Source organism: Canis lupus, chromosome 16 (assembly GCF_011100685.1).
Source record: "Canis lupus familiaris isolate Mischka breed German Shepherd chromosome 16, alternate assembly UU_Cfam_GSD_1.0, whole genome shotgun sequence".
NCBI classification, from domain to species: Eukaryota; Metazoa; Chordata; class Mammalia; order Carnivora; family Canidae; genus Canis; species Canis lupus.
In genome coordinates, this window is record NC_049237.1 from 57,330,760 (window position 1) to 57,402,848 (window position 72,089).

At 38.6% G+C, this 72,089-nt stretch overlaps 3 long non-coding RNA genes across 7 annotated transcripts; 2 read left to right on the forward strand and 1 right to left on the reverse strand.

Moving 5' to 3' along the window:
- The first annotated feature begins 10,198 nt into the window (after positions 1–10,198).
- Positions 10,199–20,390, forward strand: LOC111090364. The gene is made up of 3 exons (XR_005371725.1): positions 10,199–10,465; positions 17,154–17,269; positions 19,253–20,390. It is a non-coding gene; the product is annotated as an uncharacterized LOC111090364 (long non-coding RNA).
- On the reverse strand, positions 10,535–22,584 carry LOC102154465. Of its 5 annotated transcripts, none has more exons than XR_005371721.1 (4): positions 22,177–22,582; positions 19,237–19,333; positions 14,393–14,626; positions 10,535–10,759 (listed from the first exon to the last, which is right to left on the reverse strand). It is a non-coding gene; the product is annotated as an uncharacterized LOC102154465 (long non-coding RNA). The 5 variants fall into 5 exon arrangements; XR_005371723.1 differs by lacking the exon at positions 10,535–10,759 and adding an exon at positions 12,426–12,546 and having other exon boundaries at positions 22,177–22,584; XR_005371724.1 differs by lacking the exon at positions 10,535–10,759 and adding an exon at positions 13,731–14,183 and having other exon boundaries at positions 22,177–22,584.
- Positions 22,585–24,098: 1,514 nt separating this feature from the next.
- Positions 24,099–25,284, forward strand: LOC111090196. Its single transcript, XR_005371148.1, has 2 exons — positions 24,099–24,421; positions 25,137–25,284. It is a non-coding gene; the product is annotated as an uncharacterized LOC111090196 (long non-coding RNA).
- Positions 25,285–72,089: the final 46,805 nt, after the last annotated feature.

Genomic DNA, 72,089 nt, shown 5'->3' on the forward strand with positions numbered 1-72,089 from the left:
CTGATCCTCTAAGACTTTTGTTGTGTGTGGCGCTTCTCATCCATGACTCACGTGTAGCACAGAATAGTTTTACCTTTGGATAGAAGGACACAGTATTTATTGCTCCCCATGAAATAGGATTTTGGAAGCCTGGGGATGATTAGTTGACAAATTCACACAGCAGATAAAATAATATGTCCGGAAAAATGGATGCTCCCTTTTCAGAGAATGCTAGAATTGCCGGGAAAAAAACAGGGACTATGTTTCGTAGGCCCCTGGTGTCTGGGGATTATGTACCTCTGAAAGCCACTTCTAACCGGAGTCTCTAAAACACTCATGGCGCACCAGCACTCTCATCAGAAATACATTTCAAACTTATTTCCAAGCTGTAGGATGTAACATCCTTCCAGTTATAAGATAAATAAGTCATGGAGCTATTCTGTAGAACATGATGATTATAGTTCATTACTGCTGTGTGGTATATTTGAAAATTGACAATAGATCCTAAGAGTTCTCCTCACAAGGGAAAAAGAAAACACGTTTGCTTTTTAAAATCCATCTGAGGTAATAGATGTTAACTAAATGTATTTCAGAACATATGAAAGTCCATGCATTGAACTTACACAGCACTTTATGCCAATTACATCTTAATAAAACTGGACAAAAATGAAAAAAAGAAATGTTTCCAGTATCTTTCAAATCTGATCTTTCTTCTTTCTTTCTTTCTTTCCTTTTTTCTTTCTTTCTTTCTTTCTTTCTTTCTTTCTTTCTTTCTTTCTTTCTTTCTTTCTTCTTGCTTTCTTTCTTTCTTTCTTTCTTTCTTTCTTTCTTTCTTTCTTTTTTCTTTTCTTTCTTCTTTCTGTCTTCTTAAAAGAAATGTTTCCAGTATCTTTCAAATCCGATCTTTCTTTCTTTCTTTCTTTCTTTCTTTCTTTCTTTCTTTCTTTCTTTCTTTCTTTCTTTCCTTTCTTCTTTCTTTCTTCTTAAAAGAAATGTTTCCAGTATCTTTCAAATCTGATCTTTCTTTCTTTCTTTCTTTCTTTCTTTCTTTCTTTCTTTCTTTCTTTTCTTCTTTCTTCTTTCTTCTTTCTTTCTTTTTAATATACGTATTAGCTAGTGTTTCTCCAGCTAGCATAGGTGAGTTCTATTAGGACAAAAGATCAGAAGCCAATTAATATACCTAATGTGGAGGCGCCTCATTGTTTATAAGTTTTGGGTACTTGGTGACTTTAGATTTGAAAAGGATTATTCATTGTACAGGATTATTTTAATCCCGTTGCAATGGCATCTGAATCTCTGTACCATTACTTTAGCGCACTTCACTTTGTTAGTCAGTGGTCCATCCCAGCCTTCCATGTGGCTTACGTTTGCAAGTGAGAGGAAATATGACGTGTTGTAAAGAGCCCAGTGAGAGGATCAAGAAGACCCATCTTCAGTACTGTCTTTGAAACTCCCCAACCGTGAAGTCTTACTATATTATTCAAATTGAACCTCACATGTGTGTCCTTATCATTTGACAGGAATGAGATATATAGAAATTAAAAAAAAAAGAAATTAGTACGCGTACTCCAATTCACACAGTTTTAAAATATTATTAGTAGTAAAACATTGTGATTTATAGTCATGTGACCATTCTGTAAAGACTTGAAATATATACACACACTTGCAGATGTTATTACAACTACAGAAGCTGTGAACTCAGATGATAACAACTTTGTAAAACATCTCACATAATTATATTGTACTAATATTTTAGTTCCACATTAGTTCCTTGCTATTATTAAGGCTTATAAAGAATCTATGAGATAGAAGATTCTTTATAAGATTCATTACTCCAGGAACGCCTGGGTGGCCTCAGTGGTTGAGCGTCTGCCTTTAGCCCAGGTTGTGATCCCGGGGTCCTGGGATCGAGTCCCACATCGGGCTCCCTGCATGGAGCCTGCTTCTCCCTCTGCCTGTGTCTCTGCCCCTCTCTCTGTGTCTCTCGTGAATAAATAAATAAAATCTTCAAAAAATCATTATTCCTCCTGAATTACTTTTGAAGTGAGAGGATTTTTTTTTTAATTTCTTTGGAGTCATCATTAAGTCATCATATGCAAGTGATAATAAATAATTGTGTAGAGTTTTTTTTTTTTAATATAGCCAGTTCATCTATAAATCAAATTAAGATTAAGATCTCCCCGTAAGCATTAGTATGCATGTCCCAAACACCTGATCACTCTCCATGCTCAAACAGCCAACTGCAGATTCTAGTATCATGGGTCAGCCACTGACAAAAATAATATCCTTACCTGGATGGCTTCCAAATGGTTTTGCAATATGTTTGGTCAGTGAGAAACAGTGATGCCAGTGGCATGACCATGTGCTATAATAGGTCAGGATCAGGCAAAGATAGTTAATAATACAAAAGTACTCATTTCTGGAGGCCAATGCTTGAAAGATCTAAGGATCAAAATTTGCCTGCAGAAAGTTTACCCTCAGAAACTGTGAATCTGTTGGCATTTGAGTCCTGAAGAATGTCGCGTCATCTCCTGCTGCCCAAACCAGAACCGTAATGACTTAGCAATCTATATATTTTACATGTACTGTGTGTATATAAACATCTATATTTGCATGTGATATGGACGTACACGTGCATGTGCATGTTGGGTACATAATTAGGGCCTTGTATTGACCGCAACCTGTCTGGCCTATGCATTTTCTTTCACCCACGATGGAAAATCCAGTGACTGTGAAACCTAGTGAAAAGTCTTTGGCTCTTTGCAAATCTACCTTCCTAAAGGTAATCAGGTGCAAATTCTGGATTCTTCTAGAAGATCTTGAAGGGTGGGGGAAATCTGTGTTGAGAGGATAAAGCCAATACTGGGATTATAGATTCAGTTTCCGTTTCTGCTTAGTTTTATTTTTTTTTTTCACCGAAAGAAGACAAATATTCAGAATCATCCTGAAATCAAAATTGTGAAGTAGGCTGAAATATAGAATTGGGAGTCATTTCCCCCAAATTTCCCCTAGCTCTAAAATTCTATCTTATTATAAGGATTTATCAAATTCACTCGGTTACGTAATTACTTAAAATAACCTGGATGCATCCATGTATCTATTCCCGCAGCATCGAAAATCTTGACCATTTTTTTTAGAACTCAAATTTAATCTTGTAGATTGAACAGTTCAAAGATAAATCATGGCATGAGGTTTCCAAGACAAGATCTGATTGGTCTTGTTCTGTCATCTGTAAATTTAAGACTACAATTACTCTGCATAGAATGTAGATTAAATTAGATTATACAAGTAACGGTACTCCCGAAACCAACATTACACTGCATGTTAACTAACTAGAATTTATTTTTTTTTAATTTTTTAAATTTAAATTCAGTAAGCCAATATATAGTACCTCATTAGTTTCAGATGCAGATTTCAATAATTCATCAGTTGCATGTCACACCCAGTGCCATCACATCACAAACTAACTAGAATTTAAATAAAAATTTGAAAAAGAAAAAGCATTTTAAGAGAAACAAGCTAAAAAGTTTGTTTATATTATCGCCTATATATGTGTGTATCTGTAATTATGCGTGTTTAATAAAGTCACATATATATTTATATGAAAGTAACTGTGGTTTTAGTAGCTAAGCTAAAACGCTTTTATAGTAGCAGGAAAAAAAAAAGAAAGAACAATTTTGTCCCCCCAAAGTAACAGCGATTCCGCAGGTAGCGTTGCAAACTTCCAATACACATTCAGAAGTTTTTAAACCACATGCTAAATCTTGCATTTCGAAATGACAGATCTTCCCGTGTGGCAAAGCCCTCTCTGTGGAAATGACTTTCTCGAAGACTCATCTCAGCCAATGCTATAATTTTCTCCCAGTTGGCCATTTCCGATCCCCTTCGTGTGCACTTTTCTTTGATGGAAAAGTTCCCCTCTGTGGCACAGCCTTCGAGATTTAGAAGTCCAACTCCTGAAACAATTGTTTCTCAAAAATATTCAAAATACATTTGAAGATGATGGAACGTGTGTCTCCTTCTCCCATCTCCTGGTAGGAGACCATGAGACAGCCGAGAGGTCACCGGGGGCCCGGCCATGGTCATCACCCCAGGGTGGCACAGTGGGGACCCTGCTCTGTCCTGCGGGGAGCAGATGATTTGGGTAGTGAGCACGCGCTGCCTGTCAAGTGCCTGCCTTTGGACAGAGTACACCTGTTTGCACACTAATTGCTCTCCTTGGTGGCCTGGGTTTCTTGGGAGTCCTTTCTTCTAAGAGGATGTCAGGCCTGCACAGCCCTGCATCCAAGCTCCCTGGACAGAGCCACCCCGGCCCAAGGGCCCAGAAGACCTGTGCCCTCACCCCAATCCAGCCATGGGCAAGAGGCATGAGGTCGCACAAATCACTTTGCCTCTGAACTTCCTGTTTGCAAAATGAAGATTTGGGGGGTAGGTAGTTCTGAGAGCCTCGTTAGCTTTCCAAGCAAAGTGACTTTTCCTTGTACTGAGGAGCCTTGAGAGAGAATCGGTGCGTTCTCAGCCCCAACCCCCAAACTTCCCCTGTGTGTAGACATGTGTAAATTCTATACTACGAAGCTCCTGCAGGATCAGCCACACAGGAACCCAAATCTATAACTGGCAGTTTCAGTGAGTTAAGAACATCCTTAGCATCATGCTACTATAGTTCAGACTTCTTTTCTTTTTCTTTTGTTAGACTTCAGCAGTTGTGACAACGCAGGCATCTCTTAAACAGGGGTGACAAGAAAATATATATGACAACACAAACGTATGGAAGGAAAGACTGGGGCCGATTCATCTGAGTGGGTGCAGAGGTTAGGACCGAGTGCGAGGACCCGTAGACTTGCTGTCCGAAGCGACGTGAGCCCCAAGGTCAACACTGAATTGCTGTGACGCAAAAGTGTTGATGAGCCCAACAGAAAAAGGCCAAGGACAAACAGTATTCTACGAGAATTTTGTAAGTCATGAGAACATATTTACAAACGAGGAGGGGAGGAGTTGCTCCTTAATGATGCTAAGAATAATAATTGATTATTTGGGAAAACATGCAATTAGAAACTTTCCTCAGACTGTCCACCATACTGAAAGGTAAATGGGTCTAGAAATGTGAAAAATGAAGCCCTAAGAGCTGGAAGCAATTGAAGGGATGTTTATCCACATGAGAAATGACTTCTAAGGGCCGGGAGATCGATAGATTCGTTCGTGTTCAATCTACTGTGTCAAAAATCAGCATGGAAACAGTAAGCCACAAAAAAAATAAATAAATAAAAATAAAAAAAATAAAAATAAAAATAATAGGAAAAAGTAAGCCACAAGCAATCGGTACCCACTCGTGGGGCGGGAATCAGCAGCGGTGCCTTCTGTGGCTGACTACTTCCACCCTGGGGAGCGCTCGGTGCTTAAGGATAAACCCACTGTATGCATTTTAGAACAAGGTGTGTGTTTCCATATTTCCTTTCTCTTGTGGAAATACCCAGAGTTGATTTTCTGGGTTGTACGTGAGGTGTATGTTTAATTTCTAAGGGTCTATTGGGCCTTTTTCAGAGGGAATACCAACCATCCTCCACTCCCACCAGCAATGTTGGAGTTTCCAGTAGCTCAAAGTCCTGGCTGACATTTCGTGCTATTTATTTGTTCTTTCTTTTTACATAGTCTGATGGTGTGAGCTTCACTGAGGTTTTAGTAGGCATTTCTCAGGTTACTAATGATGCAGAGCACTTATGTGTTTATGGGCATGTATATATTTTCCTTATGGAAAATGGCAGCTTAAATATTGTACATATTTATTCTATTTGTTCCTGAGGTTTTTTTTTTTTTTTTTTTAATGCTGTGTTGTAAAGGAGATTTTTGTGTATCTAAGGTTCCAGCCCTCTGTCAAATACATGTTCCTTAATGATTTAATTATTTTCTCCAAGTCTGGCACTTGCTTATTCATTTTCTTAGCAGTACCTTTGATAATAGAAGTTTTGAGTTAAAAAAATTTGTATGTGTAAGGTCTAATTTACCACCTTTTATCATATTGGTCACTGCAATTTGTCTAGCAAAACTTGGCTTGCTGGTAAATCATGACTGTTTTCTTCTATATTTTTTCTCTAATGCTTCATGATTTTATATTTTACATTAGGCCTTTTTTATCCACTCTGACTTAATTTGTGTGTGAGGTAAGAGTTAGGGGTAAAATTTCTTTTCTTTTCTTTTCTTTTCTTTTCTTTTCTTTTCTTTTCTTTTCTTTTCTTTTTTTTCTATTCTTTTCTTTTCTTTTTCTTTTCTTTTTTTTTCTTTTCTTTTCTCTTCTTTTCTTTTCCTTTCTTTTCTTTTCCTTTCTTTTCTTTTCTTTTCTTTCCTTTCCTTTCCTTTCCTTTCCTTTCCTTTCCTTTCCTTTCCTTTCCTTCTTTTCTTTTCTTTCTTTTTTTCTTTTCTTTCTTTCCGTTTTCTTTTCTTTTCGTGAATATCCAGGTATTCCAGTATCATTTGTTTAAAAGACTTTCCTTTCTCTGTAAAGTTACATTGGTACTTTTGTCAAAAGTTGCGTTGTGTGGGTCTATTTCTGGGCACTTGTTCCGGTTCCATGAATCTATTTGTTACTTCCTCTGCCAGCTTCCCTGTGTTTTGGTTACTGTGTTAGAGTCAACCTTGAAGTTGAAGTATAAGACTTCTAGCTATGTTTTTTTGTTTTTTTTCAAGCTTGCTTTGGGTTTTGGTTTTGGTTTTGGTTCCAAGTCCATGTATATATGTCTGTGTGTGTGTCAATATATATATATATATTACATATATAAATTAAAATACATAATCAATACATATATTAGAGGATCATCTTTCAGTGTCTATAATAAAATCCTCCTGGGATTGGTAATGTATACTTATACTGTATTGTCTGTATCTCCTTCTTGTTTGCTCCTTGTAGTCACCTCAAGAAGAAATTGTATGCGGGGCACCTGGGTGGTTCAGTGTTTGAGCATCTGCCTTTGGCTCAGGTCATGATCCCGGGGTCCTAGGATCGAGTCCCACATGGGGCTCCCCACAGGGAGCCTGCTTCTCCCTCTGCCTGTGTCTCTGCCTCTGTCTCTGTGTCTCTCGTGAATAAATAAATAAAATCTTTAAAAAAAGAAGAAGAAATTTTATGCATCCAATTCCTTGTCTCAGGCTCTGATGTGGGCAAATGAAGGTGCTCTTCATGTCCACTTACCTTTACTGGTCGTATGTCCTGCTTCGTGTGTGCTTTCTCTAGCTTAATATTTGTAATATATCATAAACATACCTTTTAAAAGACTTATTTAAGGGGTGCCTGGGTGGCTCCATCAGATAAAGATCTTCCTTCAGCTCAGGTCATGATCCCAGGGTCATGTGCTCAAGCCACCCATCAGGCTCCCTGCCTAGCAGGGAGGCTGCTTCTCCTTCTCCCTCTGCCTGCCACTCCCCCTGCGTGTGCTCCCTCCGACAAATACTCTCTGTCAAATAAGTAAATACAATTTTTTTTTTAAAAGTAAAAGACTTGGGATCCCTGGGTGGCGCAGCGGTTTGGCGCCTGCCTTTGGCCCAGGACGCGATCCTGGAGACCCGGGATCGAATCCCATGTCGGGCTCCCGGTGCATGGAGCCTGCTTCTCTCTCTGCCTGTGTCTCTGCCTCTCTCTCTCTCTGTAACTATCATAAATAAATAAAAATTAAAAAAAAAAAAGGAGGGACTCCTTTTTTAAAAAAAAAAAAGTAAAAGACTTATTTAAGTCTTTGCCAAGTTTATAAGTTGGATGAGAAATCAGAAGTCATTGAAATGCACCATTGCTACCTACTGTCTATATTTCCATGAAAAACTTATTATGCTATGTTTCTACATTTTAAAAAACACATTTATATATCTTCTACCTACCCACAAATGTTTTATACAAACTGTGTTTTAAAGTAAGATTGTATGTGTAACACAACTTTAAAATTGTAATTTGTCGGTACAAATGTAGAGGACTATTGATGTAAGTAGTCATTGGTAATAACTCATTTTCTATATATTACTTATAAATAACACGCTAATATTTTTAGTGTGCAATTAGAATTATTACCCCCACGTTTTTTTTTTCTTGAAAAATGAATATCCTGGAACATTGACAGGGTCCCTTCCAACATCAGAAATATTCCCTGTCTCCTACCTAAGGTCTTCATGTGATCTGAGGCACTACTGCTTATAGACTCATTATAAGACATGTCCATAAAAGCAGGAGATACATATATTTTCACAATTTTTCTTAACTGCAATTTAAAACACTTTTGTGAAAATTATGCACGGGTGTGAAGTGTTGAGTGATTTACAGTGATTCATTTTGGATTCAGGGTTGGTGATTTCTTTCCCTATATGACCCCGCATTCCTATCTAACAGATCAACCTCTTATACATGTAGGCTGTTGGGCTCATGGATTTTCTTTTTTATCCAGCTTAAGTTTCTGCCTCAGTTCCTTTGCCTGAGAGCCACCCTGCTGTGCATACCTGGACAGCAAACATCTCAGCATGATCCTTCTTCTAAAAGAGTCCAGAAGATAAGACATGAATGCTACTCGTCCTTTCCCTTCTTCCCATTAATTCATACTTCTCTGCTTGATTTTCCTGAATGGTAGACTTCCCAAGCCAAAGGAATGGCCAAAGGGAAGTCTCCCTGTACTAGTCTAAGAGGACAGAACACAGTAATGTCTCTCACCCTGTCTTTTATATCTGTAACTCATTTCTTCTTAAGCTGGCATTTGTGCAAAATGGTGGATTGACATACTCTCTGCTGGTCCCAGAGGACTTGCTGTCATCCTCATGTTTGTCCCATAGTTCACTGAAGAGGTCAAACATATGCAGTTGATTTACTATAATATATTTTCACAGATGTTATTTGGAGTTTGGTCTGACCAGGTGAAGCAGGATAATTCATTATTAAGTAACCTGAGTTTTTTATGCCAGGGAGCATTTGCATAAAAAAACAAGGTTAATAATTACTCATATTGAGGGAATGGGAAGGGAAGAGGATCTTTTTATATAATAATCTTCTATCCTTTGCTGCCAAGACAGCAGCCACCTGGTCACCCAAGGGAGTTAATCTTCTAGGGTCTACTTTTCCCCCTACCACAATCGAGCAGTGCCACGGAGCTGAATGATGCTCAGGTTTGTGGGACGAGGAGCGTACTGGGGTCATGTAGAGCAGAAATAAGGAAGCAGCTTGATTGGAGGATGGCTGAAACACAGCAGTTCTGATAAATGCAGATGCACAGATTCCACTACTGCTGGTGAGATTATCCGCTGACATTTCTGTTACTTTTGACATTGTGAATAGGTAGGAATATTTTATTGTTAATTTAGCAATTAGACACCGAACGCAGGGAAAAAACAAAACAAAACAGTAGTGTTCTGTTGTTATATTGTCTCCTTATAAACACTGCAGATAAAGTCATCAGAGCTCTCATTTTTCCATATTTCCATGTTGTCAAAGATAGGTGGGGGTGCAAAAGACGGAGGGTTAACATTCCAGTTCCTTCCACCTTCCAGGCCTGAGGGAAACCTTTTAGTTAAATCATGTCATTTAATCCCATTATAATTTGGACGTGTTGTTCATGGCCAAGTTTCAAAAGAAATTAGCTTCAAATCTTGGTATTTTACCAATCCCTGTCCCTCGGAGGGTAACATTCACTTACTCCTTTGTGTGTTGAATTAAAAAAAAAAACAAAACAAAAAAAAACTTAAAATTTCAATTGTCTGTATTATTCAGAAGAATATATTTAAAAGGTTGGCCAACATGGCAGGGATATTAATCCCCGCAGCGAGGAGGACCCTCGTGAGTCGGTTCCAATACCCCACATTTCCTGACTACTTCTGTACAACATCACCGCCTGTTTCCGCAGCCCCTCTCCAGAATGCAGCCACAAAAGGCAGCAATCCAGGGGCTGCTGCTCTCATTGAGCAGGTGAAGTGAGGGAAGATGGATTCTTCTATCATCTCACCAAAGAATTGCTTATTCTATTCAGATTTATAGTGTCTGCAGAACAAGAGCGCTGTCACTCATAATGGCCCTGGCCATTATTTATTTATGAGCGCAGGCAGCGGCTGTGATTCACAGGGCGGCGGGCAGCTGCTGTGCCAGCCTGCCATCCGTCATCGCCTCTTTCTCTGCTAGCACTGTCAGCGCTCCCCTGAAAGCTGCCCTCTCCCACTTCCAGCCTACGCACTCCGCATGTGTTTGACCGTTGCCCTCCAGTTCTAGAAGGGAGCGACCGGCTCACACACGGGACACGAAGATTGACCACGCACAGCCTACAGGATCATCTTGGGCCCATGAGAGAGATGTGGAACTGCACTTGAGCTAATGGAAAGACCCTCCCTTCCAATCAAGTAGTAGCTGCTGGACAGTGGGCATGGGGTGCCGAGGGCCGTGTGGGGAGAACCTGCCAGGAGTACATCTACACCAAGGAAAGAAGGCAACATGACACAGATGGAGAGGAAGGGATGCCTCCATTCCCACAAATAGGTTATTTTCTTTGTTCCCTTTCTCTGTTTCCTTAAGCCAATGAGAGTAGTGTTTCTGTATCTTGGAATGGAGAGAATTATGATGAATAAGCAGCCAATGCTTTTATTGAGGATGAGATGGGATGGGATACTAGACACAAGTGAGTGAATCCAGAGAGATGAGACCATCCATGATCGAGGGACCGATGCCACCGCAACATCGCTTGTTGCATATGCAAACAGGGCCGGATAAGCTCAGGATATCACATCTAGAGGAAAGGATGAGCCTTTTCTCCAACATCTCCTGGAACAGAGACTGTAGGCAATTTATTTCAAATGAGTGGATACACGTGTCTTTGGTGCACTGTGTTTGTCAGGCTTTGATGACCACTAGATACTATTTTGCTCATTTTAAAAAGATTAAAACTTGGGGAGAATCCTGGATGGCTTAGTCGGTTATATGTCTAACTCTTGGTTTCAGCTCAGGTCATGATCTTGAGGTTGGGATGAGCTCAGGCAGGGCTCAGTGGGGAGTCGCTTGAGATTCTCTCCTTCTCTCCCTCCCTCTCCATGTGCCCCTCCCTGAAACCCACTCATGCGCACGCTCTCTCTCTCTCTCTCCCTCTCTCTCTCTCTTTCTCTCACACACTCTCTCAAATAAATAAACAAAAATCTTAAAAAATAACATCAAATATTGGGAACAGAAAAGTTGCTATGTACTCCCCGAATCACGCACTAGTAATAGGAGCAGAGTCAGGATTTAAAGCTACATCTGCCTGACCTGAATGGACATTCAATTTATTATTTTTTTAAAGATTTATTTCTTTATGTGAAAGAGAGAGAGAGAGAGAGAGAGAGCTCATGCATGTGGTGGGAAGGAGAGAAACTCAAGCAGCCTCCGTGCTGAGCACTGAGCTTAACATAGGGCTCAGTCCTGTGATCTCTGAGCTGAAACCAAGAGTCAGACCCTTCATGGACCCAGGGGCCCCCACTCTCAATTTATTAATAACACTAATGATGGTAGTTATTTTGATAACTCCAGTAGTTATATTTTTCTGGGATAGAAGACATGCTTGATCAAAAGGACCTCACCCAGCAACCAGCACCTAAAATCTTAAAAATTATATCGCCTAAAATCTTCATTCCTAGACTTTTCTCTGAATTCAGATTTTCTTAATTGCTGTGCTTCTAGGCGGAATACTTAAAATATGTCTAAACATATTATACTGAATACTTTTCTAAAGTCAAAGGGAATTTTTGCCGGTATTAAATTATCTAATCATATTGATTAAAGAATCTATGTTTTAGATTCCTCTTGATAAACCTACATTTTGGAGTCTTATTAAGTCTCTATGTTTTACATAGAACTATTTTATTTATAATTTTTAATACATTGTTTAATGCGAATCTTATGGGACCCCATTTATATATAATTGATTTAATTTTTTTTTAATTTGAGTTACTTGACACGTACTGCTGTATTAGTTTCGGGTGTGCAGCATAGTGATCCAACATCTCTGAATGTTATGTATGCTATGTTATGCTGTGCTACCATCTGTCACTATACAACCCTATGACAACACCATTATACCCTATGCTTTACCTTTCATTCCCATGACCTATTCGTCCCCATAACTGGAAGCCTCCCACTCCCCTTCACCCATTCTGTCCGACTCCTCACTCCTTTCCCCTCTGGCAACCATCAGTTTGTTCTTTGTTTTTATATGTCTGATTCTGCTTTCTGCTTGTCTATTCATTTGATTGGATTTTAGATTCCATGTGTGAGGGATAACAGGGACTTGTAAAATCACATAATTTGGGAGTGGCAGGGCTGAGTATGTGAAATGCTGAACTTGATGAGGGCAGGAACATTTAAAGACTAATCAGGGAGAGCACGTGACTTTGATTCATTTGCTGCCATGAGGAAAAGGAAATACACTTTACAGGAACAAAAAAATTGTGATTAGTTGAAACATGACTAAACAGGCTCTATTATGAAGCAGAAATATTTATAGACTATTAAATGTAAAAGGAGAGCTCATAAATTCACAAGGATTATAAAAGCAGCTTCCAAGATGCACTCTGTGATGGGCATACTCCGACCTGAAAGTAGTAGATTAACCATTATAGTAGAGAAAGAGAAACCCGAGATGGGTGAAGGATTCCCAAGAGTACACTTAATCCGGTTAATTTATATGATAGGGAGTTAGAAATTTGCCAGTTAGGTTGGTGAAATATTGACAGTGACCTCTGAGGAACTGTGATTATTGAGTCTGTGAGAATCCAGGTGAAGGAATACCCCTATGCTTCATTCAATGTGGATTCTTCTAGAAGAAGCTATATTGGACTCACACATTTTGTTTTTTCTTTAAAGTGGGCAAGAGAAAAGTATCCATAAAATGGGGTTGTGAAAATTAAGTGTGCATCAAAATCATCTGGCATGCTTGTAGACAAACAAACAAACAAACAGAACAGAACAAAACGAAAACACAGATTGTTGGGCTCCAGTTGAAGATTGTTGGGAAGTCTGGATCGGGACTCAAAAATTTATGTTTAACAAATTCACGGTTGATACTGATGCTGCTGTTCTAGTAACTATATGTTGGGAACCACTGGGTTAGCCATGGTGCCCTGTGCTCAGCTAGCCATTTGACATCATATTCCTTTCAGCCATCTGGAGAATCCCAGGTGTTACGTAAGCACACCATTAGGCTGCATTTTTTTAATCTCCAGGCCCAACTGATATAACACTTTCATCAGAATTTCTGTTAACTATGCTGTTGGTAACCATAGAAAGCCTTGGCATTCACTAGCTCTTTTCAAGTTGCCAAGTTGAGTCATGCATGTGCCCTTTCTTCTAACTTCAGAAAAATGGAATTCACTCTAAATTGTTTAGGTAGAAAATAAATTTCCTAATGATTCTTAAGTGAGTCATAGAATCATCAGGATGGCCAAAGGGATATACACGAGGATAAAATCGCAGGGACGATGCTCAAAACGGTAACACCAAACTGGCCTACTGCTGTGTCCTCCTGGAGTGGCTTAACTTGCAAACCATCCTCAATCCAGAACCATATTGCATTGTTAGCCTGCCTTTGAAATCTTTAGCATCATCCCTCCCAGAGAGTAAATTCTCCCCACAGAGCCCTTTGTGTAACATTGCTCACCTCTGCATTGAGGTCTGTGGTTCCATGTGACCTTAAATCACAAATTTGTATCACCAAAAATGAACTAAGAAATATATGTTTCGAACTCTACCTTGGAAATACATCACTTAGAATGTGCGGTCCTATCCAAATTTAGGGAGATGTTCAAAAATCTCAAAAGGCCTTCTCAGTGGTTGTTCTGGTTTATTGTATGTTGCAAATGGTGCCAAATCTAATGTGTTAAGACAACAATGGATCATCTTTCATGTTTCTGTGGGCAAACTGGGTGAACTAGGTGCTTCCTGCTTAAAGTCTGTCATTCAGTTGCAGTTGAAAGTGGTTGGGGCTGTGTCCATCTGAAGGCTGGACAAGGCTGGATATGCAAGATGGCTCACTCACATTGATGTCAGGAGGAGCTGGGGATCAACTGAGGAGTCATCTGGGTCTTCTTATAGCATGATGGCTGAATTTAGGAGAACTCAAGTGAAGAGTAAGTGTGAGGCAAGAGTAAGAAGAAATGTCCAGGGTAGTCCAGAGGATTATCCCTGTATTGGGCCCAGGACCACTTCTATCATTCTCTATGGATCACAGGACCTTCCCAGATTCAAAAGACAAAAGGGTGGCAATATTATATTGTAGAAGAACATGCAGGGGTGGAGTTGTGGTCCTGACCATCTTTGGAATAGTGCTCCTTGAAAGTGGACAGATGGAGTGTACTTGCAGCTAATTCAAAAACAAACAATGCCCACCACATGTGTGTGTGCTCATGTACACATGCACACCGTGCACATACACATACTCACCTCGGTGTTCCAGTGTTGGTTTCAAATACTAAGGCAATTGTCTTTACAGTTTAGTGTGGAAGACAGAATTTGAGATCTCTCACTGTGATAGAAATAGGATGGAGATTAGATGCGGGACTTCCCTCCCAACCGCAGGTGAAAAGTGAGGTTCATCAACACAGGTTTTCGTAGTGATGCTATCTAGTAATGTACATCATTTCTGCCCAAGTCCTCGGTCAACTTTAAGCCAATTTTCTAAAAAAAAAAAAAAAAAAGTTTATGCTTCAAACATGGGGTTAGACTTGTCCATCAGATTGATGCTCTACTGTTTTGAAGTCAAACCTTACAAAATTGAATATCCTCATGAATTAGTAGTTTGCTATAAATAATAAACTGCATATTAGAATAATCTTTAAAAATGAAGGGATCCATTCATTCTATGACTTTGCTTCTCAAACATGGAGCCGGTTTCACCTTAGAAAGACAATTGAGTATTTTCCTTATTGATCCTCAATTAGATAAGAAACTAATGATCCTCATTACTCCATCCACATCTGAAAAAAAACAGTAAAAGTGGGCACTGTCATTGTCCATCCCTGTTGAGAAGCTTTATAAACACAGCTTTGCTGTGGAATTGCTGTCAAGCTAAAAGAATTCTAGACAACACTCAAGATTTCTTCACACTTGATTACCCGAGGCGTTCTGTGGACACCCACTAAGGTTATTTACAAGCACTCACTGAGATCACTTAGAACTTCTTCAAAACCCGAGAGCTTTTTTGAATCTTTGGAAACTGCTTCCAAATTCCAACAGTTGTGAAGAAATTATTTCTTTTGAGTACTTGTAAAATAATTTAGTGCCATCATGAAAACAAATGCAGATTGGTATATTGAGTTGTACCGAATGAAAACTGTCTTACATATAGAATTAAAGATTATAAATGTTGAGGCTTTTCATTTTGCTGTCCATCCCTTCACAGTTTGGCATCACTTTGAAGTGAATAAAAGGCTCTGCTGTACTTAAACTAATCATTTAAAATATGAGGATTAAGTTTTAGGATTTGATTAGAGGGAGAAGTTTGTAAGTGTCGCCTTCTTATGCATAAGCATCTACTTAAGTCCTCTACTTTCAAAATGAATGTACCACCCTCAGTTAGACCTGTAACATCAAAGTGCAGGGTTCCTAGGATTTGGCTTGTCCATATAATAATTATCTGTTCTTCTTCTGAAAGAGAGGACAGGACCTGGCATGATGAGCTAAGGGAAGGGAGGGCTGGTTGTTTTTCAGACCTTCAGCCGATCTTTCTGTTTATAGCCCAATACTCTTACCATTTTCCAGAGAATTGGGAGTTCTTCAACAAAAATATGATGACTTCTCAGCCTTTCCCAATGCCATTTGTTTTTTTAGGATCTACTGAATCAGTTATTAATTTACTATCTCCTTTCCATGTTACTATTTTTCTTACTGTTGTCTCAAGTTGCATGTTTTTGTTGAGTTTTTTCCTTTCAAAATATCCGCTTACTATTTTTTAAGGAGATTTAGGAAATAAAAATACAGAAGCATTTTTTTTAGGGTAGAGAGAGTACTCCATGTGGTGGAGAGAGTAATCCATCCACTACTATATGGGGACATGTTATTATTCATTAATCCAAGTCCATATTCCAATGTACAACACCAAGAATGACCCTGATGTGAACTACGGACTCTGGATCATAACAGTATCACTGTGGGTTCATCAGTCATAACAAAGGTACCATATGATGAGGGATGTTGACAGTGGATTATTATTTTACAAGTACTCAAAAGAAATTTTCAGTGCAAGGTCTGATTGAGATCTTCTCACTCTCCTTCGCTGCCTCCCCTGCTTGCATGCTCTCTCTCTCTCTCTCTCTCTCTCTCTCTCTCTCAGATACATACATACATACATACATACATACATACATACATACATCTTTGAAAAGAAATACTAAGTGGGAGTTGTTTTGTAGAGAAGAAAATGCATGACTCCAGAAATTCTTGAATAAAGCCAGAGCTATGATTTAAAGAGTTGACTGATGGGATGTAATAAAGCACTTGGAGAAAGCCTGAAGACTGAATGGTTTCAGTCTCCTGAAGGAAACAGTCAGGATTAGTTTTCTATGAGAAGAGAAAGGTATAGAAAGATAAAAGAAATGATTACATCATGCTTTGTGAAAGACATAAATATGTGGTCCAACTGTGGGGCACTGTGGGGTTATAAGAGATGCCCTGATGTACAGATCATATGACTTGACTCCATCAGAAAGTGAGAGATGCTCTCCATGCTGCAGGGTGTGTGATATTGGGCAAAACACTGTCTCCCTTTGTGCTTCAAGGGCCTGGCTGATTATCTCTAGACCCCTTTGGGTTATGCCATGACCTGAAGAGATGGATTGATTTTGGCTTGGACTTACTCGAAACGTTTCTAGGTTAGGTGCTGTCTATAAGCTACCAGCTTCTACATCAAAGGGATCAGCAGACATACTAGACATTGAATATCAGGAATCAGTCATTCTGCATGAAATTTGCAATATACTAGTGTCTTCATCAATTTTCCTTTAGCAGAAAGTATAGTAGAGCCTTAGGAGGAACTGAGGTCCCTACAGCCCACTTCCTAATCTTGATGAGGTCACTAACTTTGATAGTCTTCCCTTCCCGAAACCTGCCTTGCCTGAACACCATATTTAATCAACTCCCAGATTCTGCAGTACCACATTCTAAATATATCTCCACACCATTCTTTGTTCTTTTTCTCCACTTTTAGTGCCCAAGGCGAGCTTCTCACCCTTGATCTTGGTTCTACTGACATATACGTATGGAAATGGTTGGACTCTGAGGCTCCATGTCTTGCTCTCTACATAACCACTAGAAAGTACTAAAGTATGTATCTGTGTCACTGTCAAAGTTATATAAAGATAAAACAATGATTTTTTAAAATGTAAAAGGCATGTCCTTAGGATGACATAGCTGGACCTGGGCAATCTGGCCACTGTTCCCTTTTCCATTAACCAATGATATATACTTTTCCTCCTGGATCATAAAGGACCCACCACCGAGTTCTCTCTGTTGTAATGCCACCTCATGTGTTTTTGGTCTGTCCATCACCTACCCATTGTATTTTTGAGGTCTCAGCTCTGGCACCATTTCCAGAAATGTTTACTTTACTTCCATTTCTCAGTCTGAGTTGGGTTCTGTCCTTTTCTCTACTTGAGCATCTCTCTAACAATACCTCAGCAGAACTTATCGCCACCTGTTATGTTCATCTAAATGACCTTCTGCAAGCAGGGAGCAAGTGCTGTTTTTGCTACTGCATTCATAGACCCTAGCCTAACTAATCAATAAGTATTCATTGAAAAAATACATGATTTTGTCCTCTCCAGATCATTTGGGGAAAAAAAAAAAAACTTTATGTCCTTATGATGATGCTTGGTACCCTTTGTAAGTGTTCTAGGAAATAATTCACAGAGAGATATTACATCAAAAAATTTAACTGAGTTTCTGTGCATTGATTTGCTAAATTTCAGAGTTTTATACCCACATGCAGCATGCAAAGGTGCATTAAGCAGAAGCATTATCAAAGAAAAAAACTCTCACATTCCGTAAAATGGGAAAGAGGCTTTATTCAGGACCGCCGTCAGAGGGGTAGGGACTACTGCAATGGGGTTTTGCAATACAGGAGGGAAATGAGGCTCTACTCTGAATACAAGGAAAGATAAGGATTTATACCCAAGGAGCAGGGTGGGGTTGGTGCATGGAGAATTACTAAGAGGAAATGTCAGGGATAGGGTGGATTCCGCATCAACTGACTTAGCAGGAACCTTGCCGAACTTGATCTCTTGAGGACATGCCAAGGATGGTGCCTTGTCAAGACTGGCTTAGAGGAGTCAGAACAGAGCTGTTATGGAGAAGGTGGGTATCCATGGCAATTAATGCCAAATGCCATGAGCACAGTCTCATTTATTATATAAGTGGAAAAAATCTCTTTAGAAAAAGATAACTTACTTACTGGCCCATGGAAGTTGTGGTACAGAATATGTATAAACTTTGAATTGGCTCATCTTTTCTCAACACTATAAAAATTATTTCTACCAATAACAGTATAATGCAGATACTATCCCAGAAGGAAATTTTAACAAAATCAGATATATAGGGCCTATAGCTAGCTTAGTCTGTGGATCCTGTGACTCTTGATCTCAGATTGTGTGTTCAAGCACCATGTTGGGTTTAAAGATTACTTAAAAACAATTTTTAAGTAAATAAATTAAAATAAATTTCAAAATCAGAAGTGATTATCATTTGGCAAAGTCTATGACTTCCAGTCTCCTGGATTTTCTGAGGTCCTTTTACCCTGAGATGAATGGAATGTAATCAGGAAATTAGTTTTATTTGATAAAGAGCAAAATTAATTATACAAACATCAAACATAAATTCATTAGTAGAAATAGCATGATGTGAGTATGTATACCTTCAGCCCTTCTCCTTTGTAGACTAGAATCACCACACAATTTCTGAAGAAAGCCATAAGCGAGCAGCCGTTGGCCAGATTGTAAATGTAACAACCGATAATCAGTTATTCAAATAAAATCCTCCTGCAAATCACTGGTTAAAAATAATGTGTGTGAGTTTAACAGGGAACTATCTATCCAAGCTCTTGTTAAATCTACTCACTGGGTGGTTTAGTGATTGAGCACCTGCCTTTGGCTCAGGGCGTGACTCCGGGGTCTCGGGATCGAGTCCCGTATCGGGCTCCCTGCATGGAGCCTGCTTCTCCCTCTGCCTGTGTCTCTGCCCCTCTCTGTGTGTCTCTCAGGAATAAGTAAATAAAATCTTTAAAAAAATGTACTCACTGTTCTGTTTCCACAGTCCATTTATTTAAGCCTGATGTGAGTAAAGGAAGAGTTGGAGGAACCGGTTTCACAGGCAACAGGTGACATGTGTCCATTCCTGAATCTCAATGGAAACCACACAAAACAGAAGGAAGGTTTGGTGAGAGATGAGCAATAACCCAACTTTAACTCTCCAAACTCCCCTCCCCGCCTGTCAGTGCTCAGCTGGGACATTCGGTTCATTCTGCATTCGCGAAAACATCTCACAATTGCGCGAACCTACCAATACAACTGATTTAGACGACACACTAGCTGGAGAATGATTGAGCAGAGCTCCAAACTCAAAAAGTAACAGGACAAGCAGACTTGAAACTCCCGGACTTTTTTTTTTTTTTTTTTGATAATTGAATTTCATTCAGTGTTAGCCATTAAAAGAAATGAGTGAAAAAAGAACCATTTCCAATTGCAATTTCAGGAAATAACCAGGATAACATGAACCAGAAATTCACATTCAGAATCACCAATTTTACACATACAACTTAAAAAACATCCTTTATCTTCAGAAGAAGAAATCCCTGCATATCTAGAGCATGAAGCGTGTCAAATCACGTGGTTGTAGATGAAAAACAACAGCTTTTCACTGCTTTATATCTCTGGCCATCTTCATAGTTAGCAGTGGAACATCAATACAACTTTTCTAGAGATGGTGTTAGGTAAAGGTTTCCTAAGTGACATTGTTGTCCTGACACATGAAACTGAAGCAGCCAAAGGGAAAGGCAACAGTCCTTTCGCAACATTCGAACCACCTGTGCCTAGGGGTTTTCTTCAAAGGTGAGCAAAGAGGTCTTGTTTCCAGAGAGAGCGGCGGTCCCTTTCTTTTCACCAGAAGTTTCCAGAAAGTCTGCCCTCAGCCGTGACAGGCTGAACAGCTACCCAGAGGCTCTCGTTCTCCACCGAGATCACGAAGAGTCCTGACACATGTTATCATAGTTCTCCACATAACGATGCAGAATTTCTACAAAGAACACCTGACAAGAACCGTTTCTGGTTGTTTCCTGATATTGCTCCTTTCATCCTTACCAGGATCCTCATCCCCCACCCACACCCCTCCCCACATTAAGTGGTAAATAAAACACATTGCCTGGCTGTTGGAATATTACTATACGAGTTTCATTCACTTCTAAATGGACAGTTTATTTTTTTAAAGATTTTATTTATTTATTCATGAGAGAGAGAGAGGCAGAGGGAGAAGCAGGCTCCATGCAGGGAGCCTGATGTGGGACTCGATCCTGGGACTCCAGGATCACGCCCTGGGCCAAAGGCAGGCACTAAACCACTGAGCCACCCAGGGATGCCTAAATGGACAGTTTAGACAGACAGCCGTTTTTAAGAAGCGAGTTGTTGAGACATCAAGTGGATGCTTTGAATAAAATCTCTAAAACATATAGAAGTAGTACTCCTCCTGGGATTCAGGCTTCTGTACCTGGAAACCATGGAATATTGTTTAGGTATCTAACTAAGAATAACCATCAAAGGGAAATGAAAAGGTCATTTTAGCTCATGTCTCCTCTTTCTTAGACGCCTTGTAATAGAAAAATAAACTCTTTTATTTTTGAAACAAACTATGTTTTTTTCCAGATCTTTCATCTTTCTAATCCAGCTGGAAGCATCCAGAAATGTTAGAAAAAGAGTAACACCAACAATCTTTGTGAAACTGTATTTACTGTGTTTTATATTTTTATTTTCTATATCTTGTGAGTATGGCACTAACTTTAAACTATGGGAGTCCTGTAATACATGTAAAAATAATTCATGATGATAGATTTTGAGAGGCACTTAATGATCGAATGTAGATATTCTTCATGAACACGTAATTGTTCAGTTTCATAGGTTGTTAAAGAGATTACACAAAAAGTGAATTTCCCATATAGATCTGTGTGAGCAATATACGGAAAACATGAGGGGAATGATATGATTCCCTTTCATTCTCCCATGAAACTTTTACTCAGGATTCAGTCTGACTAGGAAACAGCACACATAAAGAGGGGAACCCTATCATTATTTAGGTTGTGGAAATGAAGCAAGAGAGTCATCAACAGGAGTTTGTACTTAAACCTATTATGAGAGTGGGGAATACACCAATGGCTAGAGAGGGAGTGGTCAATTTGGCAACAATGAGTAGAATATATAAATATGCGCTCTCTTTGTTCATGTTAATATGACACTGGAATCATGGAACTCTGTAGTTCCAGGGTCCAACTATTGGTGACCACTATACGTGGACTCTTAGGTGTTTAAAATCATTAAGAGTGTTTTATTTTGTTTTTAAAGATTTTATTTTTTGATTCACGAGAGAGACAGAGAAAGAGGCAGAGAGACACAGGCAGACGGAGAAGCAGGTTCCCTGTGGGGAGCCTGGTGTGGGACTCAGGGATCACAACCTGAGCCAAAGGCAGATGGTTAACCTCTGAGCCCCCCAGGTGTCCCAGAAGTGCTTGTTTTTATGCATGTTTTTATTGCTTGATTTTGAAAATATTTTAGATTTATGTATTTTGTATGCTCTGTCATAGCCCAGTATCCGGAAACCATGTCTGGCACATAATAGTTACTCAGCAAATGTTCGCTAATAAATTAATAAATATTATTGAGAGAAGCAGATCAGAGGCCTTTCTGGAAAAAGTTGAGACATATGGGTGCAATTCACAAAGCATTACCATTCTTCACTTGGTTCCTGGCAAAGAAAGAACCCTGCCAAGAACAAAGATGTCACGTTTCAAGTTTAATGTTTAAATTAGACTTTCAAAAGCTCATAAGACAGGCCACCAACATATAAAACTTCAGAGAAATTAAGTCCCAAGTGTGGAATTTAAACAAAAAGAGAGAAATTTGGTAAAGTGATTGTAGAATTTTTTTACTATAATCCATAGCATTAGTAAGATGAAAAAAGACTGGTTTTCTCACACGTCTCAGGAGGTTCCTATAATTCCTTTCCTGATCCCAGTCTCGGCTGAAGAGGTGTGCAGAGGTCGAGAGAAGAAGGAAAAGATGTATGGATGGTGGTGTGCGATCTGGGCTCTCACAGCTTGCTCTTGGTGGAAGGCCCCAATGAGTTTCAGGAGCACTAAAAGTCCTGGATAAATTTTGTGAGTTCCATATCAGGAGAATGTCCCTCTTCTTTCGACTGGAATCCTGAAGGGGAACACCCTGTCGTAGGACAGAAGTGACAGTGTGACATACATGGAGGACAGGACCTGAGAAAGCCCAGTACCTGTTCCACCTCAATATTCCAGTGAAACGGAGCCAGCGACGTTCCCAGGGCCCTCATGGGAGACACCGATGTTGCCTAGGAATTGAGGGTTAGTGTTCTGGCCAGAGAATTCTTGTAATAAAGACTTAGGGGGGGATCCCTGGGTGGCGCAGCGGTTTGGCGCCTGCCTTTGGCCCAGGGCGCGATCCTGGAGACCCGGGATCGAATCCCACGTCAGGCTCCCGGTGCATGGAGCCTGCTTCTCCCTCTGCCTATGTCTCTGCCTCTCTCTCTCTCTCTATGTGACTATCATAAATAAATAAAATTAAAAAATTAAAAAAAAAAAAAAAAGACTTAGGGGACTCCACAGCTAAGGGTGCAAGGTGCAGAAGGCAATGAGAAGAGATAGAAGATGCCCTGAGTCTTTGAGGACCAGTCACAGCACAGAGTCAAGGAGTGAGACGGTGGGGTGGGCACAACTCTGTATATTGACCCTGTTGGAGAGAACAGACCACAGGTTACATGAGCTGTGGATCCAGAGCTCACAGGAAGACACACAGGGGTCCAGGAAGCATCAGAAGACAGAAAAGACCAGATGCTCCAAGACTAGGCCAGGATGATAGGAGCTGAGCTCTCAAATCCCCCTTACAAAGACTAGATCACATTCAGAACAAGGGTGAGAAGGAGGAAGGAAGAATCATTAATTCACAGAAATTGCATCTTGAATTTGGCAAAATCTTTTTCCTACACAACTATTATAAGCCTTAATTGGCCGAATTCCCTTAAAAGAGCAAAAATCAACTTTCAATCTTTGGTGGAATTATGATTTCCAAAGAGAAATCAGTTATCAGGTAATCTGCATGTTTACATTGCTGCTCAACTATAAGGTGATGAATCTTAAACCTGAACAACAATGAGGAGAGCGTACACTTGCTTTTGAATAATTAACTAAGCAACCTTGTGTTCTATCCTAGAAAAAAATGGATGATAAAGTGATGGATTACCCCCAAGAAGATTACAACCTAGTGGGAAAGACAAATATATACATATATGTGAAAAAATTAAAAGCAAGAAAAATTCCTAAGGATAGGTTGAGAAAGTCTCAAATATGTGATGGCAATGGCACGTAGTTGGAAACTGGAAGCCATGAATCCCATTCCTACCCCAACACTCTTTAGATGTGGAAACAGTATGAGTTCTTAAAATCTGCGTGTATGTGGAAGAGTTGGAATACAGTGATTATAATTCTACTGCAAAATTACTTAGCCCTTTGAGGCACTGTTTTCTGTAGCATGAAACCACCACCACATATCTCAGAGGTGAAATGTAATAATGTTTATCAAGTATCTTGCCAACTATCAGTGCTTGTGTCAATATCTGGATTATTTGGATCCTGTCCTGTTCCACATTAATCATATTTTTAGATAGTTTAACCCCAGAAAATCACAATAATAGAATAAAAGAAAGCTGATCTAACCACAAGGCCTTTAGATGTCATTATAATTGTTTTTATTATGTTGGGGAAATAGATATATAGTTATTGACAATCGCATGGAGCTCAATACTTAGCAGTTATGTGGCGTGGAACTGAGTCACCAAATATGTGAGTGACCATCATTGTGACGTCACTGTAAGTCTCTATGATGACCCATTGTTCTGTCCCAAGGATATGACCATACTGATGCCAACTCTAATTTATAAATGAAGATAACTCATTGGTCTCATTTGCTAATACTAAAGCAAACCATTTTTTATGAATTATGGAGGGGTTAAAAATGACTAATCATGAGAAGCCTTGTTAGGAAGGTCTATTTGGAGGCTTCTGATACTTAGACTCCAAGATATACTATGTTCTACTATGGACATAAATATTTCTCTATGTATTTTATATAAATAACTATTTTAGTAAATAGTTTCTCTCTCTTCCCTCTCCTAGAATTGCATCTCAGTCTGAACAAGGTAGGTGCCTAGTAGATGATCCTATATGAGGAAGTAAATCAAGGCTACATTTTATAATCATTCTAAATTAAAACCTAAACATTAACCTCAAGATTATACTTTATTGTTATATGAAAACAGAGGACTTTATATAACTCTTTTTTTCTTAAGACTTTATTTATTCGTGAGAGATAGAAACAGAGAGAGAGAGGCAAACACATAGGCAGAGGGAGAAGCAGGCTCCGTGCAGGGACCCGATCCTGGGTCTCCAGGATCACGCCCTGGGCTGAAGGCAGCGCTGAACTGCTGAGCCACCGGGGCTGCCCTATATAACTCTTAAGAAAAACACTAGCTAACTTCATATTTAAGATAATTGGTAAAGGAGCTGGACTGACATTTTTAAAACAAGACTGAAGTTTGCCCTTCAATGTACCTATGGAAAAATATACTAAGATAATAGTGGAAGTTGGAAGGATTAGAAGAACTAAAATTAGTTTACAAAAGAAAATATACAGTTCCTCAAGAATCTGCAAGTGAAATTTTTAATGGGAAAATTCATGATATACCATCCCTTTTATTGATCATTACATAAAATTCCCAAGACAAAATTTTATATTGATTCAAACTATGTTTTGGACTCATATGCTTATGCTAAGATCTTTGACTGTTTCCCACTGTTTGGTAACCATGAAAATGTTTGAACAGTACCTGATTTGGTTTACCATTTTATTTTCAGCTCAGCGCTGGTGTCTTTCTCTGCATTCTGCACCAGATTCAATAAATATTTATCGAATTAATTAAATTGAATTAGGACTTCTTCCAGACATTAGACGGAGAGATGTGATTCAGATAGATAAAATGACTCAAAAAAAAAAAAAAAAAAAGACTCAAAAGACATGAGAACAAAAACACATCAACCTACTCACCCTACAGAGAAAGAAACCAAGACCTTACCAGTTGGGGAAGTAGCCAATGTCTCAAAACTGATTAGGCACTTAGAAAGGACTAGAATGTGACACCCTGACATCTAATTCCTTGTTCAGTTTTGGATCCAATAGTGTCTTCTGATCAATCCCTCCTGGCTACCTGGCTGGTTGTGTCAATATGGACCATTCTGCTGCGAAGACAGAGCCCAGGGTTTTGTTTATAACACAGTTTTTATCATATAAAATTCCCGTTGATGTAAAACAGTGTAGTATAAATGGCCTCTGAAAACTTTACCAACCCTGTGTATATTGCTTAACTGAGTAAGGACTAAGAGTTTTTAGCAACATAAATTTAGAAAATCGTGGAATGTTAACACAAGATTTCCTCGCAGTGCATAGTGTGGGTTTCTTCTGAACTCTCCTCTACATTTAGGCAAATTTACAGCACATTTATGAAAAAGACAACATATTTATACATTTTTTAATTTTATTAGAATTCCCTTGCAATGATGCATTCTAACATTGATGAAGAGTTAGAGATCTTTGGAATATATTTTGGACTATGTATAATACACATCATTATGATTAGGTACAGGTAATGTGGAACTTATGAGCCACGTATTTATTTCTATTTACCACAGCATAAAACATTTCCTAAAAGCATTAACAGATACTTAGTATACAATACACTTTACCTTAAATTATCACTATGGAGACCAATTAGAAAAATGTTTGATGGTACATGTAAATACACCTTAGAATAAATCAGTGTAGGGAATGATTATTGTGGGGTGTTTTTGTTTTTCTTTTTTGTTTTTTTTGTTTTTGTTTTTGTTTTTTGTTTTTTGGTTTTTGGTTTTTTTTTTGGTCTGCTTGATTTTTTTGTTTGTCTTGGCTTTTGATCATTTTCAATTCCTGGAGAATTTGCTCTTAGAGTGCTTTCTAGAAAATAATACCTAATGGAAAAAAATTTTATTGGCTCTTATCCCTACTAGAATTTATACTCTTGTGGATTGTGACCTTCATCCACCTGTTAGTGGAATATATAGATCAGTCCACCATTTTACTGGGTGAGGAATGGAAAGATTGAAAATTCTACAAAAGCAGGGGAACAAGATCACAAAGGAGGACAAAAGAGAGGTTTGGTCATTATAAACATTGAGTGAAAACTGCATTGGAAACCAAATCACATGGAACCCTGCTTTACCTTTTTGAACGTGTTCATTATTATGGTCAAGACTGCCTGAGAACGACCACTGAGGCATCTTGAAGCTGAAGATATCACAGAGCTGGGACATTTTGACACTTCAGCAAGAGCTCTCCAACAATCCGTACCACAGACACTCTCCAGCTCTCCCGATGGAGACTATTATTTTTTCACGTTTCCAGATATTAGAGGAATAGAATATGATTTCACAAAAAGAGACTTCAGAAATTAAAAGTTTCAAGTATTTATGTTTTGTGAACCCCTGGGAATGATGACTTCTCAAGGGACATTTATTAACCAGATGCCATTTTGTTAGAAAATATTTGAACGAAGAGGTGTCCAGAAACATCCTCAGGGGGGTCTTTTCTCTTCACTTGGGGAGCGAGTTGCTCCATGAGACCATGCTGAGCACATTTGTCATAATGAATAACTGAGATACCCAGTAGAACAGCAAGCCCGTGGTTCTAGTAACTACAGTACAGCTCACGGTGCAAGGATGAGATTGTGACCTTCATGAAGGCATGAGAGGATTATTTTTTTTCATTTAAATTCAATTAGCCAACATACAGTACATACTTAGTTTCTGATGTTATGTTTTTTTTTAAGTTTTTATTTATTTATTCATGAGACACACACACTCACACAGAGGCAGAGACATAGGCAGAGGAAGAAGCATGCTCCATGCAGGGAGCCTGATGTGGGACTCGATCCCAGAGGATCATGCCCTGAGCCACACTCAACCCCTGAGCCACCCAGGTGTCCCATGATGTAGTGTTTAATAATTCATTAGTTGCATAGAACACCCAGTGCTGATTCCATCACGTGCCCTCTTTAATGCCCATCACCCAGTTACCCCATCCCCCCACCCACTTCCCCCCCAGCACCCCTCAGCTGGTTCCCTAGAGTTAACAGTCTCTCATGGTTTTTCTCCCTCTCTGATGACTTCCTATTCAGTTTTCCCTCCCTTACCCTGTGCTCCCTTGCACTGTTTCTTATATTCCACATATGAATGAAAAGATATGATAAGTGTCTTTCTCTGATTGACTTATTTTGCTCAGCATAATGCCCTCTAGTTCCATCCATGTCAATGTAAATTTTAAGTATTCATCATTTCTAATAGCCGAGTAATAAGAAATATATTCTATAAATGCTTCACAAAAAGAGAAACATGCAAAGATCAGAATTTGGTAACGATCCAGGATCCTGTGGAAGAGAAGGACTTATAAATGTGGTAAGTGGGATAAAAGGGTCCATTTGAGCTTATACCCTCAAAATCAAGGAACTCACAGCAGAGAGAATTCCCATGAGTGATGATGATTGTGTCAAGAACGACTTTACTGTTTGTATCTTTATGGACAACTCTATATAGAGTAATTGGACACTCTACAAAGAGAGAAAGCTTATAAAAATTTTACTGTGCAAAAAAGTTTTGTTAACAGGGCAACTTTCCACTCTCAGAATGTTCCGAAAGTGAGAGACTTCATAAACAGAAAAATATATTTTCCTATTACTCATAATGTATATCCTTAATTACAGAAAAAGACATATTAGTGTGAAAACCTAGTTACCCAGAAAGCCGTGACTACATGGCCTAAAGATAAAAATCATAACATTTTGACATGTACTTTCCAGAAAATTTCAAACATGTAGTTACATATTCATTTTGATGGTATTCTATTATGTAAATACTTTTGCAAAAATGTCAGTTGGCTCTACAAGAGCTTTAGTAGATTTCCTTTATTATGAGTGAATGTATTACAATATGCTCGACATTATTTATAATTTACATTTCACTATTTTTTTAAAAAAAAGCTATGATGAGCATTTCTGTGAGCGAATTCTGGTCTCTTATTTAATTTATATCTCACTGGCCAATGGTCTACATATTTATGCCTATGAAAAGTCCTTAACAGTATGGTGGGGAAGCATATACGTTGATTTATCTGCAATGTCCTATCTGATCCCTGCAGGTAACTAATGGCAAACATGTATTTCTTCCAGTATTAGCATCTAAGTTCTCCTTTAAGGGACGCCACCCAAGTGAATGAAACCCTTGGTGCCATTAGCACAGTCTTGAAAACTGTGTAGATTCTCAGTCCTGTGTGCTTTTATCTTCTCTATGAAGGAATTAGGATTTTCTTCATCTACATATTGAAAATCACATTAAAAAAAAAAGATGTACATACAAACTTTGACAGACACATATTAGGTTGGATTTAAGCTAAACTAGATGGAGTTGTTTAAAAAAAAAAAAGAAAAAAACTCATGCAGAAATAGATTAGAAATCATGTTTAGTTCCTACACTTTGCTAATAAAAACAGCTGCTCCTTGGTAAGCCACAATTCATCAGGGGCTTTATCCCAACTCGCTAATTAAATTATTAGAATGATACTAGTTGATACCCATTTTTACAAGTTTCTCCTTTCTCCCTGAGGCTTGGAGAAATTGAACAACCTACCCCAGATATCAGAGCTCGTAATTGACAAGATCGATCTGAAAATTATGTCCTTCCTTAGCCCAAAGGCTGCCTCAGTGCCTGATCTGCCTGGTTGTAAACTTGCTGACGGAACTTTTTAAATCTTTAGGATCGCTAAAGGAAATCATTTCCATTGAGTTCATTTACTCAAGCTGTCTCTTAAGAAGGGATTGGTGATTATTCGTTTTTCTTTGTGTTTTCCTGAAGCTGTGAGTTTCTGAAACAGAAAATAGCTTTCCCCAATGGCTTGCTAAGTCATACTTCTTACTATCACCGGTGAATCATTTTAAATATCAGCAGACTACGTGGGTATATTCAAATAACGAGGAACTTGACGCTCATCCATCGCCCATGAGCACAGCAGCTGCATAGAATGTCCTCTGTCTTTCGTCTTCTCACCTTTGCCAGTGTCCACGACATCCAACACCAGCTAGGTCCCCCTAGTATTACCAGGAACGTGATTCAAACATAGTTGATTTAATGAAACTATCTCTGCAATATCATGCTTCCAATACAGCGCCCTAGCCACTTCAGTCTGACACCGAAATACGTTATTTATGTTGCTCTTGTTTCTCACAAAGAGAGGAGCTGACAGGTGCTTTCTGCTTCTGTCTTCAGCGCCTTTCCCCTCGAACACCTTAAACCTCTGAATTTTGCGGCTGTCGGGAGAGGTGGCACTGAGGGATGCCTGGCTACCTAGTTGCAGTGTGGGGTAGGAAGCGACCTGCTTTCTTTGTCCGGGGTCTGCTTGGCTGCTCAGCATCCTCTCAGGGGGCCATGCTGCAAGCATCCTGCTCCGTGGCAACTCATCCAATCCACTATGATTTTTTTGTTTATTTGCTCAGTTCCCAAGTGTGGATACTGATATTGAAGAGTTCAAGGCTGGCTGATTACCTGCCATGTGTGTCTCCTTATGTCGCACTTTGTTGGGCACCATTGTGGGCTGAACCACGTTCCCCGCAAAATCCACAGAGTGAAGCCTTAAGCCCCAGGATCTGAGGATGTGACTGCGTGTGGAGACCAGGCCTTTAAAGAAGTGACTTAACTGAAAACGAGGTAATTAGGATGGGCCTGGTGTCCTTACAGGAAGAGATCAGGATCCAGACGTTTACACAGAAGAGACCTCCTGGGGACACAGCACAAAGGTAGAGTCTGTAAGCCATGGAGAAGGGCCCTCGGGGAAACCAGGCCTCACAGAAACTTCCTGTCTTCTCTTCAGACGTCTCCTCCGGGCCCATGAGGAAACCGGCTTCTGTGGTTTAAGTCACCCAGCCTTGGTGCTGTGTTACGACAGCCCTAGAAGACTGATGCAGGCTCTATAGACAAGAAAAGAGAAACAAGAACCACTGACTTTTAGGAGGCAACTCCTGTTTTCCAGTTTGCAAAGACTTGTACTGATTCTGTATCTCATAAGTATGGCACACTCTCGGGATGGATATCACGAAGGAGTGAGGGACACAGACCAGGCAGAGAAAGATAGGCTGGGGCGCCTTCACTACGAAAACAGCCGGTTCCACTGGCATCAGTCAGTGGGTGCAGATTGTTACCAACAGGCAACAAATGAGGCTGAGAGGTCTCTTTTGACCAGAGGCATTCTGAGCCTTGCAGGTGCATGCCCCCCTCCCACCCCCGCCGGCTCCTGTGTGTACCAGCCATGTCTTGAGAGCTCCTTCAAGGTAGCACCTCTTACCTCCTCTGGGGTCCCACACTTACCCCGTTTGTCGTTACTCTCTGATGGTGAGCAGAGATGGGTAGATCCCGGGCGAATGCATGTTGTCTTGGAAGGCAGAGGCTCCGATGTTATCTTTAAAGATAGGGGGTGTGGCTGGGGCAGTAGATTCTTCTAGGCAGAGGTGAGACGATTCTGTAGGTTCAGGGGGATTTGGAGTTTCCTGTAGCTCTAGATCATCAACTCCAGTGTCTCCATCCCAGGTTCAGGAGGCAATTCCTTCCCGGCCCTTCCCATCCGGGGCTTTGGTATAGCAGCATTGCCAAGTGAGAGATGAGCTTTCTCCAGAGATTCATTACCCTTCCCGTGGGACCCTGGGCCTGATCCCTGCCGGCGATCAGGGGTTCTATTTGCAGGCTGGCACAGAAGTCCGGACGACTGCTAGACATGATGACTAACCACCCTTCCCGATTCTCCAGTATGCACATGGCATTTAGCAAGAATCATCTAGCTCCATTATTCTTTTTATGATGACTCCTGCTCAGCTCTCAAGTGCGTTATCCGTCACTGCTATCCCATCCCAGTTCATCAGTGGAAGTTTAACAGCCTGTGTGACTGCAGCGCTGGCGGGGAGGGGGGAGGTAACCTAAGTCTCCTCGGTACCGGGGATGGCCAAATAATTAGCAGGAGGTGTTGTCTCACCTCCATCTATTAGGGCTGCTGAGACAAAATACCGCAGCCCCGGTACCTTATGAACAACCAAATACCCATTACTCAGGGTTCTGCAGGCTGGAGCCGCGATGGGAGTTCCACAGCTGGATGCGGACCCTCTTTCTTGCCCGCGCCTTCCTGCTGCGTCTTCACACGATGGCCTGAGACCAGGAGCTCGGTGGGCCCCTTTGTCAGGCACAGCGCCATTCATGAGGCCCTCTCTTGGTGTCATCACCTTTGGTGTTTAGAATCTTAACAAACGGATCTGGGGGGAAACAGATGTCCAGACCTCAGCAGAAGTGACACAGTCTGAAAATACCATTATAACGTGGGCTTTACCAGACCACTTTGAGCCCACACCATCTCGGTGAGATTCCCGGGGGTGAGCTTCTCTGGGGACCAGCCTTTGAGGTAGAGACACCCAAAACCCTGAATACGGAATCCTGGGTTCAAGGCGGGAAAGGGCCTGAGGCACACGCCGGTGACACATGTGAGTAGTCAGAGGAAGGTGCCCAGGTGCCGGGCCTGCCCTGACGGCAGAGGTGCCCCCACCCCGTGGAGGGGCCCAGGTGTCAGGATGGCCCTCAAAACTCGCAGGGAACAACTGAGGCCTGGACGCCAACGGGAAGGGAGTCGCAGGCTGCAGGCTGCTCTCAGGCAAGAAGCACAGCCTGGAACAAAGAAGCTGTCGGGTGAAGGATTCCCAGGAGAGGCCCAGCACGTTCCTCTGGATTAATCCCCTACCCTCCCACCCACCCACCCCCATCTACTCACTAACTGGCGTCACTTGCCTTTTGCATTGTTATTCTAGGTTCTACTCACTTCTGTATCTCACATTCCTTTGCTCTTGAAAATTCAACTTTCTTGAAATAGAATTTATGCCCAACAGGTTGCATTCATTAAAAGGGCACAGTTAATGAGTCTAAGAGACGTGCACACACAGGGTATCATCACCAGGGCCAGGAAACAAGGCATGTCTTTCCCCCCAAAAGGTTCCGTGAGCCCTTCGACCCCTCTCTCCACCTCACCCCAGGCAACCAGTGATGTGCTTTGTGTCATCACCAGTTAGTTTGTACTTTCTAATATTTTATATAAATGCAATTCTACAGGACGTACTCTGGACTGGCTTCTTTCACTAAGCAGATTGATGCTGAGATTGGACCATGCTGTTTACAGGTTTTAGCACCTCATTGAACTTTTATTATTAAGTGGTTATCTTTGTGTGGATGCACAACATTTTTTTTTTTTTTTTTTGCACAACATTTTTATATCCATTCACAGGTTGATACACATTATACTTGCTACTGGTTTGGGATTATCAGGAATCATCATTTGTGCACAAGTATGTTGTAGGCATATGTTTGCATTCCTCTTGGGTAAATGCATAAAAATTCATTGTGACAAACAGTAAGCACATATTTAAGTTTTAAAGAAACCACCAAATGGTCAGAGCTACTGTAGTTTAAATTCTTATCAGTAGGGTATGTTCCCCATCTTTGTAAAACCTTGGTATTGTTGGTCTTTTTAATTTGAGCCAGGCTAATGGATGTCAAGAGGTATTTGTTTGAGGCTTCAATTTGCATTTTTCTGATAACACACTGACCGTGCTTGATAGGATTATTCGCCGTTCGTATATCTTCTCTGGTACAGTGTCTGCTCGAATTTTTGCCCATTTATTTTAATTTCCTATTTTCATAACATTGAGCTGTAAGCCACATAAAGGCTTTTTTGTGTGTTGGGTAATATCTATTTTGGAAATGTACCCCATCCTGTGGCTTGACTTTTGTTGTCTTCATGGTGCTTTTAGAGAAGAACATTTTTAATTTTGGTAAAGCGATGTTTTCCTTAATGGTTGATGCATGTTTTACTGCATCTGAAAAATCTTTGTCTGAGTTACAAAGATTTTCCTCCCACATTTCCCTCTGGAAGATTTATAGATGTTTATATTTAAGTCTAGAGTCAATTTTGCCTTGATTTGATCTCCCACCATTTTTTTCGAAAAGACCTTTCTTTCCCTGATGAAAATTGCCCAATGCTGAGAATTTATTTTCTTCAATCAGTAATCGGTTTCATTGATCTGCGTCTCTCCATAAATCACTGCACCACTTTCTGATTTCTGGAACCTTCACAAATCTCCAAATCAGAATATTTAAATGCTCTAAAATTGTTACTTTAAAAAAAAATTGATTTCACTATTTTAGGTCATTTGAATTTCTCTGCAAATTTAAGAATAAGCTTGCCAATGCCTGTACGAGTCTGTTGCTGTTTTTCACTGGATTGCCTTAAATCTGCAGATCAATTTGTATACAAATGACAACCTGTCAATATTGAAGCTTGCCAGCCTGCCTGTCATCTCTATGTATATTCTGTTGATTTCGGTAAAGGTCTAATACTTAGTTTGTTGCATTTAGTCCAAAATGTGTAATAATGTGTAACACATTTTTTTTTTTTGTATTTCACCCTTATAGCCTTACTAAACTTTCTCATTTGTTCTAGTAGATATCTGTAAATTGATTATGATATACTGTATAAATAGATTTGAGATCTGTAAATACAGACAGTTATCTCAGATGTATCAGCCTTTACTATATGAAAAAACAAAACATCATTTTCAAGCACATGATGCATTTAGGACTTAGCAAAGCTTAATGAGTCAGAAGCTCACAAACACCATAGTGGGCTTTTCTAATAATGAAATGGTCATGATGTCTAATAAGATATTACTTATTCCTTTAAAAAGGACTGCCAGCCTCAGTGATGTAAAATTTCCTCCTATCTGTACACCACCTTCTCAACTTTCTCCAAATTGTCACCTTTGTTCCAGGGAAATTTTACTTTTCTTGTTTCCAGCTAGGATAAGTTACCACTACGGAAACTCCAGTTAGCTTGCACGTGTACATCCAGGCGCAAGACAAAGAGCCCCCTCCCCAGTCCCCTGAGCATTTAGCACCGGAGATGAGAAATACTCCTCATGTTCGAGTACTCACACGCATGTTGGCACAAGTGTCGCTGTGTAACGTACGGACGTTGCACTATGGAATAAGGGACACACCAAAATACTAATAAGAATTTCTGGAAGGCGATTATGGGGATTTTCTTTCCTTTCCTTCTTTCTTTCTTTTTTCTTTCCTTTCTTTCTTTCTTTCTCTTTCTTTCTTTCTTTCTTTCTTTCTTTCTTTCTTTCTTTCTTTCTTTCTTTCTTTTTCTTTCTTTTCTTCTCCTGTCCTGTATCTCAAATTAGCCATAATAAGGGATGCACTGCTTTTTTATTTATTTATTTAAATTCAATTTCCCAACAACAGTACATCATTATTTTTAGGTGTAGTATTCAATAATTCATCAGTTGTGTATAATACCCAGTGCTCTTCTCATCACATGTCCTCTTTATTGCCTGTCACCCAGTTACCCCATCCCCTATCCTCCTCCCCTCCAGGGACCCTCAGATTGTGTCCCAGAATTAAGAGTCTCTCATGGTTTGTCTTCCTCTCTGTTTTTTTCACACTCAGCTTCCCCATGCACTGTTTTGCAACCGTGAAATCAAAATTTTGTTTGTAAGAAGAACCATATGAGAAATTTTACAATTGTTGGTTTTCAAACGTCATAATTATTTTATAAAGTTGGGAAATGCAAGGCTTTGGCCATTCCTTTTTGAACTGCACTTTTTAAAAGAGAAAATCTCAACTTTTCAGTTATGCTAGCTGGTAGCATTGTATCTCTCTTTTATTATCCAATTAGGGCCATCTTTATAGTCATCACAAGCTCATCTGCAGAAACTTTAGATTATTTATGCTGAAGGCTTTTCAAGCAATAAGTAAATTATGGTGTATGATTTGGAGGTTTGTTTGCATATGAAATTTTTGACTGGGAGTTTTCTTTAATATTAAACTGTAATAAAGAAAAAACTCACAGCCAATGCCATTTCATTAGTAATGCTCTCTGATTTAAATTATATCTAAATACTTAATATATTCATATTATTATATTAAATATTTTATATAATTATTATAGTGTTGCATATTAATATTCAATGTTATATATTTACATATATGAGATAATCAAAATTTATGTGCTTGTTTCTCTTAAACATGACAATAGGAACTTGTAATAAAGTTTCTTCCTTGAGTTCCTAAATCACATGCATGCTATTTAGTCTAAGATACAAAATACTTTCATGGATTCCCAATATTCATTTCATTGCAAAAATTAATTATAATAGATAGAATTCCTTTTGTGTGCTCAATCTTATATAAAAACCTTCTAATAGTTTTCATGTTTACAAGTACATTGTTGAAGATCAGTTTATTTGGGATAAAAGAGAGAGAGAATGGCTTCTCGGAAGTTATGAAAATATATGTGACCTCTTTGTTAAAGAGTTGTAGTTCTCTGCCATGCATAGATTAATGGTTTCTTTTGTTCATTTCATTTGATTGTAAATCCTTTAAACTCCAATTTGTTAAATTCCTCTCCTGTTTGGATAACACTTTTAAGGAGACACATTGACTGCCAGGTTCTGATTCTTTGCACATCAACCCATCTAACTGGGCATGAGTAGAAACAGGTAGTGAGGAGTAAATCTGGCTTCATGTCAGGGAGCTTACATAAAACACCTCTTGATTTTTAGCCAACTGCAAGCATAAGTCAATCACTTGAACTAAATGCCACCAAACTTAGATTGTAGTAACTACTGTTGAGTCTAAATGCCAAAATCAACACTTAGAGAATCATAATGAAATTGAAAGCTGGACACACCAACATGATGCTGACGTGTCACCTGATGGTAAAATGAACTATAAATGTTTGTTTTTGGAAACAGATGCCTTAAAAAGGGCTTAGCAGGTGCCTTTAAATCATGAGTGTTGAAATGTGGAATTAGTCCAAAGGACAGAAGTGAGATTGAGATACAAAACCCACATAAGCAATGAACTAAATCTCATGCAGTGGGTTCTCTTTCTGGCAGTGCAGAGCTGGAGCCTGGACATCCCGTGGGCCACTGTGAAATCAGTGTCTCAGTTAACTCTTAGCTGTGATAGAGAATCTGATTTTCCTCTTCTGCCTAGATGTGCGTAGTCTCACTCTAAAAGGGAAGACATTGGAAACAATCTGCCAACCTGAAATCTATTAAACTGAAAACCATGTTAAAGTATCCCAGAGTGTAATAAGTTTTATTTTTATGTTTTATTTTTAAATCTTAATTCTCATATAGCCAACATACGGTGTTATATTAGTTTCAGGTATACAACATGGTGATTCAACACTTCCATACATCACCCAATGCTCATGGGGACAAGTGCGCTCCTTCATCCCTGTCACCAATTATCCATCTCCCCGCCTCCTTCCCTGTTGTAAACATTCGTCTGTTCAGTCATGTAAATTTTGGATGAATTGTTAAAAAGCAAGAAATCACTTCCTCTTCGGAAAATACAAAGATTATCTATTTATTTATTATATACATCAAATTTGTTATATAATTACAAAAATACATGACACAGAACACAAAGTCTCATTTTTTTTTTAATCTTCAGTCATCAGAGTTTCCTTGAAAATAAAAATTAGTGACACAAAGTGAACCATACCTTTAAAAATGCCATTCAGGTAATAATCCAAAGAAGAGATTGTGTTGAGTTGTTCAGGACTAGAAGTGAGGTTCAGGACAGCCTTTAACAGCTCACAGAACTCTTCTTTTCCATCTTCAGTGTAACTTTGACTGAGTTCAGTTTGGTCCTAGCAAGAGCAAGATTTAAGAAGAGAAAAAAAAAAACTTAAAATGTTAAAGAACACCCTGATAACTATAAATTTGTTGATTTAGGGTCACACATGGACAGGTAGGTGGATCAGGATATGGGAAATTTTGACTCAGTTACATGAGTGAGGACACCAGATCATTTATGATTTCTCTTTTCCCCATTCTGCTTCCTTCCTCTCCTTATTTTGTATTTACATTATGGTCACAATTCTCATACAGTTATATTTATTCCTAAGGGATTAAGTAAGGCAAGAACGAAGATGCTTTGTGCATATTCCCTACAGAAACATAGTTTCCTCAATAGGCTTCTCAAACTATTTTAACAAAATATTATTTTCTTGCTTCTGTCCCCAGACAATGACCACAGTAAGATACTGGCATAGGAAGCCCTCTACTCACCTTACCTTCACAGACACACCAGTTCAGCAGCAACACAGAAATAAGTTCCCTTTTTGAGAAATCCAGAATCCAGTTGAAAGACCCCACATCCTGGGTGAGTGTGAATCTGGCCACATTGAAACCAGTAGGAAAAGCAGAGGCACCCTTCCCCATCACCACCCAGCACAGTACAGGAAAATGAGAAGGGAACTCCAGCACCCAACTGATCCCCGAGGAGTAACAGAGCTGCGCTGCACTTAGTGCTGCAGTTTTTCCAGCTTCTTCCCAAGAGACTGGCATCTATCTTGCCTGCCTTGGAGAATTGACTGAGCCATACACTCATCCCTAGGGACTACCCTGAGCCAAGTGATGGTTTGAACTAGCAAGCAGGTGTCAGGGAGGAAAACTTTTTTTCTCCTCTATTCTAGGTTCCTTGGCTGATATAATAATTAAATTGACCTAAGACATTTTAGCAGGAGAAAATAAAATTTAATTTCATATGTACAGGAGTTCATAGAAATATGAGGCTCAAAGAAGTAACCAAGGCAGGCAGTTTTTATACCTTTGAAACAAGGAGACGATGAATTTGTAAAGATTCGAAATGACAAAGGGGTTTGGGCTTGGGGTAGTAAATTAATGAAGAAGGAACAAGGTTTGGTTACACAGCCTTCTCAGCCATAAATTCCTCATCCCTGGTAATAAGGATGTCTCTCTTCCTCCTGCTACAGGGAGGGTACCCTTCACATAGGGAATTTATTTTATTTCAGAGGTCAGAGTCCTTGCACTTGTTACTTTAACTCAAAATAATCAATATGTAAAGTGGCATATTTGGGGGTGGCAAAATAATTCTGCTCCCTTTTGTGGGTGCTTCCCACACTCCTGTCCCCATCTCAGCACAGAGTGAGGTGATGAAGCCCAGCCCCCAGCATCTCCTTGAACAGGGAAAGAGTTGGACCACAATCCAACGCCCCAGCTTTTCTGGGAGTTGCCCATAAGGCTGGCTTCTCCTGCCCATCTCATAGGGCTAGCAGGACCCAGTCCCAGTACTTTAGCTGCCTGTAGGTCAGTGACAAGGACAGCAATTTCACTGACCCACAGCTAGTCTCCACAGCGCCTGCACCTGGAGCAGTGCAGAGCAAACAGGTAGAACATCCCAGACCTCTGCTTTGTCCTAGAGGGGAAATCCTTAGACTGGGGTCCAACAATCCAATTTTCATGGGGGCTGCCATAAAATCTGGTTCTAGGCACACCTACCTCGAGGCCTTAACAGAACCCAGTAGAGTGCAGACACCTGGATACCTGTAGAAGGAAATCCTGCCATATGTATCAGTATGGGTGAACCAGGAGGGTGTGATGTTCACTCAAATAAGTCAACGACAAAAAGACAAAGAATGCGTCATTCCACTTATGTGAGTGAGGCATCTAAAACAGTCAGATAGTAGAAACAAAGAATAGAATGCGGTTGCCAGGGGCTGAGAGGAGGAAAGAGGCGTTGCTATTCAATGGGTATAGTTTCAGTGATGTAAGAAAAATAAATTCCAGGAATGCCCTGGGGGCCCAGTGGTTGAGCGTCTGCCTTTGGCTCAGGTCGTGATCCCGGGGCCCGGGGATGCCTGCATCAAATCCCCGCAAGGAGCCCGCTTCTCCCTCTACCTCTGTCTCTGCCTCTCTCTACATCTGTCATGAAATAAATAAATTAAAAATGTTACAAAAAATAATAAATCCCAGAGCTCTGCTGTACAACTTACTGCCTATAGTGCACCATAATCTGTTTTAACTTAAAATCTATTAAGAATGTGGCTTTCATTCTTACCACAGTAAAACAAAATAGAATAAGAAAAGATAATTGATGAAACACTGAACTCCACCTCTGAAACTAATAATACACTACGTGTTAATTCAATTTAAATAAAAAATAAAATTTAAAATACATTAAGAAAGAATAAGATAAAATAAAAGGATAAAATAATGGTATAAATAAGTAAAATAAACCAAATTATGTAAACTCAAGAAAATGATACTACTCTAATAAGTATCAAACTGGCAATTTGATTCACTTGTTAAAATGGAAAAACTAAATTATAATGTCAACCTTTCAATGTGCTAGTAAAATTGTTCATAATATGTGGTCTTTTTCCCAGTCCTTAGTAACAAAGTTAGTCTCTGTGGCTGAGTCTGTGTCATCGCCCAAACTGGTATCATTTCAAAACCAGCACTGTTTCATTTTGGTAAAATAAATAAATAAATAAATAAATAGATAAATAAATAATAAATTAAAAAAATAAAAAAATCAAACTAATTAAACTGAGAATATACTTTTAAAAACAGATCTCTCATGAAGTATAAAGGCTGGTTTTTGTAGCTAGTTTAGAGTAAATAATCTAAGGAATGTGTCTTAGGAAGAAAGTTCAGATTTGATCTGATATTTTTGGACTTAAATCTCAGCCTATGATCCAGGCTTCGAGGACATTATTTAGACTCTATTTTTTCTTAACCTACTTATTCAGTTGACCAGAATATATTTCTCACATATATTTGGCTTTCCCCCACAGTTCCTGGTTCATAGCTTCCCAAACCCTTGGAATTTCTTGAGAGGTTACAGCAGTGGGAGCACCTTTTGTTATAATATTTGGTCTCTTTGTCCTCAGTTCCTGAAATCCTTCAGAACCATAAAGGTGAATGATTGTCTTCTTACTCCTAACACCCCCCTTTCCACCACAGTGGGGGGAGGGGGGCGCTTATGTTAATGAGGTGATGCTAGAAAATACCTAAGGATGAGGACTATCCAGGTGAGCTAACAGTTGAATAGAAGGGTGGAACTGATTTCTGGGGAGGGGAGAGTGAGTGCAGGTTGAATCAATTAGCAATGGCCAATGATTTAATCTATCATGCCAATGTAAGGAAGTGTCCATAAATGTCCAATGGAATGACATTCAGAGAGCTTCCAGGTTGGGAAACCAGAAGGCTTCCATGTGCCACTGTACCAAGTCCCAAACTCCGTGGGGAGAGAAGCTCCTTTGTCAGGAGCTCACCCTTTGTGCTTTCATCTGGCTGTTGATTCCTGTCTCTTAATATGCTGTGTGATAAACTGATAATCTGTGCGAGCCACTCTAGCAAAGTAATGGAACCTAAGGAAGGGCTGTGGGTATTTCTGATTTCTAGCCAGTCGGTCAGGGCACAGGTGATAATGTGAGGTTGCGTTTGGCGCCTGGAGTAGAGGCAGCCTTGTGGAACTGAGCCCTTTACCGGTGGGACCTGATTCTATCTCCACATAGTGTCAGAACTGAGGTGCGTTCTCAGACACCTAGCTGGTGCCAGAGAATTGCTTGTTGGTGTCGGGAAGCCTCCACATACCATTGTAATGGGTCCAGAAAAAAAAAGGGCCAGGGGTTTCCGCTGCCTACTTTCACGACTCTGATTCTGACGGTCACCATCCAGCTAGACTTACTCCCCTTGTGAAATAATGTATTTAGAGCTGCTTATGTCATCAGAACCCTTTGTTCTTCCCTCTTTATGTCTCAAACTCTATACCAATTATTGTTTTTTCTTTTCCTCATGCCATAAACCTGTAGACATCATGCTTTGTTCATATCTGTCAGCATTCTAGCTCCTCCACACTCAGCCATCAGGCCCGTGATGCTTCTGCCAGCATCCTCTCCCGCCAGCACCCTCAGCTCCCTGACTCGCTGTCCTTTTATACCAAGGACGTCACAGATAAATGCCTGTCTCAGGGGCCTCTAACTTTGAATCTCTTCCCTACCTACACAAGAGCTTTCCAAGAGATACGTTTTCTTGCGTATTCTACCATGAAAACCTTGAGGTTGCCAGTCTCCACTGAGCACTGAAGAGTTATCAGGTAACCCTATGGTTCCTTTGTCAACTCTCCCTCTATTCTATACAGTGGCAGATAAAAACTCTCTGCTCTCCTGAAAACTCTGAACCCCATCCCTTCCCACCAACTCAAAGACATCATAAATGAGAAAACAATATTGGCATATTTTAAATTATTTCAACTCCCTGTTCAGGAGTTGATATTTTTTTTTTAAGACCTATTTATTTATTTAGTTGGGGCAGGGGAGGGACAGAGGAGAGGAATAGAGAATCTCAAGCAGGTCATGTCTCAGGGTCCTGCTCTGTCTCATGACCCTGAGATCATGACCTGAGTTGAAATCAAGAGTCAGACACTTAAACCACTGAGCCGCCCAGGTGCCCCTAGGTTCTATATTTAATTTTCCCTTTTCTATTCTGAGAGTTCTATCTCCTGTGTTGTGAAACCATGAGCCAGAGCTTAGAGCATAAATCTGGTTTAAATCATTCATGTGTACATTGTGATGATCAGTCCAGAATTTTGAAATAGATTACAGAGTGTGATACACGTCACTCCTTCTTGGAGGTTCAGTGAGATATCTCACATCTGAAATAATGTTAATGATAAAAGTGAAACAAAAACTCAATGGAGTGGCTTCCATATCACTGATACTCTCATTAGATCACATCTCACAAAACTCTACCATCTTTACATTGGAGAAAATATCTTTAAAAAGAAATGTTAGACTTTGCCAGTTAATGAGGAAGATGTTGGGTCACCAAAGTAATGTGGCACATCATGTCAATGTCATGTCGATAGTATCAGATAATGAACTTCCTGAAAACGAATGAGGTCATACTTTTGAATAAGTCAGTAGCAACAGTCAAATCTCTGCCTGCAGATATAACCATGATACTAGTGGCATTCCTTGTTCCTTTGTCTTTGTAATCTTTATCAATTTTTCTCTCTCAAACTTGAAAATTAGATTTATATGTCTCTAATTAATATTAATTATATAGTCAAGTAATAATGCACAGGCTACTAAAACAGATATGGAGGAGTCAAATGGGCCTCTAGAATTCCTTCCACACCTTTACTTTCTAGAAGTTTTTATTTTCTTTATATTTTGGGTTTCTATATATGTATATTTTTAAGTGCTTTATCTAAACATTCATTTTGCATATCATGAATTTGATGTTTCAGGAGGCAATTTAATCTAGATCATGTAGTTCATTTCTTAAATTCCATCTTATTTTAAAGTGGGACTAAAGAAGAAAATCTAGACAGTATAATAAAATACATGCACAGAAATAAGAAATCTTTTGTTCCCACACAAAAAGGACATGAATATTGACTTGGTTCTTGATGGCTCCCAATGACAAATTCCAAGCAAACATTTTTGCCTTCCACTTTCTTAGAGTACCTAGGTTCCCTAAAAAAAATTCTTCTTAAGATGCAATGAAGAATCTAATTTGTTGTTTGGCAACCATTATTAACTAAAGCTATATGCAGTATTTATGTTGTGAAGACTAAATTATAGTTAGAGGTACAAGGGAATCTTATGGCACCAAAGAGAAAGAGGAAATAGAATTTATTACATTGTTCTTATAAGAAACACATGGTAGAAATAAACACAATTGCTCTTTAGTAATTATAGGAAAATAGTATTTCTCCTGGGTTGTCATATCTTCATAGAATAAGTTGTGTATAATACGGTAAATATTAGCTTCGGGAACATCCTTATAATGAACATAAGAGTGAGCTTCACAGAGTTATATTTTTAAATTTCTTATTAAAAACCAATTATGTAATAACAAAGGAGAATTTAATAAAGGCAATTTATAAAATTGGGTGGTCTAAGTATATATTCCTGGTACAACTAATAATTATGTTGTGAAAACCAGGTCACTTACTTAATTCTTAGTTTAGTAGTTTTGTTTTCCTCCCCAACTGTAATGGAAGCCACATATACATACACATACACACACAGGTATATGAGAGAGACAAATATTGTCCTCCACATGATGCTCACTTGTCAATGATATGTTCTGGATTGGTCAGTCAAATCATACACACACACACACACACACACACACACACACATACTGCTGACTATATCTGATATGGGAAGAAAAGTCAGTCTTTTTGCATGACCTAAAATGCTTTGATGCTCATAAAGTAGTTCTAAGTTTAGTTTTTTGAGAAACATCCCTGCCGTTTTCCATAATGGCCTCACCGATTTACATTCTCACCAATGGTGTGTTCAAGTGTTCTAAATTCTCCACATCTTCATCACTACTTCTTTTGTTTCTTTAATAATAAACATTTTAACAGGTATGAAGTGATGTGTTTTTGATGTGCATTTCCCTAATGATTACTGACATTCACCATCTTTTCATGACGTGTTGGCCATGTGTATGTCTTCTTTGGAGAAATGACACTACAGAGTCTTTTCACAAGTTTTAATCAAATTGTGTTGTGTTTTGTTTTGTTTTTTAAGTTGAGTTGTCGAGTTGAGTTGTCAACATAGTTGAGTTCTATGTTTTGGAGACTAACCCCTCATCAGATAAATGTTTTACTGATATTTTCTTACATTCCACAGGTTGTCTTTTCACTGTTGATTATTTTCCTTGTGAGGCAGAAGCTTTTTAATTTGATGTAGTCAACTTATATGTTTTTGCTCTGTTGCTTGTGTTTTGGTATCACATCCAAGACATAATTTCCTATATCAATAGCATGAAAGCTTTCCTCTATGTTTTCTTCTAGGAGTTTTGTCATTTCAGGTCTTACATTCAGTTCCTTAATCCATTTTGAGTTGATTTTTGTAAATATTAGATAAGGATCCACTTTCATTAATTTGAATATGAATGTCCAGTCTTCCAGTAATCCCACGTCCAGGTATATATCCAAAATAACTGAAGTCGGGTTCTCAAAGAAACCTGGGCTAGCATGCTTACTGCAACATTATTTACAATGGCCAAGGTATGACATATAATACATATAAAAAATCTAAATCTCTATCAATGGATAAATGAATAAATTGAACATGAGATATGTATGCACAATGGAATTTTTCGCAATGGAACAGTTTTCAGTTTATAAAATGTTAATCTTGCCATTTATGACAAAGGTAAGCCTGGAGGAAACTTTGCTAAGTGAAAGGAGCCAGTCACAGAAGGACAAATGCTGCATCATTCCACTTATATGAAGTATCTAAAATAGTCAAACTCCTAGAAGCAGAAACTTGAATGGTGGTTGCCAGGCGATGGAAGAAAGTAGAAAGAGGGTTTGCTGTTAAAAGGGCATAAAGCTTCATCCTACAAGATGAATAAGTTCTAGAGATTGGCCGTACAAACCTTTGTGCCTGTAGTTATCCATGCTGGACTGTGCGCTTAAAAATTTGTTAAGAGGATAGAACTCATGTTAAGTGTTCTCACCACAATTAAAAATAGATAAAGAAATGAATGCATTAGCAAATGGAGGTGAATCTATTATTTAGAAATACAGAAATTTCTAGATCTCTGAAAGCCATTGTGGTATGCATTTCCATGAGTTGCTGATTACTTCCTACTCCTTCTGTTCATTGACCAACAGTGACCAACATCTAAGCTACAGGTTCCAATCAAAGGAAACACCTCTTCTGAAAAATCATATTTTGGCTATTTTGTTTTACTTAAAAATTAAATAACAGATCTCAATATACTTTGAGAAGGTGCTAGCATAGTGCACATTTTGTACAAGAAAGCAGCTACTAGAGTGAACCATTTCTCAATGAACCCATAATGTCTGGGATTATAGGACACATATATCTCTCTTCATTGGCTTCCCCTTCTTCCCAGTGATTTTCTTCCTATAACTGTGTCTATAACCAGCACAGCTCTGGTTGCTCTGGGGGAAATGTTAAGGTATTGGTTCCACTATTTGTCATAAGATGTGAAATCACAGAGAGATCGTCTCAATTTCCTCATCTTGATGGTAAGGAAACATGAACCCAGTGAGGTAAAATCACTTGTCCGAGCCATGAAATGTGTAGATGAAAGAGCAGAGAACAGAACCTGGGACTGTCATCTCTAAACCAGTTCTCCAAAGGCCACAAGTGCAGATGGCATCCGTCTGCAGATGGTCCCATAGTTCTTCGGTAGAAAGCCTGAGCGCTTCAGAAACTAGTAACCTCCAGAGTCACCATTTATCGTTCTTGAATTCTTTTTTTGTTTCTATTTCTATTCACTCATTTTTTTCAGGCTTCAGTGTAGTTATTTTATCAACTATAATTAAGCAGTATTAGCTTATTTATGCTGACATGCCTTGATTCAGCCTATGTATCTCGTTTCCCATGAGCCAGTCTTCTGGACCATATTCTCTGTGAGGTCCCAGATGTTAAATTTCATCTGGGGATGAACTCAGAGTCAGAACATTCTCCTTCATAATGAATAGTTCTCTGTGATATTTATTTGTTGATCCTAGCTGCGTGCCTTTCTGCACTATAAGGTTGGTGTTCCAACTCATATATCTGAGAAAGGTTGACCTATTTGCTCTCAGCCCTCAATTCCTGTTTGAGTTCACTCTATGCTGGCTGTGTCTGCCTATATTTCCACTAAGTTCCCCAAACACTCAGGTATAATGCCTGCTCTGTGTCCCACCATGCAAAGGGGAAATAGACAAACCCAATGGAGGAAAAATGTGGAATCTTTAAAAACAATCCTTCAGGGGCACCTGGGTGGCTCAGTTGGATAAGCATCTACCTTTGACTCAGGTCATGATCTTGGGGTCCTGGGATCAAGACCTGTGTCAGGCTCCCTGCTCAGTAGGAAGTCTACTTCTCCCTCTCCTTCTGCCTGCCACTCCCCCTGCTCCTGATCTCTCTCTCTCTCTCTCTCTCTCTCTCTCTCTCTCTCTCTCCCCCTCTCAAATAAATAAATAAAATCTAAAAAAAAAACACACACAATATTTTAATACAGGATAAGAGGCAAATGTTAAACCAATAATTATAGAGAAAGTTAACTAAATTTGTTACAGACAGGAAATGAATACAGAAAACTGTGAGGGAGTAAACCAGAGAGATGTGAACTAATATAGTAAACACTCAAGGCAATCTCTTCTCTACTCCTGTATTCCAGCATCATTCCATGAAGGGGCGGGAAGGGGGGATGTTCAGCAAACCCTCATCCAGGCATTAACCTGCAACCTCTATATCTATCTTACCATGAGACTCCTAGCATATAATGCAGTGTTTTGCACTGTAATGTTCTGATAATGGACTAGGTCATGACTACCGCATTAACCACTCTACATGCTATATTCCCCCTTTTATTTGTTCTTTGAGATGTTTTTGTTTCATGTTGGGTTTGCCATTGAAAAAATATAGTGTATTCTAAACTAAGTCAACCATACTAATTATGTTTAAATCCACTGTATCATATGAAAATACAAAAGAGAATATATTAAAATCTCAGAGAAGGAAAATGAATCAAAGTCAAATTTGAATAAATATCTGTAGCTTCTGCTCTCGCATGTATTTCTAAGTGTATATTTATATTTTTAATTTTAAACCTTTAAATTTTAACTTTAAATTTTAAGGCATATATATATATATATATATATATATATATATATATATGAGAGAGAGAGAGAGAGTCATGAACATATGTCACACAATGTATAGTTCATAAATCAGTTGTTTTGGCATCCAGCAGATTCCTCTGTTATCTCATGATGATCTCTCTGTTAACATCCAGAAACATTTCTTATCAGGGGTACCACCTGTGCTCTATCTTATTCCCAGCCTACTTTCCCAGTACCTATCAGGTATTTATTTGTAAGCAGCTTTAACATCTTACATGGCTCTCTGCTCCCTGACACAGGCTGGTGAGAGCTCCTGGTGCCCTAATAACATTTTTGTTGCCATTTCAAACCCCTTCCCAGAAAACAGGGAGTCCAAGAGCTCTGATGTAGCCTTGAACACAGAGGTAGAGCAAGAGAGGCTGTCTTTTTGATTTGAGGGTCCACGGAGACTGCTCTCCATGGAAGACAGTGGACTGCAAAATATGGAAAGCAGTATGAGTGAAGATGCAAAGCACAGAATCCAGACTCCGTGGCTCCCCTGCACCCAAGGGAGAAGGGAGCCAGTACCGAGGCCATGTTTCCTTCCAACAGTGGAAGCCACATCTAAACTGTAGATCCAGCCGGCAGATGAGAAAGAAAGTGTAGCATCCCTGAGATGCTGGCTAATTCAGTTCTACCTGCTTCCTTAATGATTCTGTTGCTGAGAATAAGGAACCTAGTTTGGGTGGTTCTCACACTCATGTCATCGTCAACTTCTGTGAAAATTACTCTTAAAAAAATGCTTGGAATAACAAGTATCGCATCACTAGAAACATTGCTTTGTGTTGTCTTTGTTCCATTTTCAAATATTGTTATATATGGCCCACATTATCTAGAAAATACTGGAAACCAATTCGAAGTAAAAAATAATACAAAGACAAAAGCCAACATAGAGGAAGCTCTCAAAAAGACAGCAAGAAAACATAGAAATGAAGATCCTTAAAAAACACAGTGAACAGAGCAGCTTCAGGTCCACACAGAATGAGCCTGGGTCCACTCAGACCTCAGGCGGCATATCCCTTCTCACGCATGTTTCTGTGTCTTTCTCCAACTGTAGGCAATTTAGCAGGAAACATGGTCTCCAGAAGCTTCATGTTCACTGAGGCTCCCAGTTCCAGGGAAAGAAGCTGATGGGTTGGATTATGTGACTGATTCTTAGGCAAATCACTCAAGCTAGAGGAACAAAATTTCTGAGTGGCAGTACTCAGTGGAAGCAGTGAGAATCACTTCCCTGAGAGGACTATTACTCTGAGAAGAGAAATCTTGAGGATTCATTATAATTTGTGACCCTACTTACCATCTTTTACCTTGAGTTCAGTCTGTCCCATTTTTCCCCCCACAGGAATCAAAGAAGTTAATTTTGTAGAAGCCTTGAGTATTCACACAGTAGACATCATATTTTAAGCCTGGCTATTTCAGAGTTTGGGAATGTTTTTCCCCAACACCAACACCTCAGGGTAAATGTGTTTGATATATCTCTCTAGGCACAAGGCCCTAAGATGAGTCAGCAAGTCAACAACATAAAGCTTCAACTAGTTGATTAGCTCTTAGTGCAATCCTCATAAAAGATGGAGGAAAATGAGTTCATTAAGGAAAAGACAAAAGAGAAAGTTCCAGTGGGGCACGTTCTACTGAACAGGGATGAGTAGTGTGGGAGTTCTTAGGGAGGATGCTCAGTACATCACTGGAGCAGCTATGAATTCCATTCTACCAATTAATTGGTTAAGTGTATATGTTTCCTTTAGTGAATCATGGTTTAGCAAGTCACTGCTGAATCTGACCCATGAAGGCACCCTACAAAGGCATTTCTTGTATGGATATGGCGCAAACATGGGACATATATTAGTCAGAAAGGACCAGCTAACAACCCTGAAATCTACAAAGCTTAAAGAGATGTGCTCATTCTCATGCCTACTCTGCCTAACTCTTAGGAAACTAGGAAATCTGGGACAACAAAGAAATTCATTGAGTAACAAAGTTGTCCCTGGCCCAGAATAGTAGAATATTTTTTTTAATTTGCTTTGGTCTTATAATTTCTTTATAAAGATCCTATGTTAAATACGTGTCAAAAAATACGTGTCAAAAATACGTGTCAAAATAAGAAAATATGTGTCAGAATTCTTATCTTTTTGTGGGAGTCTTGAGGGCATACGGATCCTCCAGAAAGTGTGAATGCTTATTGATTTATCAACTCTGAGTTTCTAAAAACGTACAGAGAACATGCTTATTGTGAAGTATTTACATCCTTAGCTCTGAAAATGTCACCTTCTGAAAGTACCCCCCACCCCAACATGTCTTCTATGAGAGCAACCTTAACTACAATCACTTCTTGGCTAAGTTCATAGATTTTACACTTTATAACTGAACATATGTACGAGATCTGATGTAGGGGCAACGTGTTGTACCAACTTAGGGGGTGATAAATAATTTAAGTTCCTTCTAATAGGAGTCCACCAGCATTTGAGCAATCCCACAACAGGCATGTGTGACAGCTCATTGCATGATTAACTCCCAAAGGACCTAACCCTGTTTAACTAAAATGGAATAATGCTACAAGAGGATCTATAACTTCAAAATAAAGCTACACAGCAGCTGGCTATGGCTTTATATTTGAAGTTTGGCTGATTATGTAGTAATATAAACATGGTTTCGTGTTATAGCTTTGTAGATAGGAAAATAAGATTAGAGTAAGAATTAAACATTTTATGTTAACACAAAACAATTTAATTCTAAGCAATCCATTTTATACTTTGGAATGCATCCTCTGCTTTTCATCATTAAAAATGAGACTATTTATCATTTATATAGAAATTAGGATTCTACTAATTTTTCTCTCAATTATTGAGCCTAATGTTTATGTAACATAGATTCAAAGAACCAAAATGTACCTTGAAGAGATTTATTTTTTAAATTCGTGAAGTTGAATCTTTTACATTTTTAAAAGTAATACAGTAGATACTGAAATACTGAATGATCCGCACAAAGGATTCAACAATGAAAAGTCTCTCAAGAGTCTTTACAAAACCACAACTTATAAACATTATTTTTTCTTCATCCTAATCATGTTATTAGTATTTCAGGAAGAATGGTGAATAATTAATGTAATTGGGCACATCCTTATCTTACCACTTTCATCGGGTGTGCTTCTAATGTTTCTTATTCAACATATTAGTTTTAGGGTGAAACACACACACACACACACACACACACACACATACACTTTCATGTTGTAATAACCAAGTATTCATTCATCTTAAGTCCTAACAGATGATGAATTTTATCAAATGTATTTTAGCTCCTGAGAGGATATTTTTATCTTTTTATGTTATTGTGAATTATTTTAACATATTACAGATATTATTATATTGATCCTATTCTATTGCATTTTTTAATATTTCATTTCAAAATGTGCACTATGAATCATAAATGCTACTGGTCTAAAAATGTAGCCTCAGATGTCATGTCAATATTGTGACACTACAGACAAAAGCTTCATTTTCTTCCTTCTCTAACCTGTGCTCTGAAAGAAATAAAAGAGAAGTGGAATTATCTCTTTAAAAGGGCTAAAATCATGTATGAAATGGTCTGGAACTTATTCTTGGATATTTTTGTGTGTGGGAGGAGAATGTAGATTTTTTTAAATGGTCTCAATTTGTTCTACAGTAAAATACCTAAGACATTAATAGCTCCTTAGGAACATAAAATATTAATTTACATTTATTGAAAAATCATCATTTTCATCGGGGTTTTCAAATCCTTAAGCATAAATAGAAAAAAAAATTGCAAGCTTTTATTTTCTTATATTTGTGGTTTTTAGCTTTTCTTATATTTATGTTTAAAATTTTTCTCTAATTTTATGAGTATATACATTCGCCCTTTTTTTTTACTGAGTTAACAACAGTTTCCCATAGCGCATCCCCACCAACAGTACATGGGGGTTCCTTTTTCTCTATATACTCACCAACAGTTGTTAATTCTTGTCTTATTAATGACAGTCACTGGAACAGGCGTGAGGTGATCAGTGACCACCTGTTCAGTCTCTATCACTCCAGAGACACTCTATAACTTAAAATTATTACAGACTGGTGGATTCAAATACTCATCTGCTATTTGTCACAAAATAGCATCAAAACTCTCTTAGTTACCTAATAGAACGTGGAGAAAATCCAAGATTTTGAGGTATCTTGTTTATGTTCATAAAGGTTGCAAGTTTATATTAACTTGAGAGCTTCTCAACTTGGAAACCCAGCAGAATCAGAAATCAAGCTGTGCAGAATGTGTGAAATATATCTTTTATGTTTTCATTGTGAGATATGGTTCTCTGAATATATTATAGAAAGCAGTTGTGGTGATAACTCAGCGTGTTTTTTTTTTAATTTTTTTTAATTTTTATTTATTTATGATAGTCACAGAGAGAGAGAGAGGCAGAGACATAGGCAGAGGGAAAAGCAGGCTCCATGCACCGGGAGCCTGATGTGGGATTCGATCCCGGGTCTCCAGGATCGCGCCCTGGGCCAAAGGCAGGCGCCAAACCGCTGCGCCACCCAGGGATCCCCTCAGCGTGGTTTTGATCTGCATTCCCCCAATGATAAATAATGCTGACCATCTTTTTATGTGTCTGATTGCCCTCTTCAGAAAAATGTCTATTCAGATCCAGTGCCTATTTTTGAATTGGATTTTTTGTGGGGTTTTTTTTTTGTGTGTGTAGAATTGTATAAGTTCTTTGCATATTTTGGATATTAACCCATTATCAGTTATATAATTTGCCAATACAATCTCCCATTCAGTAGGTTGCCTTTTCATTTTGTTGATGATTTTATTCACTATGCAAAATCTTTTAACTTTTGATAAATAACCATGAAATATCACCTTATACTGTCAGAGTGGCTAAAATAGAAAAGATGGAGAAATAACAAATATTGATGAGGACGTAGAGAAAAAGGAACCCTCGTGCACTGCTAGTGGGAGTGTAAATTGGTGCAGCCATTGGGGCAAATAGTATAGTTTCCTCAAAAATGTTAAAATAGACATACCATATGATTCAGTAATTCCACTTCTGTTTAACCAAAGAAAACAAAAATACTGATTCAAGGATGTATGCACACCTATGTTTATGGCAGCATTATTTAGAATAGCCAAGATGTGAAAGCAGCCAAGTGTCCATGGATAGATGAATGGATGAGGAAGATATGTCACGTATACATACAATGGAATGTTATTTAGCCATAAAAAAAAATAAAATCTTGTCATTTGTGAAAACATGGATGGACCCAGAGGTTATGATATTAAGTGAGATAAGTCAGGCAGAAAAAGACAAATACTATATGATTTCACTTATATGTGGAACCTAAGGGGGGAAAAATGAACAAACTCCAGCAGAAACAGACCCATAAATACAGAGAACAAACTACTGGTTGCCAGAGGAGAGAGAGATGGAGGATGGACAAAATGAGCAGAGAGGAGTGGGAGATACAGACTTTGAGGTACGAAATGAGTAGGTCACAGTGATGAGGGATACAGCATGTGGAATATAGTTAATGTTGGAGTGTGTTGTACAGGGATGAGTGGTAGCTACGTGTGTGGTGAAGCAGAGCAAAATGTGTAGACTTATAGAAACACTGTGTGGTACACCTGAGGCTACTGTAATGCTATCTGCCCACAGTACCTCCATTTAACCTTTATATATATATATGATGTAATGGTGTCTTCTCCTTTGGGATTCTAAATATATAAGTCTAGCATAATATGATGTAAGTGATTTGATATTAAACTATTTTTTAACTCAAAATATAAATATCACCCTAACAACACTATTTGTAAACAATGCAACAACACGGGAACAAAAACACCACTGGGGGAAAATGTGAGCCCTTATACTCAATTAGCTATTTTTAGTGAAGAACCTGATCAGAAGTGACAGTCTTCCAGGCTATAAATAAGCACCAGGTTTTGTCTAATTAACACCACTTCTTAGTTTTGTAGCACCTTAAAGTTTTTTTCCTAGAGTTTATCTAAGTTCAAGCAAAAATAAAAAAATAATCTGTTATACGTGAAGGCCAGGACCTAGAGGAGAGTGGATAGTGCCAGGAAGATGACCAGGAGTCTGGCCAAATCTTGTGGGATTTGAAAATTTGCAGTAATCCAATACTCAAGCCTCAGGCTGCAGACTCAGAAAAAACCCGTTGCTCTGGTTGCCAATAGCGGGTCTCTTTGTTGGTATTTCAATTCCTCGTTACAGCTTTGTTCAGATGTAACAGATGTGCCATAAATTCACATATTTAACATGTCCAATCATATCAATTTTGAGATATGTATATGCCCTTGATACCAGTGCCACAATCAAGACAACGAACACATCCATCACCTCTTTTCCTCAAGATTTTTGAGAACTCATCCCTACCACTCCTCATCCCCAACCACTGACTCATTCTCTGTCACTTCAAATTAGTTGACATCCCTGGAATTTTTATAAATGAAACCGTCCAGTTACACTTTTTTCTGTATGCCTCTTTCACTAAAAATAATTATTTTGAGATGCATTTATATGTGTTCAGTCTATTTATTGCTGAGTTTGATTCCATTCTGTGATATACAGTCAGTGCATCCAGGCACTTGTTGAAAGACATTCAGGTTGTTTCTAGTATTTGAGAACTACCAATAAAGCTGTTGTGTGCATGAATGTAGAACTCATTGTACGTCCATGTCATTGCATGGACCTGTAACCTCATTTCCCTTGGCTACTTGCAAAAGCATGAAGTAGCTGAATGATACACCATGTGTGTATAATATTTTATAATATTTAATGTAATATTTATTTAATATTATAAAACTATTTTTCAAAGTACTTATAAAATGTTATATTCCCATGAGCATTGTATTAAAGATCCAATTCATGTGCGTGGTTCCAAACATTTGTTCTTGCCAGATTGCTTAAATTTTAGCCATGCCAATTGATGAATATTCTTTCTTTACTCAATTGTGCTTTCATCGTTGTCAAAAACCAGTTGTCCATATACGTTTGGATCAACCTCTGGATTCTCTGTGCAGTCTCCATACTGCATAATTACTGAGGATAGAGCTATTGCTTCACATTTTATGCCTTTCCAAATATATTTTTGTTTTCTTCAAATTTCTATGAGAATTTTAGAATAGTATTTCTTTTTTTTTAATTTTCAATTTTTCCATTTATGTTTTTTAAGATTTTATTTATTTATTCATGAGAGACACAGAGAGAGAAAGGCAGAGACACAGGCAGAGGGAGAAGCAGGCTCCATGCAGGAGCCCAAGGTGGGACTCGATCCAGGGACTCCAGGATCACGCCCTGGGCCGAAGGCGGCACTAAACCACTGAGCCACCTGGGCTGCCCTAATTTTTTCCATTTCTACAAAAAATTTGAATTAAGATTCAATTGAATGTATAGGTAAATGTAAGAAAAACTGACATATTGACAATACTGAGTTTCCAACCTACGGAAATGCGATATGTCTCCATTTATTTAGGTCTTCATCAATTTATTCTCCACAATGTTTTTTTGATTTTTAGTGTATAGGTCCTACATGTCTTTAGTCAGAATTTATGTCAGACAGTATCTAAGGTGATCCTCATAATGTCCACCTCCTGGTGTTCTTACTTTTATGTCAACTTCTTCCACTGAGTGTGATTGGGACCCATAACTGACTTCTAAACAAAAAACATAATTATTATTGATTTTTCCATTGTTTTCCTATTTTCTATTTCTTAACTTTCACTCTCATCTTTCTTGTTTCATTTTTTTTTATTTATTCAGTTTAATTTCCTTTTTAATTCCTATTTTCTTAAAGTGTTCACTGGGGTTGTTGATTTAAAAGGTTTATTTATTTTTTTCTTACACAAGTGATTCCTGCCCCAAAGCCCCATTGAGCAGCATTTCACAAATTTCCATGTGTTGAATTTTTATTATCATTTAGTTAAAATATCTTTTAATCCCCCCTTTGATTCCCCTTTTGACTCATGAATTACTTAGAAATGTATTATTTAGTTTTTGAAAAAAAATGACATTTTTCAATAGATTCTATTGATTTCTCATTTAATATCATTGTAGTCAGAGAACTTTCCTCAGATGATTTGAATACTTTTAAATATGTTGAGCCTTGGTGTATAGCCCAGAATGTGATTTCTCTTTAAATATGTCCTATGTGAACTTGAGAAGTATGCTTTATCTGCTATGGAATGACCTGTAAGTATCAATTAGGTCAATGGTGTTTTTCAAATCTTCTAAACCTTTGCTTATTTTCTGTCCTAGCAGTTGTTGTGAGAAAGATATTGAAATCTTAGTTACAATTGTGGATTAGTCTATTTCTCTTATTCTATTAGTTTTTTTACATCATGTGTCTGGAACCTCTGTGTCTTTGGTCTGTCTGGGCTGCCATAACAAAATACCATAGGCTGGGTAACTTACAAACAATAAAGATTTATTTCTCACAGTTCTGGAGGGGGAAATCCAAGGTCCAGGTGCCAGCATGGTCATGTTCTGTGAGAGCCTCCACCTGGTTCACAGCCAGCACCTCTCGCTATGCCCTCATTTGGTGGAAGGAGTAGAGATCTGTCTTTTATAAGGTACTAATCTCATTAAGAGATGAGTTGACTCTTAATAACTCTTATAACTCTCTTATAAGAATTTCACTTTCATGACTTAAGCACCTCCCAAAGGCCATCACATTAACATGAATTTGGGAGGCACAAATATTCAGACCATAGCACTCTATTATTTAGGATTTTTTTTTCTTCTGTATAACTTAATATTTTCTATATCATGAAATGGTCTTCTTTATCCCTAGTAGTATTGTGGGTTTTTTTCCTTCTGAAAACTATGTTGCCTCATTAATATAGTTACTTACTCCGGCTTTTATTAAAATTTGTATTCTTGTGGTATACTTTTTTACATCTTTTTACTGTTAACCTATTTGTTTTTTAATAATTAAGGTTTGTTATAGGCAGTATATGGCTGGATCTTGCTTCACCCTTCCCTTTCTGCAATCTGATAGTCTCTATCTTTTAATTATGGTATTTAGACCACTTACATTTAACGCAATTATTGATATGGTTCAATTTAACCTGTCATTATACTATTTGTTTTGTATCTGTCCCTTTGTATTTCCTTTTTTCCTCCTTTTTCTGTCTTCTTTGAGATCATTTGCTCATCTAAAAAACACATTTTATCTCCTTTGTTGGATTATTAGGCACACATGCTTGTATTTTACTGGATCTTTTGGGATATATTGAGTTCATCTTTATGAAATCACAGGCTACCTTCAGGTGATGTTATGCCCCAACAGTTATAGAATAAGAACTTCATAACAGTATAATTTCACTTTCCCTGATAGTTGTGGTTCTGGGGTCATATAATTTATGTTTATAATTCTTATAAACCCCAGATATTATGACCACACTCTTTCTTTAAACAGTTAATTGTCTTTTTAAAATATATAAATAATACCAAGTACCTTATATATTTAATTAGGAAGTCATCTTTTCCGGCTGCTTATTTCTTTGAGTAGATCTATGTGGTATCATTTTCTTGTGCTTGTAGGATATTCTTTAGCAATGCTTATTAGTGGAGCTGTACTGGTGATATTTTTCCAGCTTTTCTATGTCTAAAAGTCTTTATTTTGCATTCATGTGAAAGTTATTTTTAGTGGAATAGAACTCTAAACTGGTAGATGATGTGAGTTTTACCTTAAGTGGTGCCAGATGCTTTTGTATTCCTATAACTATGTTTGGGCTTTGTTTTGGAATCATGTTATGTAACTTGCAAATTTTTTAATACTTTTAGGGGTTGCTTTTAAGATTTGTTGGGCAGTGATTAGTGTAAAACTAATTATATCTTATTACTGAGGCAAAACCCTCTGAGGACTCTTCTCAATGTATAATCTTGAAGTTTTCTAATTTGGCTGGTGAAAATACTCAGTATTTGTGACCTTTTCTGAGTATGAGCAGTATTACCTATAGTCCTTTTTGGGCATTTTTTCCCCCTGCCTCCAGCAGTCTCCTCACTCAAACACACTGATCAGTACTCAGCTGGATACTTTAGGGGACTCCTCTGTTTATGTCTGAAGTTCCCTCTCTGTACAGCTCCCTCCTCAATGGTATTTTGTCCAGAGACCTTGAGCTGCCTTGGACTACCTCAGCTCAGGGAGCCAGCATGGCCCCCTTGGTATCCTTTCCCTAAGATGTGGACTGGAAACTCTCTCAAAGCAGTAAACTAGAGCAAGCTTAGGGCTTGCCTACTTTGTTTCTTCTTGTGCCAGGGATTGTGGTCCTTTGTTGCCTGAGTTACACCTTAAGAAAATTATAATTTCATGTACTTTGTTTGTATTTTGGTTATTTTAAGTGGGATGTTATAAAAATATGTCCCAGTACAGATCAACACTAACCAAACTTGTAGTTAGTAAGATAAAGTTAATCCATATATAGTTTCCAATAACACATATGATTTTCTCCCGATACTTGAGAGTGTTGTAAGGCAAAATTAGAAGGTCAAGACTAGATCCGAGCAATCAAGGTAGTGGCCTGATGCCAAGACTGCCTGGTGCACCTACCTCCCATGAAAAGCCTCCTCAACCCATCAGCAGGTGTAGAGTCCAAACGTGTAAACCTCTGCTTGCCTCTGGGCAGTGTTTGGGTGGAGACTGACAACTTTCCTTTATCTATACCTCTATGGCTAACAAAGATGCCTGGTGTATACTTGTTTTAAAGTTGCTTTCAAATTGGATATTTGCATGATAATCGTTTTCAGGAAGAATTGCCTTCAGGTCCTATTGGGTCAGAGGTCCTTAAATAATTCACATATTCTTTGATTTTTCTATATTAATCTCATTTTAACACAGAAACAACTTCATTTACTTAATTTTCAAATTCTTATTAGATTCTCAGTGAGGCCCAAGTGCTACCCGTAGTTCCTAAATTTGCTCATTTATCCATGACATCCCACTAAAATTATTTTACTGTAGAGCAGCTTAAGTACACAGATATATTTCTCTCCTGATGTTCCATGTGCAGCTATCCACCATCGTGTACTCAGCACCAACCTGGTACTTAAATGTCATGAGATAAAGGCATATGGGCTTTTCCTTCTCTTACATACTAATCTGAGGGCACACATTTCAGTATCTCACTTATCTCCAAAATCAACATCCTTTATTCTGTTAGGTTAACAACATTCTTTATCATTGTAGTGTGGTCACTTTTCCTTAGAATCATTACTGTATACTAACCAGGTGTGACTATGTTACCTGTGTTTTAGCTTTTTCACATTTTTAAATAGAAATATTCTTTCTTTGGGCGCCTGGGTGGCTCAGTTGGTTAAGCATCCAACTCTTGGTTTTGGTTCAGGTCCTGATCTCAGGGTCTGAGGATTGAGTCCTCTGTCAGTCTCCATGCTCAGCATGGAGGCTGCTTGCGATTCTCTTTCCCTGTCCCTCCTATTCCTGCTCTCCCTTCATCTCTCTATCTCTCAAACAAATAAATAAATCTTAAAAAAAAAAAAGAAAAGAAAGTTCTTTCTTTCCCTGAAACTCTAAAATGCCTTTAACTGCTACTTTGTATAAAATGTACCCTATGATGTTTCTTGATCCTGCTGCCTCTAAAAATAATTCAAATCTTCCTATTAATTCAATTTCATTGTATGTTTGTTTATAAGACTTCCTTGAATAGTCCACGATTTAGTTTCTTTATTTAGGATCTTGTTTGTGCTACCTCTGTCCACTTTGAGTGGATTATGTCCTCAGAAGTTCTTCTTTTTTTTTTTTTTTTTTTTGCCAGACTCAGGAAGATATGATTTGAAGCTCCCCAATCCATTGCTTTTATCTCCTGTTTTCTAATATGAAATAGAAGAGCACACTGAGACTTGTTCCACCATATCTGAACTATACTGCTGAATAGTCTTAAGTTTTCCTTGTTTCCTCATGGAGTGCTGACAAAATGACCCATTTCAGGGAGTAAAAGATTCCCTTGGGTGAATCTGAAGGATTTGGCAGCAGAACATATGTGACCAGCCTCTGTAACATGCAAACTTTATCCTCCAAGCCTTTGTCTACATTTCCTATTAGTCCCCAACATTTTGGCATTGTCCTCCTTTATAAAAGTATGTCAAATCTTTTCCTTTGTGCATCGGGAGTACACACTACTCAAACCCTGCGGCAGAGCCCTCGGGTGGCTACACCATCCATCCCTCCATTCTTCCTCAGTAGCTGAACACTGGCTTCATTCCTGGTGGTCATGTGTCCTACTGAAGACCCCAGTTTTAACCTCTTTTGCTTCTAGGGATGGCCAACAAGGTGTAATTTAAGTGGATGAATGGAGCATCTGGCAAAGTTCATTGAAACAGCAGAGTAACTGAAGGAATCCATTCTGTCTTCCAGCTTTCCTCCAGAGTCCCATCTAGAAAATATATCTAATGGCCACTGACAAATAGAAATTAGACAGTGAAAATGGCAGAGCAACATTGGCAGACTGTGTCTCTAAGGACTTTAAAGAGCATCTCAGTCCTGGACTGTCCATGTTATACCAGTAGAAATGCAAATACTGTGTTTAGGCTCCTGGGCTAGTATCTGATAACAAAAACCAAGCAGAGTCCCTGGCCTAAAGTGTTCCCATGACTGGAGCTTTTTATTATGCTTGCTGTTACTTCGACTTCTCACGTGAACCTTGTGAGGAATAATCCATATTTTTGTCAGAACTGCTCTGAGTAGCTCTGACAAACTGTTCCCTACCAAGGAGAGTGGTTATTGAGTTTCTAATGTCTCCGAGATGGGAGAAACATAATTCAAACTTAGGTCTGACTCAGAAACCCAAACTTCAAGTTCTACTCAAATATTTCACATATTCACTATATTTTATTTTATTCTGTCATAGTCCATTTCATGTGATTTAATCAGGTGGCTTAGAACACCACAGAAAGCAGAAACAGCTTTACCCTGGCCTCACTTATGTTTAACATGCTTTCCTTTACGAGTGAGTCCAGAGATGTCCAAATATACAGGCAGGTCTCTCCAGAAGGGTGGTCTTACCACACATGGTCCCCTGCCCAGCCAGGAATAACTTGTCTTCCTTCTCCCCCTTGGTCCAGGACTATGGTATGACCTTAAGAGTAGGTCAGTGTATTTCACCCGCCATTCATCCCGAATGACTTTTAAAATAATAATCATAATTTGGTGGATTTTCTTCTTTATTCTAAAGATAAATCATTCCTAATACATAAATGGTTTATAAATATATTATTCTATATATTTATTTATCAATGTATAAAATATTTATAAACATATAAAAATATATATTTATTTATAAATATTTATATTATTTATTTATTATATACCTGGTGGTGCCACTATACCTGGCACCTCCAGGTATAGTGTTATATGTTATAACGGAAACTCCCTCCCTGTCTATCTAGTAATAATACACATCCATACATACAAGTACACATATTTTACCACTTTATTTTTAGCAAATTCCTACCAGCACCAGCTAAACCAGCACCTATGATTTTGTCTTATTCTTACAGTACTGTCTACATCTCCCACATTAAGCCTTTGTTGGTCTGCCTCTCCTATGAGATTTTAAGTTCTAAGAAAGCACTGGTTTTGTCATACCCATTTCTATCTGTTCAGCATGTAGGACAGTGACAGACTCACAATAAGTGATTATTGCAGATATGCTCATGAAATTAATCATTGAAAACATCTGGAAGACTATATTTACCAAGAATCTTTTGGTGTAAACGCAGCGGCCGCCCCTTCACCAGTAGCAAAACGAAGGTGGGGAAAATGAAAGACTCTTGCCCAAATTCAAACAACAGATAAGCAGAACTGGAGATTTGGAGTCAGAATCTCTGTCTGAAAAATCTATGCTCTTTGGATGGTATTGGGAGCAGAACTGTCCCCAGAGCCTCACTGTTGGTGTTCAAAGAGCTCTTTCCTTTCTCAGCTATTTATCATGCTATTCACACTCCTTTAGTTGTGACATCTGGCATTACACAATTTTTCTTTATCTTTTGCTTGGGTTTTCATCATTAGTACCTATTTTCACCCTCTTTCTCTCTTAATAGTGAGAGGGTTGTCAAAGGGTGCCTCCCTGCAGCTCCAGCCAGGCTCCCCCACATGCACTGCTGGGAGCATCCGCTTCCTTTCCTGACAAATGAACTCAATATGTGAGGTTTGGGCTTAAACTTTACTCTCACTTGGCATTCTCTCCTTCCTTTGACTATCTACAAGAGCTTTTCTCAAGTTTTTAGAAAATTTTCAGTCATTATTCTTCCTCTGATCTATGTCTAGTCTTCATTATTTGACTCTATAAATGATACCAGATACTTTGCTCTTCGAAAGTGGTGGATTCATTCTGTATCTTCAGAGTGATTTTCCATGGCCACATTAACAGACCAAACTCCTTCTCCACACAATCAGAGGATTTATAATGACAATAATGTCCCCATTTCCATTCTGTGGCCTGGACATTAATGGTCTTCAGCTGTCTTGGATTTTTTGGGTGGTTACTTTGCCATTTTGATGCATGGGTGCTTCCCTTGGCATCTTGCAGGGAGGTCTGGCTCACCTTTGGGTTATCTCTCTCAGATTACGAATATTTTCTTAAACTTTGATTGATTCCCCAGATTTTGTTTTTAATTAAGGTTCCCATCCTAAGAGAGTGTTCTTAGCTGTAGTCTGCTTTTCTGATCATAGAGTGGCATGGCTTGTCCTTCTAGGTTTTGTAAGTCTGTACGGTTCATCTACTTTTATTTATTTATTTATTTATTTATTTATTTATTTATTTATTTACTTACTTACTTATTTATTTATTTAGGTTCATCTGCTTTTAAATTAAATAACATCCCCTAAAAATATGACTTTATGAGTCATTACCAAGAACAAGTTCATGTCATCATCTCACTAATTTAAATAAAAAATTCTCCACCTCTGAAGGAAAGAAAATGTCCTCTAAGTCACACTTGTACTCTCAGAAAGTACTCTGGATTCGGATTGAAGGGTGTTCTTTCTTAGGTGGTGAATATATATATCACCTAAACCTGATTCTTGACCTAAAACTCTTCCATAAGCAGGTGTCCATTTTCTCTTCAAGGAATATGAGTCCCTGAAATCATGACCTGAGCCACAGCAGACGCTTCATCGACTGAGCCACCGAGGTGCCCCTTGCTTGTTTATCTTCACACTGGACCTCACAGCCCCCTCCTCCTTTCTTGGGCCAAAGCTCTCTCCTCCCTGTTATGCCCACCCCAGCTCTTATATGGCTCCCACCACTTGAAATTCACTCTTCTCCTCCCCTCCCCTGCACTCACACTATTACTGAGCTCCACTGAGCATCTCCTGCTCCTCAACTATCCCTGCTCCCACCCATGAGGTGGTTACAGCAGTCTCTGCTTCAACAGGGTCCTCTGCTTGTGCTCCCAGCTCTCAAAGCTGTGTGCTCGCTTTTTCCGTGAAGCCTTTCTCCAGCTCGTCTGAAGATTAAATATCAGTCTGTCTTTTATTCTTGCTCTCTTGTCTCCACTCCTCTTTTATTTTTTTTTTTCCTGTATCTCTCTTTAGCTTGCCCTGTTTTTCTCTAGTTCAGGGCCCCAACTTTCCAGCAACAGCCAAAGCTTGGGGGGCAAATGCTTGACTTTATCCAGTTAAAGTGCTCCAGGATTGCCACTGATGTCCTCACATGTGCAACTATCTCTTTTTCCCCTTTGCCTCTTGACATTTGACTCCAAAGCACCTGCTCTTCTGACTATCACGCCCACAATTCTTGCCCCGGGATGTTCTATTCATTTTCAGACCCTCCCACTCATCCTTTAAGCTTGGTGGATCTGAGTCTCCTATGCCATTTTAAAGAAGTAGAAACTGGGAAGCCCTGTTTTCTAGTTTGTTACATGATCTGCAGGATTGCAATCCAAAAACTAAGCAAAGATCCCAACCATGGGGAACATATGAAAGTGATTTGTTTGAATACAGATCTCAAGATGGTACAGATTTCTCTCTTCTTTAAATCAGTATAATGGAATTGGTGAACGAGCAGACTTGGTAATAAATTCTACAGCCCTTGACAAACTTCTGTTTAAACCCTACAGCTATGGTATCAATCCGGTCAAGCAGTAATATTTTCAAATTAGCATTTCATTTAAAAGAGATAGCACATGCTAGAATTTTCTCTCACATCTGCTTTCCCAGCCCGATCAGTTCTGCAGCCTAGGATGATGATAAGGCCTAATCATATGAGAAAAACTCAGGGAAGCTGTTCATTCTTACTGAGCTGTAACTTCAGGTGCAAGACATAAAGGACAAAAAAAAAAAAAAACATTATTTTACGTCACATGCCACTTTTTTTTCCCTAATAGTCGTGTTATTTTCAATCCTTTATAGGTACTCAAACAGGTGTTTGAAGATAAAATAGGCATATATTTAATTAGACCAAATTTCTGAAATCTCCTTGTAATTACTTTATTCTCATATATATATGAGACATATATATATATGTAATGTTTCTTGTGCTCTTTTCATGTAGTGAAGACTCCTCTTCCAGTTAAAATTGCTAGTTCTAAGTTCACTTGTCACTATTGTGTAACTGCTACGTTGAATCAGCTGTTTCAAGGAGAGAGGTGATTCAGAATAGCTCCGCTTTTTTCTTTTCAAGATTTATTTATTTATTTTAGAGAGCGCACACATGAGGGTGGGAAGGGCAGAAGGAGAGAGAGGCAGATAAGCAGGCTCCTGGCTGAGCACAGAGCCCCATGAAGGGCTTGGTTTTTAGGATCCCGACATCAAGACCTGAGTGGATATTCTCAAGGGACTGAACCACCCAGGCGCCCCTAGAACAGCTCCACTGTTTAAGGAACTACCTGCTAGGAAGCAAACACTACTATCATGTCTTTTAAGATACTTGTAAAATTTTAAACACTGAAAGGTCTGTTTATTATGATTATCACTCCAGAATAATCCCTTTGGGCAAGCAGTTGATCAGCTCTCCTATCATTAGTAATGTTGGGATTTCTCCATTATCCACCTTCCTCATAGCAAGTATGTGTTAGCTTCCACATTTTATGAAAATCACATATAAGGTACAAGACAGGGCAGGGGGATATTTCTACATAATTTATTTAAAAGTTTTAATACATTTACAGGACAGGTGGACATCATTCCATAATTTGTTTAATAAGTTAGAAGTCACTTTTATCACAGCACTTGAGACGTGTCAGTGGTCTTGAATAAAGTGGTGATTAATTGCTTATGGGGTCTGATGCCAGCCCAGAGAAGTGAGCGCTCATTGACACGTTCATCTATGCCATCGTGTTTTCTGATAATCTTGAATACATCAATTGATTTTCAGAAGCAAAGCAAGGCTCTACAAAGGAATGTGTGCTAGGCTTTGCATGTTTGGGACTGCATTTGGAATGCTAGCTCTGGAGCCAACGCTTTTGTCTGTTTTACATCTGCCCCGTCCTGTGAGCCACCTTCAGCTCTCCCTGTCCGCTCTGACCACAGGCTCTACAAGCAGCTCATTTTCGCAAAAGGGCGCTTTAGATGCTACTCATTAGAAAGATGTGAGAATCCATCCTGCTCTGCCAGCTTGGAGGCTTAGTTTTAATCACCATTAATGAAGGTAATGATTTAGTGGGTGGAAGCAGGAGTATTAGAAAGAATGATTAGACTCTACAGGAGTTTCATAACCAATCTCCATAGAAGCTTATTCTATGTCTCAGCTGATCCATTTGATTCCATGTTTGGAAATTATCCCTGAGAATAAAGGGAGCTTGAAAAATCCTCAAACCCAAGACATATTCAGGCTTTTTTTTTTTTTAATAAGAGCTCTACAAATTTAGCATTATTTTCCCCGAACTCCAAAGTTATGTTAGTCTACCATTAAGGTAAAAAATAACTACTACTTAAATGCTAGTAAGAGAATAATATTAATATTTAATGAAGTAGAGGTTTCTAGATAATGGCAAACTATAAGTTTTCTAGTAACCCCTTAAGACTTTTAGAAAAACCATGAGAGAAGCAAAACCTACAAGTTGGAATACACTCACTACAGATATGAGAAGGATGTATTACAGTAGACTGAATAAATGACCCCTGCTTCTGTAACAGTGTAAGAGAAAAACCCACTCCTCTCCCTCCGCGGCCTCGTGCAAACCTCAGCCTGGCTTACTGATTTTACAAGTGGCTAAGGGACATCTAAAAACACCATCATCATCAGGGTTGAGGAATGATAATGATCTCGGTTTTAATGCCTGATAACTAAGCAAACAAAAACATTCTGTAATAACCATAAACCATAAAGGGCCAATGTTGGCATAATGGCTCCCTGCTATTAGTATAACCTTCAGAATTAGCTTTTCATGGAGGAAAGAAGAGGCGTCTCTCTGAAGCCTGTGAGGTCAGGACACTCAGGACACTCCACTCAGGTCAGAGTGGAGTCACTCTGAGCTAACGGTTCTCTTCTGTCCGAGAGGAACTGGTGACCAAGTGTTTGCTAGAAAGCTAATGGTCCTGGTACGGCTATGGTTTGCATGAAAAAAAAAAATCCTAGATTTCTATAGGCTTTGAAACTGGCTAAATGTGTATAGGGAATTCTTCATTTAAAAAAAGACATTGTTTCTTTGGGGGTGGGAATAAAGAGCTTTGCACATGCCTCGAAGCTTTGATACGTGCAGGTTCGAATACAGAGCTGCAAGGAGTATTTGTTTGACTAGAGAAACAATTCTAGGCTTGTTCTTTCAAATGCCAGAAGTAAGTCTACAAAGTTTTGGTTAATGTCAGACATATCAGTATTATGAATGAGATACTTGTTGGAATAAGGAAGTAAAATGTAAACTCTTTTAAACAATTTTTCAAATATTTGGAGCAAGTGAGAGCACCACTGTTTTGAATGGTGTGTGATTAAACACAGAAAAGGCCAGGTATAGGGCACTATTTAAGGAAACTTCTTAAAAATGCTTTTCAGGTTTAGATATCTTTTGTCTGAAAGTAGGGACAAGCTTCTCATTCTCTAGCTTCAGGAATAAGAGTTCAGTGCCTTGGTGCGAAGGAGACAAAGAATGGAGACAGAGGTTCAGGTGTTTTGGGGAAGAGAGATGCTCAAACATGGAGCAAGTGATTATTTTCAAGAGAGTCCTAAAAGCGGACTATTTTCTGGGTATCCTGAAGCCTACAGTAAGGATACAAAGTGTGAATACTCTTTCTGTTGGTATTTATCTTCTTCTAGATGTTGGATCTCATTGGGGAAAAATTGTTAACTAAAGACTATTGCTTTTCTAGATGTGGTCAATGGATAAAGGACCTATTGAGGTTTGTAAGAAAGCCTCAGTACTAGAGAGATACTATATTGGGTTACAGCTGCTAAGGTCAGAATAATAAGGCTTACTATTTTATTTTAGAAAACAGCTAGTTGAATTTCTGAATTGGCTTTTTTTGTGTTAGCCTAAAAGAAAAGTGTGACCATCCATACAGGTTTCTTTGGTCACAAAAAACTGAGCTCCAATGAAAAAATCAGAGATAATTACATTTCTACACACAAGAACTAATCATTTTGTGGTTTGAGTGTTAATTGGGAGAAAATGTTATTATTATATTGTGTCTCCTTTCCTAAGTTTGGAAGCTGTGAAAATGTACACTCTTATTTCATTCTTTTGGTGGTTATATTGTCGCCTTGAATACAAAATTGAGAATGCAGACATGGCTATTTAATGTATGCAAAATAAAAATATATACTTCACACGTGCACACACATAGGTATATATATGCTTATTTTTATATAAAAATCTCTGGAGAAATAGTATTATTGGAGAATTTCTCTTAATTCTATTCCAATAGGAGGAAGGAGACACAAATGTGAATGGAAAATGTGCATCAAATATAACCCATAGTGTAAGACATACCAACCTAGAGATTATGTCTTTTTTGTGTGTGTGTGTGACTTGATCCCTGAAGTTTGAGTATTCTTGTAAGTTTTTCATGGTACAATATAATTTATCTGTGTTGCATAGTCACGTGTGGTGACATGTTTACTTCTTGATAGTATTTTTTTTTGCAGTATGTGATTTGGGTAGGTTTACACTGAAATAATAAATACGAACCCAAGTATCTCTGAGAAGCTACTCAAAATTCAAAGTTTTGTAAAGGGACTTGCAATTTCTAAAATGGTTTCTGAGGGCAGCCCAGGTGGCTCAGCGGTTTAACGCCAACTTCAGCCCAGGGCGTGATCCTGGAGACCCGGGATCAAGTCCCACATCGGGCTCCCTGTGTGGAGCCTGCTTCTCCCTGCCTGTGTCTCTGCCTCTCTCTCTGTGTCTCTCATGAATAAATAAATAAAATCTTTAAAAAATAATAAAAAAATAAAATGGTTTCTGATACCGGACCTTGGTCATATCCAAAGGCCAGTTGTTGGAGTGAAGCTTCACTGTGGCATGCTTCTATGATCTATATGTATGCACCTCGAAATCCAAGGGTGTGTGTGTGTGTATGTACATGTTCTAAAAGTGGGACTTTATCCTGTCAAAGATGGCTCAGAGGCCTCAAGGAATGGGGCAGTGGCTTATTTGTGTTCCCATGAAAAGATGTGACCCATGGGTGTGAACTGCCACTTAGTTGAAGAATATTAATACCGACAGGGTGGATGTTTCTAAGAGAGAGAAGAGCAGAAAAGCAATTGCACACTACTCAGTTAGAATCCACAAGAGGCAGACGGAGCCTCAGACAGTGGGCTCGAGCCAAAGAGCGTTGTACAGTCTCTGCCAGCGCTCTTCTCCATCTGCAGGCCTTCACCTCTGATGTGCTCGCCTGGGCCTTTGTTCTCATGTTCTTTTCCCAGGCTGGGCCCATTTCCATCTTACAGCTCTCCCCAGGAAGCGGTTCTCTGAATGCTCAATCTAACTTGATCCACTCCAACCTTCTTCCCAAACACAGGTCCAGTTACCCCATCATTTTGACAGTGGGACCCCTTTTTTGTCATTGCCATTCATCTCTTTTCTGTTTATCTCCCTGCTAGCTGATCCAGTCCAGCTTCTTGACTTTCAGTGACTCCTGAATCTACCCCTGTAGCCCGAACATCTCTGGTGAACTCCAGAATCAGGTATCCAAACTGCCTACTGGACATCTCTGCTTGGATGTCTGGAAAACACCTCAAATTTGACAGGCTTAAATGAAAGACTCTAACCACTCTGTTTCCCACCCAACCACTCCTTACTCGGCCTTCCAATATCAGTTGATGGAAAAGCTACCCATCACTTTGCTCAGAACAAAAAGTTCCAAGTCATCCCTGGCTTCCTTCCCTCTCTTTCCTCTTATATCTTATACACTAGATAATCCTTTGTGGAAACGAGGATGGTTTATCTTAGCACCCATCTAGAGTCTAAATATGGTGTATATTTTTAAATATTTTTCTTTTTTATTTTATGTATTCGTTTATTTGAGAGACAGAGAGAGGGAGGAGGGGCAGAGGGGGAGAGAGAGAATCCCAAGCAGGTTCTGCACTGAGCATGGAACTGGACACCGGGCTCGATCTCATGGCCATAAAATCATGACCTGAGCCAAAACCAAAAGTCAGACACTTAACTGACTGAGCCACTCAGGCACCCTCTTTTTTGTTTTATCATTTTCTAATGGAAATTTGATAAGTCCTGTCATACACACTCAGTTCTCCAAAACTGTTAAATGTCGATAACTTGTGTAGGCTAGGCTGTTACTGGTTAGCACAGGAATTAGACTTTCTTTTTAGCATTTAAAATTTTCCAAATGTCAGGTTTATGTTAAATCAGATTTTAAACACTCAGGGAATTACATATTTCAAAGCTCTAAATACTTTGACAATATATATAATTTTAAAATGATACAGCTTTTAGAAGTTGTGGGGGCAACAGCAGTTACTATATAGGTGAAACTACACAGGATGTATAAAGTGAACACGTAGCGTGCATGGGTAAAAAGATGCTATAATCTCACATCGCTATTTCTTTAGAGCCAAATTGGGAGTTAGATAATTCCATCATGTATCTTTTTCAAAGTTTTGGATTACTAATGCATCCCACGATTACATTTTACATCTCTAAAACAGTAATAAGACATTGGTTATTTTTGGAAGATATTTGTCTAAAAAAGATAGAACTAACAAAACCATACAATTTGTCTGAACACTACATCCTCTTATTTAAGGTAAAAAGTAAAATCTTTTGCAATGGCAACGTAAGATTGAATTTCTTTTATAAATCTACAAACATTAAACTATATATCAAAATATATATTATATATTTATAATAAATAATTATAAATTTATAATAGTATATTATAATTATAAAGGGAAATATAAAAAATAAAATAAATAAATAGATAAAGGGACAATACTCAGTTTCAATTCTGTGAGGTTTTTTTTGTCGGGTAGTTGAAGTAATGTTAATGGAAGATACTCAGAAAACAACCCAAATAGGGCTAAGACCTTAGCCTCTACCATAGTGTGAGTTTCTTTCCCTTGAAAACAGATCAACAATGCAAAATGCTTGTTCTTGAGCACAGTATTTCAAATTAGCCTTATCTTTTCCATAGTCGTATGAAGGACAATACGTAACAACCAATCCCAGAGTTTAAAGTGCCTTCGTTAAGTTTCTTACCTGCTTTTCCTCTTTGATATTAGCGATAATTCAGAAACAGATCCCGTATTTCCAAAGAAGACTAAGAAATAACACTGACAGCAGGAGCCAGTGTGCACAGAGTAATCACTGTACTCCAGGTTCTCTTGCAAAGGCTTTACGTACATGAACTCATTTAATCTTTGGATCCACACTTTGAGGTAGGCACTATCATTTTTACCTAGCCTACAGATGGAGAAATGAAGTCCAAAGAAGTTTGTGATACTTCCCAGATCCATGCATTTACTAAGTGGTAGATCCGGGCTTCCAAGGCAAACTGACTGATTTTTACAATTTACCTTAAGTTTCAGTTGGACAAGAGGAGTAAGTTCTGGAGAAATGTGATTCTAGTTAACAATTCTCTCTTGTATATTTAAAATTTTCCAAGAGGAGTGTGGTCTTCTGATTATTTAACTTGATATAAGGATATAGTTAGAAATTCTAGAGAAATATGTATTCCTTAAGCAACTGTTTTGAAAACACAGTCATTTTGTTGCCGAACAGATACACGGTGATTCATTATTGAGTTAAAGTCACAGTTTGAAGTAGACAACCTGAGATTAAAGTCACTACAGAGTGACTCGGAGAAAAGTAGCTCCCATGAGAAATTTATGGCTTAGATTTCAGGCCTGTAAAAAACTGGATTTCTACTGTTTTTAGAATAGCTGACATGACTAGTATTCATCAGGTGCCCGTAGAACCACATTCATCTGAGCGCCAGCGAGCGTAGGCGTGTGGAAGGCACACCAAGCTCTTCACAAAGGATTTCATCTGTGGGTTCCTTTCCTTCACGTCTGACGAACACAAGATACATGTTTTCTTCTTCCTGAGGAAAGTAAACTATTTATTCCATCCCAGGAAAAAAAAATATTATCTTTGAGATTTTAATTCATCAAATCCTTGCATCCTTAACAAATGCAAACATGAGAAGGCTTCGAAATAGGAACAGACCAGAAATAATTTATAGTCTTCACACTTGAGAACTTAGTCTTAGAGATTCTTTGTCCTAAAGAGGAGTAAGGGACAGGTGGGTCTAGGGAGGGAGAGACATGTAGAGGGCTACGGGATTGGGCTTACAGAAATCCCCAAAATGCAGAGATGTAAGGAAACCAGAGATAAGGGAACACTTCAGACCACCCTGCCCTAGGTGTGTGTGTGGGGGGGGAGTGGAGGGGTTGGCCTTTTTTTAATGGCAATCACCTGTGATGGACAAAGAATAACCAGACCCTAAAATAAGGAAGCCGTTGAAGATGGTATCACAGTCCTTACTCAAACCAAGACATCACAAGAATAAGGCCACAAGCTCCCTGGTCAGTCCTAAATACAAGACTGTCGGTGGAGGCCCCCGTGGGCAGCCCTGTGGGTCCCCTCTCACTCCTGAGAGCTCTCTCTGGATCCTTGCTTACTGAGCTTCCCTCGCTTTGCTCATGCTCCTTTGTCCTTGAGATTCATTCCTCAACTCCGTGAAACAAGAACCTCACTCTCCTGCTTCAAAGGCATTTATAGATGTACATTAAGGATTTTGTTTCAACAGTATGAACTTTGGAAATTATTTAGGCAATGTTCTATATTAACTTTTATCAGAACACATCTTCTCTCTACAGATATATATGTGTGTGCATATACACATACACATATATATATAATGGTATATATATGGTGTAGTGTATATGACATATAGTATACATAAGATCATAATTCTCTTATATAAATATTTTTAAAATTCCTTTTTTTCCCTTTCCTGGCTAAAAAATACACTAAATGTCTTTAAAAATAGACAACCTAAAAAAAAAAATAGACAACCTACTAATATTTTGAAAGAGATTTGAGCATCACAGACTGGAATAATATGGTATTGCCTATGGAGCTGTTTACAGTCCTTGAATTTTAAAGAAATAAGTCTTGAAGTGGCGTCAACCCAGAGACTTTGCAGAACAGATGGCCCCCCACTCCGGCTTCTTTTGTAAAGACTGAGAAAATGAGGTCAATTGGCATCTTTTGATAAATTGCCTACAGTGAATCATGGTTTGGGATAAAGTGTTTTTGTTTTTGTTTTTCCTTGAAAGAGATGGCATTTTAATGAATAGGCACCCCTTCAAAGCATTTAAATATCAATAAAAGTGAATTCGAGCAGAGAAAGGAAGAAAAAGGCAGACTACACAGGCTTGAGGGAATTTTTACATTAAAAAGTAAAGCCCGCCTGGGTAAAGTGACTGAAGCAAAGTCTGGCTACAGTATGTTAATGGGGAAAGCGGATCTGCAGTAAATCTGAAACTGGAGTCAAGAAATGATCTCACCAGTAAAGTGAGGTGGTTATTGCTGAGAAACGAACTAGCAGCGCAGCCCAGGGATTTTAGCAGTAAAGCAACAGCATCCCATAAGCCAAAAATAAAATAAATTTGCTGCTTTAAAAAAAAAATTCACAAAATTTACATTTAATAATACAAGCTGTGTTGATTTTATTTTGTTCATTAACATAGAAGAAAGTTTTCATGATGTGTTTGCTAAGAGAGAGCAAT